The sequence below is a fragment of the Scyliorhinus torazame genome, chromosome 18, assembly GCF_047496885.1.
Source record: "Scyliorhinus torazame isolate Kashiwa2021f chromosome 18, sScyTor2.1, whole genome shotgun sequence".
NCBI lineage: Eukaryota > Metazoa > Chordata > Chondrichthyes > Carcharhiniformes > Scyliorhinidae > Scyliorhinus > Scyliorhinus torazame.
Genome location: NC_092724.1, coordinates 3,171,411 through 3,243,499, shown reverse-complemented (window position 1 = coordinate 3,243,499; position 72,089 = coordinate 3,171,411).

Sequence of the window (72,089 nt, the reverse complement as noted above, 5' to 3'; positions counted from 1 at the left end):
GCCCCCAATACAAGAGGCAAACAGAGCTCAGCCCTGGAACGAGAAGAGTTGTGGCAGCGTTTCAGCCCTTTCCCAGCAAGTCAACACCTGATCAAGTCATTGTACACAAGTGCCCCTAGTCCTCACCCTTGTGTGTGTGTGTGTGTGTGTGCGTGTGTGTCTGCGTGTGGGGACAGGGAGGGGGGGGGGGGGGCAGTAGTGGTCTGAGGGCCACTAAGGTTATCTGAGGTAGTCGCTCATCTGTTATGTGGATTTGGGAGAGGCTTGTGTGGGAATACTTATTGTCTGGTTCCTTCCTCCTGAACCCGTCAGCACAGATGACACACCATGAAGCAGGATCTCAATGAATCCAAGATGGGCCCTTACCAAGGAAAGTGCTCTGTTGAATACAAGGATTCTCTCCTGTGCCTCACCATTCTCCCAAGGTCACCTCACAGTTCCTCAAAGTGAGCTGCACCCAGAGCAGAGATCCTCATTCAGAACAATGGGCGGGTGGACCGTACCGGCGCTGAGGAGCGGCGTGAACCACTCCGGCATCGAGCCACCCGGAAGGCGCGGAATCCTCCGCACCTTCAGGGGCTAGACCAGTGCCGGAGGGCCTCCGCCACCCAGCGGGTGGGTTCTTCTCCGCGCCAGCCATGGCGGACCATTACAGCGGCCGGCGCAGAGGGAAAGAGTGCCCCCACGGCACAGGCCCGCCCGCAGATCGGTGGGCCCCGATCGTAGGCCAGGCCACCGTGGGGGCCCACCCCGGGGCCAGATACCCACGCGCCCCCTTCGAGGACTCCGCAGGCCGCCCGCAGAGCCAGGTCCCGCCGGTAAGGACCTTGTTTGATTTACGCCGGCAGGACTGGCTGAAAGCGAGCGGCCACTCGGCCCATCGCTGAGCGGAGGATCGCCGGGAGGGCCACTGCCAACGCGGCACGATTCCCGCCCCCGCCGAAAAACCGGCACCGGAGAATCTTGCAGCCGGCGTCGGGGCGGCGGGGCGGGATTCACGCCGCCCCCCGGCGATTCTCCGACCCGGCGGAGGATCAGAGAATCCCGCCCAACATTCTCAATGGCGGCCATCATCTCGATTTGCACAGCATCATCAGGGTGAAGGCTCGCTCGCCAGCAACAACGCCACAGCAAGCTAGGCCCCACCCCATCCAACTCCGACCGGCACGGTCAAACGAGGGTTCTCTACGATTTAACTGGGTTCCTGATCGCAAAACCCCAATCAGGACCATCCAGGGACATAGCGCAAGAGATATATCCCCGCGCAAGACATATATCCCCACAAAAAAGACAAGGATGGAATATGCACTAGGATAAAATAAAGGATGAAAAGATGGGCAGAGCCACAGCTCCGGAGAATGCAGCCGAGCCCGCGTTCACATCACGTGAACCCCCGGGAACATTTTAATTATTGTGCCAAGACATGCCGTGACATCAGCTGGCGTTGCCTTTTGTTCAATAATGCTCTTGTGAAGCACTTTGGGAATTCGTGACCTGGCAGCTCGGCGTATCAAGGTCGACGGAGCACAGTGTATCCGGTCTTCGAAGCCTGGAGTCAGTTAGGCCTCCAACCACTGGCCCTGGGTAATCCTGTTCTTGCTGCTCAATGTGTGGGGTTGGAGGTGGCCAGGTGGGGCTGGACAGGTGTTAACAATGTTTTCCATTAAACTTTATAAGCTTCTACAAAGGTCTTACTGAAACATCAAAACACAACATTTAATTATGAGATAATTATAAATGAATAAGGTCATTGAAGTAAATAAGGCAGAAACATAATAATATGGGTAACATAGTGGCACCCTAGCTACACTGCTGCCTTACAACACTAGGGACCCGTGCTCAATTCGGACGTTGTGTGTGTTTGCACATTCTCCCCTTATCTGCATGGGTTTCCTGGAACCATGGAATAGGCCCATAGAATTCCTACAGTGCAGAAGGAGGCCATTTGACCCATCGAGTCCGCACTGACCCTCTTGACAAAGTACCCTACCTAGGCCCACTCCCCTGCCCTATCCTCATAACCTAAACTGTACAGCCCTGGACACTAAGGGGCAACATAGCATGACCAATCTACCTAACCCGGAGGAAACCCACGTCAACATGGGGAGAAAGTGCAAACTCCACACATACAGTCACCCAAGTCCGTAATTGAACCCGGGTCCCTGGCGTTGTGAGGCAGCAGTGCTAACCACTGTGGCACCGTGCCGTCGCCATTTCCTCCGGGTGCTTCAGTTTCCTCCCACACGCCAAAGATGTGCAGGTTGGGTGGACTAGCCTTGCTAAATTGTCCCTTAGTGTCCAAAGGCTAGGTGGGGTTATGGGTATGGGACGGGGGCCTGGGCAGGGTGCTTTTTTGGAGTGTCGGTGCAGACTGGCAAGATTTTCCAGTTGTATCGCTGAAACCAACACTGAAAAAATATCAGAATTTTCCACCCAGTGTATTCCTGCCAATTTAAAATCATCTCTGCACTGAAAAAAATGGAATTATCCAACATTCTGAATTACATTAATGATCTGGTAATTCTAATTAAATTTTGAATGAAAAGGGGTTGACCAGGTATCATTGGGGGAGAATGTCTGCCTCAATGTGATGTCCTTGTTTTGAACTTATTCTGTTCCTCTGGTACACATGAATCTGATAGGAAATGGCATTTCATCAATCTCAAGGAGCTGGCAACATGCTGACATCGCGGGGCATTAACCGTATATTCTAGTCTGCCACAGCGACTATCTGCATTATCAAAATAGCCTTAATGCTGTTCACTTCTGACATGATGTTCACTCCGAATTATTTGACTTTCAAGTTGATGTATTTGGCTCCTTTGATCTCAATCTATATCCTCCAGCAATGTCAGAAGTCTATTAAAAAGAAACTGGATGAAGAGTTGAAAAAATAAGGCTGTAACAGCAAGTGAATAAAATCCAGAGTACCTTGGGCAATCCAAAGCATTGTCTCCTTCAGTGCACAGTGCCTCTAGTAATCTAGAACAAAGTAAAATACGATCTGAATTAAATGTGCTTCTGTGAATTTGCTTTCCTTCAAGCAGGAAGTTGCACTGGCATGAAAAGTTCTTCTTTTATAAATGCAAGTGAAATATTTGTGACATGAGGAAAAGAGCAACTTGAACAGGATGGAGCAGGTTTAAAAATTGGAGGATCAAAAATCTCCACTGCCCGCCTCGACGTGAACGTTTATGCCAGAGTCCAATAGAGGAGGAATTCCTGGACCGAGGAACTTTGCTCCCCCACTCAGAATTCTTCAGTTTCCCAATTTGCAAGGGATCTCAACCACCCAAACATGGTAACTCATATCAAGAAGGTGGGGAGGGTGTGTGTGTGTGGTGGGGGGGGGGGGGGGGGGTGGTTTGGTGTGGTGGAGGCAAGACTGAGTAAAGGACTATTTCACTTCTGAAATAACTTTGACCCCAGCCTCCCTATCACCCTGTGACCTGGAAGCTGGTTTGAATCTGGTGCACAGATAGGCTCATTGATGGAAGTGGCCTGAAAGCCCTGCTCCAAGCAGAATGCCAGCAGCATTAGTCATATCTGCCCCTCATAAAATGGTATACTAGTTGTATTACTAAGGTTACGGATACACACACAAGTGGTGAGATCCATTGACTGATCAAATCATAGAATCAGAGAATTTACAGTGCAGAAGGAGGCCATTCGGCCCATCGAGTCTGCAACAGCCCCTGGAGAAGTCTCTTCTTCCCCGAAGACGGTCTGGAATTTTCGGTGCTAGCTTTGATCCTGTGAAACTGGATGCCCAAAGTACCTTCAATGCATTTCCTAAGAAAAATGAAGGTGGGAATCTCTCAAAATTCTGCGGAATTTTAGGGTCCACTACGTTAACACAGACCCACTCTCTTTAGAATAAAAGTTTTCAGGTCAGGCCTCCAAACATATGAGGGCAATTGTTTACCCGATCCCGCCATTCTCTGTGCAGATGTTTGTCGACAATAACCATATTGTAATTATTAAGATGGCACAGTTGCTGAACAAACACAGTTGCAATACTCGATTAGTGATGTGGTGGGGAGAGAAAGGTGTCAAATGCTGCATGAAATAGGAAAGGAGTTGAGTCAGCGAGCGTGAGGGCTGACTGCAGCATTGCTGCAGAGTTGGGTAGCAGTGGAGGCTGACACTGACTGCATAATCAGACCAGTGCGAAATACTGCAGATTGTGCTTCAGGTTTTCCAATTTCTGTTCATGGACCAGTTCAGGCAGCTTTACTGATAGTTTCCTGAGGCAAGATACAGCTTGGGCATGTGACTCTTAGCAAAATATTATCGATTAATATCATGAGGAATCTTTCACCTGAATCACGGCGTAAAGTTTGCCTTTGGTATCTTTTGTTTTTATTTTGTATCGTGAATAAAGGAATCCTTCAGTTGGGGAGGTGTAGTGGTATCGTCAATGGACCAGGAATCCAGACACTCAGGATAATGCTCTGGGGACCTTGTTCCGAATCCCACCACAACAGATTAAATTTTAATTCAATAAAATTCAGTAATTAAAAGTCTAACGATGACCATGAAACCATTATCAATTGTCATAAAACCCTTGGGCGGCATGGTGGCGCAGTGGTTAGCACTGCTGCCTCACGCCACCGAGGACCCGGGTTCAATCTGACCCCAGGTCACTGTCTGTGTGGATTTTGCACATTCTCCCCCTGTCTGTGTGGGTCTCACCCCCACAACCCAAAGGTGTGCAGGGTAGGTGGATTGGCCACGCTAAATTGCCCTTTAATTTGAAAGAAATAATAGGGTACTCTAAATTTATTTTTAAAAATTAATTGTCATAAAGTCCATGTGCTTCACTAAAGTCCTTTCAGGAAAGAGGGGCGCGATTCTCCGACCGCCCACCGGGCGATTCTCCGCCACCAGAGATTCGGCGGGGGTGGGAATCACGCCGCGCCGGTTGGCGGGCCCACACCCGGCGATTCTCCGGCCCACGATGGGCCGAAGTCCCGCCGCTGTCAACCCTCTGCCGCCGGCGTGGATTAAACCACCTTTTGAATGGCGGGACAAGGCGGCGCGGGCAGGCTCTGGGGTCCTGGGGGGGGTGATTTGGCCCCAGGGGGTGCCCCCACGGTGGCCTGGCCCGCGATCGGGGCCCACCGATCCACGGGCGGGCCTGAGCCGTGATGGCACTCTTTTTCTTCCGCCTGCACCATGGTCTTCACTATAGCAGAGGTGGAAGAGACCCCCTCCCCTGCGCATGCGCGGGGATGACGTCAGCAGCCGCTGACGCTCCCGTGCATGTGTCGTCCGGCGAAGTCCTTTCGGCGCCGGCTGGCGTGGTGCCAAAGGCCTTTCCCGCCAGCCGGCGGAGCGGAAACCACTCCAGCGCGGGCCTAGCCCCTCAAGGTGAGGGCTTGGCCCCTAAAGGTGCGGAGACCTCCGCACCCTTGGGGCAGCCTGACGGCGGAGTGGTCCCCGCCACTCCATTACGCCGGAATCCCCCGCCCCGCCGGGTAGGGGAGAATCCCACCCGAGATCTCTCATCCATCACCCTTAGCTGGTCTGGCTTACATGTGACTCCAGACCCACAGCAGCATGGTTGACTTTTAAATGCCCTCTAGTAAACCACTCAGTTCAAGGGCCATTAGGGATGGTCAATCAATGCTGGCCCAGCTAGCGACGCCCGCATCCCCTGAATGAATTGAATAAAAATTGAAGTCTTGGTACCTTTGTAAAAAGACACATTTTTCTTCACGACATGATGACATCCTCTGTGACTCATATTTCTGTTCATAAACTCATTGACAATCTCTCAACATTTAGTGCACGGTGAAAATCTCCCCTCATTTATTAAAAATAGCAATGATGCATGTTGCATCATAAAATCATTTGTGGGCAGCACGGTGGTGCAGTGGTTAGCACCGTTAGCTGAGGACCGGGTTCGATCCCGGCCCCTGGGTCCGTGTGGAGTTTGCATATTCTCCCCGTGTCTACATGGGTTCGCCCCCACAACCCAAAGATGTGGGTTGCAGATAGGATGCAGAGCTGGGCTGAGATGTGGCAGATGGAGTTTAACCCTGAAAAGTGTGAGGTTGTCCATTTTGGAAGGACAAATATGAACGTGGGATACAGGGTTAACGGTAGAGTTCTTGGCAATGTGGAGGAGCAGAGAGATCTTGGGGTCTATGTTCATACATCTTTGAAAGTTGCCACTCAAGTGGATAGAGCTGTGAAGAAGGCCTATGGTGTGCTAGCGTTCATTAACAGAGGGATTGAATTTAAGAGCCGTGAGGTGATGATGCAGCTGTACAAAATAATGGTAAGGCCACATTTGGAGTACTGTGTACAGTTCTGGTCGCCTCATTTTAGGAAGGATGTGGAAGCTTTGGAAAAGGTGCAAAGGAGATTTACCAGGATGCTGCCTGGAATGGCGAGTAGGTCTTACGAGGAAAGGTTGAGGGTGCTAGGCCTTTTCTCATTAGAACGGAGAAGGATGAGGGGCGACTTGATAGAGGTTTATAAGATGATCAGGGGAATAGATAGAGTAGACAGTCAGAGACTTTTTCCCCGGGTGGAACAAACCATTACAAGGGGACATAAATTTAAGGTGAATGGTGGAAGATATAGGGGGGATGTCAGAGGTAGGTTCTTTACCCAGAGAGTAGTGGGGGCATGGAATGCACTGCCTGTGGAAGTAGTTGAGTCGGAAACATTAGGGACCTTCAAGCAGCTATTGGATAGGTGCATGGATTACGGTAAAATGATATAGTGTAGATTTATTTGTTCTTAAGGGCAGCACGGTAGCATTGTGGATAGCACAATTGCTTCACAGCTCCAGGGTCCCAGGTTCGATTCCGGCTTGGGTCACTGTCTGTGCGGAGTCTGCACATCCTCCCCGTGTGTGCGTGGGTTTCCTCCGGGTGCTCCGGTTTCCTCTCACAGTCCAAAGATGTGCAGGTTAGGTGGATTGGCCATGATAAATTGCCCTTAGTGTCCAAAATTGCCCTTGGTGTTGGGTGTTGACTTTGGGTAGGGTGCTCTTTCCAAGAGCCGGCGCAGACTCAATGGGCCGAATGGCCTCCTTCTGCACTGTAAATTCAATGATAATCTATGATTAATCTAGGACAAAGGTTCGGCACAACATTGTGGGCCGAAGGGCCTGTTCTGTGCTGTATTTTTCTATGTTCTATGTTCTATGTGCTGGTTAGGTGGATTGGCCATACTAAATTGCCCCTTAATTGGAAAAATAATAATTGGGTACTCTAAATTTATTTTTTAAAAACCATTTGTGTTGCATTGGCACAATTTTCAACAACAGCAAAGTTTTACTAAAAATGACGAGGCTTATCTACATTCTTTCTTTCAAAATAATGGCAATAATCTTCCTTTAATCAAAGCCAGTGTTACAAAACATACATAAGATACGTATTGCAATGGAGGTGCCTGCATAAAGGGATAGGAACTCACTTCACAGTAGTTACGTTATATGTTGGTAGTACCTGGCTGTGGGTTGTTCTCTAGGGCAATACTGAACATTTGCAAGTTGTAACATTCCTGACTGTTTACCAGCACCATCTCCTTTGCTTAGCTATTATCGCCGGCTTGTTTAATCCAGTACCTTTGTACCTGCTGCAGGATCTTCTGACACATCCAAGGAGATAAATAATGACTCTTCCTGACCTGGTCCTTCCTCCCAGCCTGATGACTGTGCCATACGTTTACTCCGAGCCACCAGGGGTACCCCGGAGACGGGGTGGGGGAAGGGTGTGTGTGTAGACTGGGAAACCCCATTGACAGTGGCAGGAGGGGAAGATACTGCCGCCAGGCAATGGCCTTCCCCCTCCGCCTCGGAAACAGGGGGCAGGTGGTGTGGAAATTCCCACCCAGAGAAACATTGAGCAGGAATTTCCAGCCCTGGCATCAGTGGTTATAAGAACATAAGAACTAGGAGCAGGAGTAGGCCATCTGGCCCCTCGAGCCTGCTCCGCCATTCAATGAGATCATGGCTGATCTTTTGTGGACTCAGCTCCACTTTCCGGCCCGAACACCATAACCCTTAATCCCTTTATTCTTCAAAAAAACGATCTACCTTTATCGTAAAAACATTTAATGAAGGAGCCTCTACTGCTTCACTGGGCAAGGAATTCCATAGATTCACAACCCTTTGGGTGAAGAAGTTCCTCCTAAACTCAGTCCTAAATCTACTTTCCCTTATTTTGAGGCTATGCCCCCTAGTTCTGCTTTCACCCGCCAGTGAAAACAACCTGTCCGCATCTATCCTATCTATTCCCTTCATCATTTTATATGTTTCTATAAGATCCCCACTCATCCTTCTAAATTCCAACGAGTACAGTCTCAGTCTACTCAACCTCTCCTCGTAATCCAACCCCTTCAGCTCTGGGATTAACCTAGTGAATCTCCTCTGCACACCCTCCAGTGCCAGTACGTCCTTTCTCAAGTAAGGAGACCAAAACTGAACACAATACTCCAGGTGTGGCCTCACCAACACCTTATACAATTGCAGCATAACCTCCCTAGTCTTAAACTCCATCCCTCTAGCAATGAAGGACAAAATTCCATTCGCCTTCTTAATCACCTGTTGCACCTGTAAACCAACTTTTTGCGACTCATGCACTAGCACACCCAGGTCGCTCTGCACAGCAGCATGTTTTGATATTTTATCATTTAAATAATAATCCCTTTTGCTGTTAACCGTACCAAAATGGATAACCTCACATTTGTCAACATTGTATTGCATCTGCCAGACCCTAGCCCATTCACTTAGCCTATCCAAATCCCTCTGCAGACGTCCAGTATCTTCTGCACTTTTTGCTTTACCACTCAACTTAGTGTCGTCTGCAAACTTGGACACATTGCCCTTGGTCCCCAACTCCAAATCATCAATGTAAATTGTGAACAATTGTGGGCCCAACACTGATCCCTGAGGGACACCACTAGCTACTGATTGCCAACCAGTGAAGCACCCATTAATCCCCACTCTTTGCTTTCTATGAATTAACCAATCCTCTATCCATGCGACTACTTTACCCTTAATGCCATGCATCTTTATCTTATGCAGCAACCTTTTGTGTGACACCTTGTCAAAGGCTTTCTGGAAATCCAGATATACCACATCCATTGGCTCCCCGCTATCTACCGCACTGGTAATGTCCTCAAAATATTCCACTAAATTAGTTAGGCACGACCTGCCCTTTATGAACCCATGCTGCGTCTGCCCAATGGGACAATTTCCATCCAGATGCCTTGCTATTTCGTCCTTGATGATAGATTCCAGCATCTTTCCTACTACCGAAGTTAAGCTCACTGGCCTATAATTACCCGCTTTCTGCCTACCTCCTTTTTTAAACAGTGGCGTCACATTTGCTAATTTCCAATCCACCGGGACCACCCCAGAGTCTAGTAAATTTTGGTAAATTATCACGAGTGCATTTGCAATTTCCCTAGCCATCTCTTTTCGCATTCTGGGATGTATTCCATCAGGGCCAGGAGACTTGTCTATCTTTAGCCCCATTAGCTTGCCCATCACTACCTCCTCAGTGATAACGATCCTCTCAAGATCCTCACCTGTCATAGCCTCATTTCTATCAATCACTGGCATGTTATTTGTGTCTTCCACTGTGAAGACCGACCCAAAAAACCTGTTCAGTTCCTCAGCCATTTCCTCATCTCCCATTATTAAATATCCTTTCTCATCATCTAAAGGACCAATATTTACCTTAGCCACTCTTTTTTGTTTTATATATTTGTAGAAACTTTTACTATGTGTTTTTATATTCTGAGCAAATTTACTTTCATAACCTATTTTACTCTTCTTTATAGCTTTTTTAGTAGCTTTCTGTTGCCCCCTAAAGATTTCCCAGTCCTCTAGTCTCCCACTAATCTTTGCCACTTTGTATGCTTTTTCCTTCAATTTGATACTCTCGCTTATTTCCTTAGATATCCACGGTCGATTTTCCCTCTTTCTACCGTCTTTCCTTTTTGTTGGTATAAACCTTTGCTGAGCACTGTGAAAAATCGCTTGGAAGGTTCTCCACTGTTCCTCAACTGTTTCACCATAAGGTCTTTGCCCCCAGTCTACCTTAGCTAGTTCTTCTCTCATCCCATTTTAATCGCCTTTGTTTAAGCACAAAACACTAGTGTTTGATTTTACCTTCTCACCCTCCATCTGTATTTTAAATTCCACCATATTGTGATCGCTCCTTCCGAGAGTATCCCTAACTATGAGATCATGAATCAATCCTGTCTCATTACACAGGACCAGATCTAGGACCGCTTGTTCTCTCGTAGGTTCCATTACATACTGTCCTGCCCAGGTGCAGACTGTCCGGTTTGTGCTGGTCCCACCTCCTCCAGAACCGGTTCCAATGCCCCAGGAATTTGAATCCCTCCCTCTTGCACCATCTCTTGCACTCCGTGCAGATTTGGCAGTCCCTGTTGGTTGTCCTGACCTCCTTGATGGAGTAGGGCATGTTGTGCGTCTTGATAAAGTGGAAAAAGGCAGAGGTCCTCGTGGGGGGCTCGGAGGCGGTCCACTTGTGCATTGGAACATGTGCCACGGGACAGGGCATCAGGAGGCTCGTTTAGCTTCCCGGGACGATACAAGACCTCGTAGTTGTAGGTGGAGAGTTCGATCCTCCACCGCAATATCTTATAGTTTTTTATCTTGCCCCGCTGTGCATTATCGAACATGAAAGCAACCGAACGTTGGTCAGTGAGGAGAGTGAATCTCCTGCCGGCCAGGTAATGCCTCCAATGTCGCACAGCTTCTACTATGGCCTTGGCCTCCTTTTCGACTGAGGAGTGGCGGATTTTGGAAGCATGGAGGGTACGTGAGAAGGAGGGTACGTGAGAAGAAGGCCACGGGTCTGCCCGCTTGGTTGAGGTTGGCCGCCAGAGCTACGTCAGACGCGTCGCTCTCCACCTGGAAGGGGAGGGACTCGTCGATGGCGTGCATCGTGGCCTTTGCAATGTCTGATTTGATGCGGCTGAAGGCCTGGCGGGCCTCTATTGACAGGGGAAAAGCTGTGGATTGGATCAGGGGACGGGCCTTGTCCACATAGTTGGGGACCCACTGGGCATAGTAAGAGAAAAACCCTAGGCAGTGCTTCAGGGCCTTGGAGCAGTGACGGAGGGGGAACTCCATAAAGGGGCGCATGCGTTCAGGGTCGGGGCCTATAACTCCATTTTGCATTACGTAGCCGAGGATGGCTAGGCGTTCGGTGCTAAACACGCATTTATCCTTGTTATATGTAAGGTTAAGGATCTTTGCGGTCTGGAGGAATTTTCGGAGGTTGGTGTCGTGGTCCTGCTGGTTGTGGCCGCAGATGGTGACATTATCGAGATACGGGAATGTTGCCCGTAAACCGTACCGGTCAACCTTTCGGTCCATCTCGTGTTGGAAGACCGAGACTCCGTTGGTGACACCGAAGGGAACCCTTAAGAAGTGATAGAGCTGCCCATCTGCCTTGAAGGCAGTGTATATGCGGTCACTAGTGCGGATGGGGAGCTGGTGGTAGGCGGACTTAAGATCCACCGTGGAGAAGACCTTGTAATGCGCGATCCTGTTTACCAGGTCAGATATGCGGGGGGGATGGTACGCGTCCAGCTGTGTAAACCTGTTGATGGTTTCACTGTAGTCGATGACCATCCTATGTTTCTCCCCGGTCTTTACCACCACTACTTGAGCTCTCCAGGGACTGTTGGTAGTTTCAATGACTCCTTCCCTCAGTAGCCTTTGGACCTCTGACCTAATAAAGATCTGGTCCTGGGCACTGTACCGTCTGTTCCTGGTGGCGACGGGTTTGCAATCTGGGGTGAGGTTCGCAAACAGGGAAGGCGGGTCGACCTTGAGGGTCACGAGGCCGCAAACAGTGAGGGGGGGTATAGGGCCGCCGAATTTGAAAGTTAGACTTTGGAGATTACACCGGAAGTCTAAAACCGAGGAGTGTGTCCGCGCAGAAGTGGGGAAGGACGTAGAGCCGGTAATTTTTAAACTCCCTTCCCTGGAATGTGAGGTTTGCTGCACAAAACCCCTTTACCTCTATTGAGTGGCAACCGGAGGCCAGGGAGACTTTTTGATTAACAGGGTGGACGAGGAGAGAACAGCGCCTTACCGTGTCGGGGTGTATGAAGCACTCCGTGCTCCCAGAGTCGATTAAGCAGGATGTCTCGTGCCCATTGATTAGTACTGTTGTTGTAGCAGTTGAGAGTGTTCGAGGCCGGGACTGATCCAGGGTCACCGAGGCTAATCTCAGCAGTTGAATGTTCTCTTCGGGTGGTGTGTGGTCAGCGAGGCTGGGGTCGTGGGAGTCCATCCAAGATGGTGGCTCCCATTGGTCGCACATGGCTGGGGGTGCACAAAATGGCGGCGCCCATCCATCGAACGTGGCGTCCGCGGGACAAGATGGTGGGGCCCGGGGGCCGCACGTGGCCCTGGAGTAAGATGGCGGCGCCCGCTGGCCGCACGGGGACCGTGGAGATGTTTGTGGTGGCGGTCCGCATTCGCCGCCGGAGACCGCGGCGACCGCACGGGCCTGGCATATCACCATGAAGTGGCCCTTTTTACCGCATCCCTTGCAAGTGGATGCGCGGGCCGGGCAGCGCTGCCAGGGGTGCTTGGTCTGCCCGCAAAAGTAGCAGCGGGGACCCCTGGGGTTGCCAGGCCGCCTTGCAGCACAAGCTTGTGGGGGGATGGGGGATGTCTCGGGGTCGGCGGCGGAGGGGTTCCGCGCTACCCAGGGGGCTGCTGCGTGGTCGGGAACATAAGCGAGGGCATTTCTGGAAGCTACATCCAGGGAGCCTGCAAGGGCCCGTGCCTCCTTGAGGCCTAGGCTGTCTTTTTCCAGCAATCGCTGGCGGATTTGGGAGGACAGCATACCTGCCACGAAAGCATCCCGGATCAAGAGTTCTGTGTGGTCGCTCGCCGAAACTTGCGGGCAGCTGCAGTTTCTCCCCAACACCAGGAGCGCACGGTAGAATTCTTCCAGTGATTCCCCAGGAATTTGTCGCCTCGTTGCTAGCAGATGACGGGCGTAGACCTGGTTTACCGGGCGAATATAATGTCCTTTTAGCAGCTCCATTGCTGCATCGAAGTCGTCCACGTCCTCGTTGAGGGTGTAAATTTCCGGGCTCACCCTTGAGTGCAGGACTTGCATTTTCTGTTCTCCCATGGGTGTGTTTTCGGTCATTCCGAGATATCCTTTAAAAGACGCCAGCCAGTGCTTGAAGGTTGCCGCTGAGTTCGCCGCGTGGGGGCTGAGTTGCAGACACTCCGGCTTGATTCAGAGCTCCATCCTTTTAAATCTAGCTTATTAAATTGATGCACGATCAATGACCACTAAAGCGAGGTTGTAGTCCAACTGAAGGCTTTAATAAGCTAGATGTTTCCCCCAGCAGCTCAGGTACAGAATGAAGGCTGCTGAGACGGCACGGGCTCTTATACCCCGCCTTGCAGGGCGGAGCTACCATACAGCTTGACCAATAGGAAACATACAGTATCTACCAATGGTGTTCCAGCATTACCAGGTACCGTAATACCTCCACACAGACTACCACACATGTACACTGCACTGGGTCTGGAAGGTACATGTATACTGCACTGTCTGGATGGTACATGTATACTGCACTGTCTGGATGGTACATGTATACTGCACTGTCTGGATGGTACATGTATACTGCACTGGGTCTGGATGGTACATGTAAACTGCACTGTCTGGATGGTACATGTGTACTGCACTGTCTGGATGGTACATGTATACTGCACTTTCTGGATGGTACATGTATACTGCACTGGGTCTGGATGGTACATGTAGACTGCACTGTCTGGATGGTACATGTATACTGCACTGTCTGGATGGTACATGTATACTGCACTGGGTCTGGATGGTACATGTATACTGCACTGTCTGGATGGTACATGTATACTGCACTGGGTCTGGATGGTACATGTGTACTGCACTGGGTCTGGATGGTACATGTGTACTGCACTGTCTGGATGGTTCATGTATACTGCACTTGGTCTGGATGGTACATTTATATTGCACTTGGTCTGGATGGTACATGTATACTGCACTGTCTGGATGGTACATGTAGACTTCACTGGGTCTGGATGGTACATTATACTGCACTGTCTGGATGGTACATGTATACTGCACTGGGTCTGGATGGTACATGTGTACTGCACTGTCTGGATGGTTCATGTATACTGCACTTGGTCTGGATGGTACATTTATATTGCACTTGGTCTGGATGGTACATGTATACTGCACTGTCTGGATGGTACATGTATACTGCACTGGGTCTGGATGGTACATGTGTACTGCACTGTCTGGATGGTACATGTATACTGCACTGGGTCTGGATGGTACATGTAGACTGCACTGTCTGGATGGTACATGTGTACTGCACTGTCTGGATGGTTCATGTATACTGCACTTGGTCTGGATGGTTCATGTATACTGCACTTGGTCTGGATGGTACATGTATACTGCACTGGGTCTGGATGGTACATGTATACTGCACTGGGTCTGGATGGTACATGTATACTGCACTAGGTCTGGATGGTACATGTATACTGCACTGTCTGGATGGTACATGTGTACTGCACTGTCTGGATGGTACATGTACACTGCACTGGGTCTGGGTGGTTCATGTAAACTGCACTGGGTCTGGATGGTACATGTATACTGCACTGGGTCTGGATGGTACATGTATACAGGACTGGGTCTGGATGGTACATGTATATTGCACTGGGTCAGGATGGTACATGTATACTGCACTGTCTGGATGGTACATGTGTACTGCACTGTCTGGATGGTACATTATACTGCACTGTCTGGATAGTACATGTATACTGCACTGGGTCTGGATGGTACATCTAGACTGCACTGTCTGGATAGTACATGTATACTGTGCTGGGTCTGGATGGTACATGTGTACTGCACTGTCTGGATGGTACATGTATACTGCACTGTCTGGATAGTACATATATACTGCACTGGGTCTGGATGGTACATGTAGACTGCACTGGGTCTGGATGGTACATGTATACTGCACTTTCTGGATGGTACATGTATACTGCACTGTCTGGATAGTACATATATACTGCACTGGGTCTGGATGGTACATGTAGACTGCACTGGGTCTGGATGGTACATGTATACTGCACTTTCTGGATGGTACATGTATACTGCACTGGGTCTGGATGGTACATGTAGACTGCACTGGGTCTGGATGGTACATGTATACTGCACTTTCTGGATGGTACATGTATACTGCACTGTCTGGATGGTACATGTATACTGCACTGTCTGGATAGTACATGTATACTGCACTGGGTCTGGGTGGTACATGTAGACTGCACTAGGTCTGGATGGTACATGTATACTGCACTTTCTGGATGGTACATGTATACTGCACTGTCTGGATGGTTCATGTATACTGCATTGTCTGGATGGTTCATGTATACTGCACTGTCTGGATGGTTCATGTATACTGCACTTGGTCTGGATGGTACATGTATACTGCACTTTCTGGATGGTACATGAATACTGCACTGTCTGGATAGTACATGAATACTGCACTTTCTGGATGGTACATGTATACTGCACTGGGTCTGGATAGTACATGTATACTGCACTGGGTCTGGATGGTACATGTATACTGCACTGTTGGATGGTACACGTATACTGCACTGGGTCTGGATGGTACATGTATACTGCACTTTCTGGATGGTACATGTGTACTGCACTGTCTGGATGGTACATGTATACTGCACTGTCCGGATGGTACATGCATACTGCACTGTCCGGATGGTACATGTATACTGCACTTGGTCTGGATGGTACATGTATACTGCATTGGGTCTGGATGGTACATGTATACTGCATTGGGTCTGGATGGTACATGTGTACTGCACTGGGTCTGGATGGTACATGTATACTGCATTGTCTGGATGGTACATGTATACTGCACTGTCTGGATGGTTCATGTATACTGCACTGTCTGGATGGTTCATGTATACTGCACTTGGTCTGGATGGTACATGTATACTGCACTTTCTGGATGGTACATGAATACTGCACTGTCTGGATAGTACATGAATACTGCACTTTCTGGATGGTACATGTATACTGCACTGGGTCTGGATAGTACATGTATACTGCACTGGGTCTGGATGGTACATGTATACTGCACTGTTGGATGGTACACGTATACTGCACTGGGTCTGGATGGTACATGTATACTGCACTTTCTGGATGGTACATGTGTACTGCACTGTCTGGATGGTACATGTATACTGCACTGTCCGGATGGTACATGCATACTGCACTGTCCGGATGGTACATGTATACTGCACTTGGTCTGGATGGTACATGTATACTGCATTGGGTCTGGATGGTACATGTATACTGCATTGGGTCTGGATGGTACATGTGTACTGCACTGGGTCTGGATGGTACATGTATACTGCATTGTCTGGATGGTACATGTATACTGCACTGGGTCTGGATGGTACATGTATACTGCACTGGGTCTGGATGGTACATGTAGACTTCACTGGGTCTGGATGGTACATGTAGACTGCACTGTCTGGATGGTACATGTAGACTGCACTGGGTCTGGCTGGTGCATGTAGACTTCACTGGGTCTGGATGGTACATGTAGACTTCACTGGGTCTGGATGGTACATGTAGACTGCACTGGGTCTGGCTGGTACATGTAGACTTCACTGGGTCTGGATGGTACATGTAGACTGCACTGGGTCTGGATGGTACATGTAGATTTCACTGGGTCTGGGTGGTACATGTAGACTGCACTGGGTCTGGATGGTACATGTAGACTTCACTGGGTCTGGATGGTACATGCTGGGTCAACCAGTGGAGCTTTTGTCTGTCTTTTTACTATATTTTTTACCTTCCTTTGTCCATTTTAACCAACCCCAAAAGTACATCATATTGCAAACAGTACTTTCCAGGCTTCATCTCTCCATCAATCTGGCACCAAACGCATTTTGACCTATTCCCGGAATGGTTTTATAAGCCTTTATGAATCATAGAAAGTAATGTTTCTCCCAAATCTTGCTAGTATTTGCATGCTAATGTAAGTATACCACTAAATGTCCTATTTAACAGGGAAGGCAGTTGAAATTTTGCCAGGGTTCTCACGAAGAGCTGCATCAATCCAGGACAAACAACAGTTAATGCTTTGTTTCTTGTATTCCCATGACTTCTACCAACGTTGCAGCTGTCAAATGTGGAAACCTCCACAGAGGATCACCTCCAAAGTTCTTAGAGACGGTGCTAATCAGATGTGGAACGTAATCACCATTCCGAGAAGTTGTTGTGATTCTCTTCTTGTGATGGGTCTGTCCATAATTGCTGCCTCCCACGTAGTCGGCAAATTTCATGCCATGTTCTCTGGTAAGAACCCTGATGAATCAGTTCACACTGATCACACACAGGTCTTTGCTTAGCTCCCAATTGTTCGTCCAGTTTTTTTTTGTTCTTTAAACTTGTTGAGTTTGGTATCATGTTTCTGCTGATTGGATTGGAAAACAATGATGCTTGCGTCAATGCCACCCTTTGTGGTCAAAAAACAAAAGACTGATCCAGTAAATGCAATGGAAATTCCAGAAGGCACCTGGTGACATGCTGACTTCGCTGCCTCTGGTGGGGGGTGCATTAGAAGGTCACCAGTTGTGAACGCCAGCCCAAGTGCCAAACTCCACTGAGTGCATCAGATGTGGAAAACATTTCAGACCAGTAAACTGTGATTTAATTCCTTTTCACGGACACTCTTGTAGGTTTGTTTTATTGCTTCGCCCTGTTCATGTTACACGCATCAAGGCACAAACATTTTATGCTCATTGGATTTGTCCACTGCCGTCACTGGGGAGTTAACCCATTAGCAAGCTGATCAACCTTTGCAATCACACCCCAGAGATGGCGTGTACTTCAGTTTCACTTTCTGAGCAAATGATACATTTCTGTGGGGTTCAGCTGCTGGCCGTGCATTGCTTAACAACTGGGTATTGGATTGTCTAATCACTGTTGCAGAGCCTCCCCCATTTCCCACTGGTGTAGGCTTTGCAATAATATTTCCAGCTTCCTCTCTCCATATTCCCTCGCCTATTACAGGTTTGACATCAGAAAAGGCAATAATAAAAATGCATTACCATGTTTTCTTTTGTATTTCACTGGTTCTTTGCACTGACGCATCAACAGCATAAGAATACCCTTTCATTTTTTAACCAATGTAAGTTACAGTTTGTTTTGCAGACGATTATAGTCCTTAAAGAATCATACAATACAGAAGAGGCCTAACCACCCATCAAACCTGCACCAACATAAAAACTACTCCAAATCTACACTCATGTCACTTGCCAGCACTTGGCCCATAACCTTGAATGTCATGGCACTTTTTAAAGATTCTGAGGTTTCCTGTCTCAACTACCATCCCAGGCCGTGCATTCCAGATTCCCACCACCCTCTGGGTGAAATTTATTTTCCTCAAATCCCCTCTAAACCTCACACTTTTCATCTTAAAATTATGCCCCCTTGTTATTGACTCTTCAACGAAGGGGAACAGCTGCTTCCTATCCTGTCCATGTCTCTCATAATCTTACACACCTCAATCAGGTCTCCCCTCAGCCTTCTCTGCTCTGAAGAAAACAGCCTGAATTTGTCCAGCCTTTTCTTAGCTAAAATGCTCCATCCCAGGCAACATCCTGGTGGATCGCCTATGCGCCCCCTCCAGTGCAATCACATCCTTCCTATAGTTCAGTGACCAGTGTCGTGTTGGGTGTTCCGATACACAAACGAACCAACACGGTTGTAGATGGTACAACTCTGTTTTATTATTCTGTACAATAACAACTGTTAACTTCTGGCTGTGGTTCGTACTTCACCAGCTAACCTGTGGACCCAGCCCTAGCACTATCTTAGAGGGGCACTCAGCACATGGTGTATGTCTGAGTGGCGCGCTGTGAGCTCTGTGCTCTGAGCTATCTCCTGGTAGAATGAGCGGGAACTGTGGTGTTCCCTGTTTTATAGTGCGTGGCTCTCACTGGTGATTGGCTGTGATGTTGCGTGTGTGTTGATTGGTCCGTCTACCTGTCCATCAGTGTGTGTGTGATTGCACCATGATATGTTAATGTGGATATCATGACAACCAGAGCTGAACACAGTACTCCAGCTGTGGCCTAACCGAAGTCCTGTGCATCTCCAACATAACCTCCCTGCTCTTAAAACCTATGCTATGACTGATAAGGCCAGTGTCCCGTATGCCTTCTTAACTACCCTATTCACCCGTCCTATCATGCTGACACTAGAGTTTTAGAATAATTGCACTGCACTTCCATTCAGACTCATGTGTAATATACTGTCAATATATTGGAGTAAAAGAAAGATTCAAGAATCAAATAAAATAAAGATTTAAAAATAACATTTGCTTAAAATGAAGTGAAGACTGGGATTGATAGGACTGCATCTGTTTGAAAGGGATGTTTGATATAGGAATTAGCATAGCAGCAGGAAAACAAGTGTTTATCAAAGTGACGAGGGGATGAACAACGGTAAATAGAAATAGGTATTAAAACTGTGGAAGAAGTGAGTTCAAAGTGGATAGCGAAGAGTACAATATGCAGCTATGTGCTAAATGCCTGGTCCACGGGGTTATCTTGATACGGTAACATCAAAGGAAGGAAACAGTATGGGAGCTATTCTCCCCCCTCCCCCCCCCACGCCAGGTGGGAGAGTCGTCGGGGCGCCGCGCGAATCGCGCCACGCCGCCCCGACCCCCGCACGCGATTCTCCCACACACCCCCGGAAACCAGCGGCGCGCGATTCGCACCGGGCCGCTCGGAGAACCGGCGAGTGCCGATTCTCCGGCCGGATGGGCCGAGCAGCTGCTACGTCACAAAAGGTTCCCGCCGGCGCTGTCCACCCCTGGTCTCTGCCGGCGGAACGCTGAGGGGGGCCCCCTGTGGAAGCGGGGGGGCTCCTTCACCGGGGTGACCTCCGATGGGGTCTGGCCCGCGATCGGGGCCCACCGATCGGCGAGCCGGCCTCTCCCCCCCCGGGCCTACCTCCTTCTGCGCGCGGCCCCAGAACACCGGCTCCATGTTAGTGAGAGGCCGGCGTGCGTAAGACGTTCCCCGCGCATGCGCAGGATGGCGCCGCATAAGGACGCTGGAGCGGTCCGTGCTGGCCCCCTGTGGGGGCCAGAATAGGTTGGGTCCTGTTTGTGCCATCGTGAAACGCGACGGTGTTCACGACGGCGCGAACACTTGGCCTCAATATCGCAGAATCGCCCCCTATATCCTTAGCAGGGTAACTGTGTACAGTGGAAGAGGAGGAAGAGAGGTACAGCTCGTACACAGTTGCAGCTATAACCACCCCCAGCTGCAAAGGCAGTCTGTCTCCCAAAAACAAGTTGGTGTCAAATGTTGCTGTTTTGAAAAACTCTCAGGGAATAAATGCTATGTGTTGATTAGGTTTGAAATAGGGCCGCACGGTGGTGCAGTGGATTAGCTCTGCAGCTTCACGGCGCCAAGGTCCCAGGTTCAATCCCGGCTCTGGGTCACTGTCCGTGTGGAGTTTGCACATTCTCCCCGTGTTTGCGTGGGTTTCGCCCTCACAACCCAAAGATGTGCAGGGTAGGTGGATTGGCCATGCTAAATTGCCCCTCAATTGGAAAAAATGAATTGAATACTCTAAATTGAAAAAAAAAGGTTTGAAATATTTTGGTCAATAGTTCCCCTTAATTCTGGTACAGTAGTGCAAAATCTACGTCACACCTGGGTCATATTGCAAAATCTTCAACAGATCTGTAGAATATGTTATACCTTCTGGGCAGAGAGAGAGAACCTGAGCCTCTTTATTCTCTTGTTATTTGTCCGTAAGCGGAGGTACTTTTGAATTATTCTTCAAGTAGACCCTGGTACATTTACCCAAACCCTCAGTTTGTCTGATCCAATTTAACAATAACCCACAGCAAACTTGTGTTATGACTAACTCAGAAGATTAGTTTATTCACATTCAAATCCACGCGGCGAGAGGGTGGGGGGGCACGATAGCACTCACAACCTCACACACACACAACACAGTGAGGGGGGGATAGAAAAGAAGATCAACAACAGTAAAAGAACCAAAGAAATGAATATTAGTTCATGTGATTTCCACAGTCCAATAAGTCAAAGCCCAAAGGTTGTTTCCTTCATGGCGAAGTTTATTCCATATGTTTTATGGAAAAAGCAACACAAAAATGCTTGAAACACATGATTTTCCAGCACAGTAAGGTTTCTGTGTTTAGACCACTTGGCAGGCACTGATCATAGACTTTGAGGGGGCTTTGAGGAGTTGAGAGATGGTACCCAGCTGTTTGGTCAGCCGGTAGCTACTGGAATTCTTTCTGGTTAGCATTAACCCAGCAGTCTGAGCAGTGAGGCTAGAAATGTAATCGTGAAATGGTTCCAAAGGCTAGAACCACAGAAAGGGCACAGTAATGAGATAATTTCAGCCTTGCAAGCAATTTGGCTACAATCCATTGTTTCCCTGAGGAGTAAAATGGCGCGAAACGGGCGCGGGGACGACCGATTCTGTCCCCCACAGGGGGCCAGCACGTCGCTGGAGCGGTTCACGGCGCTCCAGCCTCCCTCTTCGGCGCCAAATGGGCGCCGCGCCAACCCGTGCATGCGCGGGGGACTTCCTCAGCGTGCCGGCCCCTAAACAACATGGCGTGGGGGTTCAGGGGCCGGCCGCGCAACAAAGTACGCCCGGTGGGGGGGGGGGCATTTTTACCATGATATGCCATCAATGAACACACAACGTGTGGTGAACGTAACTGAGGCTTTAAAATACTAAACAGAAAGCCTCCTGGCCTCTGACCCGAACTGGATCAGAGGTGGAGACCAGCCACCTTTATACCGGCCCGAGGGGAGGCGGAGCCATCGGGCAGTGGTTTACCACATTACCTATAATACAGTGGCCATTTACCACAATACACATATTATACATTACAGTGGTTTACCACATTCACCCCCTGTTTAAAACAAAGAGTCCAGCGGGGGTGAAGTGGACTTAAAGATCAAGTCTGTCGGGGGCTGAGATCGCGTCAGTCCAGGCTGTGGTGTGGGCACCGGTGTCGAGACCTGCGCGTCCGGGAGCGTGTCGTCCTCTTCTTCACCCACAGCATCCAATGTGCAATAGTCATCTGCGTTTGTGTTAGAAACAGTCAGCCACTTATTTAATGCGACAGCAAGGAGCCGAACTAGCAATGTTGAGACAGACAACTGGAAGCTGGTCTGAAAAAATGGTCCAAAACTTTCTTCTATTTTTTGTGGAGTTCCTCCGAGCTACACAAAGACATTTCAATCCGCTGCCAACCCACACATCCCTCTCCTTGCCCGTCCTGGGGCAGGAGCACAGAGCCAGTTCACCCAGTTCATCTTCTCCTTCACACTCCCACAATAAACAAACTGCACCGTTTGACACATGCTTGTTGGCTACATTCAAATGAAAGTGATTCAGACCTCCTGTAAGGCAGGCAGTGTGGCTGCTCACACTTTATCTCACTCGTATTGGGCACAAGTTGGAAATTAAATTGAAAACTCTTCAGCTGTAAGTTCCTTACACATTTATTGGGCAAACCCCTCCGACTTTACCACCTGGAGCAGGTCCTAGAGAACTACATTATAAAAATGACAACTTTAGAACCACAGAATTCTTACAGTGCAGAAGGAGGCCATTCGACCCATGTAGTCTGCATCACCCCTCTGAAAGAGCACTCTACCTAAGGACCCCCCCCCCCCACCCCCCACCCCCACCCCCCCACCCTATCCCCGTAACCCCACCTAAGCTGCACATCTTTGGACACAAAGGGACAATTTATCATGGCCAATCCACCTAACCTGAACATCTTTGGACTGTGGGAGGAAACCGGAGCACCCGGAGGAAACCCACCTGGGGGAAAAAGTACCTGGATCTGCATCTACAGAGCTGGAACCTGCAAGGCTACGGGTCAGGTGCTGGAAAGTGGGATTAAATGAGCGGCTAGGTTCTTTTTCCCCTTGTCTGGCCGGCACAGACACGATGGCTGAATACCCTCTTTCTGCACCGTAACCGTTCTATGGTTCAAATGTATTACAGAATAGGTAGAAAACGTGGGCATATAGAGTTAGGCTGCAGATTAGCCACGATATCACTAAAAGGCAGAATAGGCTCCAAGGGCTGAATGGCCTCCCCCTGTCCTATGGTGAGCCCACAAAGAATGCATCAAAACTGGGGCTAATAAAGGACATTGGATGCAAGAAGGAATATGGACAAACTCCTTCTTTGGGGAATAGTATCTTGGTGGAGTTTCTAAGGTGCAATACCATCTGTCCAGTGCACCTCCAATAATCACCTGTACAAGTGCAGAATGCAAAACAATCCTGGTGTATCTGAATCAGAGGCCCCCATTATTGGCTGTGCAAAATACTTGTTTAAAGTGTCTGGAAAATGACTTCAGTGATGGCTGGGAAGGAACACAGCAGAAATGATTAATCCTGTAGTAACCTGAGCTTCCTGTGTGCCTGCAGGCCAACCTGGAGGAAGCGGTATAATTCTAAACAGTTTGTTCAGGAAATTGGAGGTAGCAAAGGTTGTTCCCCTTCAATTTATCCAAACACAATGCAAAAATACACTTCCCTGAGGACTGGCAGATCCGTATCTAACACCCGAGGCGTTATTACACGTGCACTTGTTGTCCTTTAATGAGCTTCCACGTGAAAATTGTGACGTGTGAGTGACTCTCCTCCCCCTGCAGACACCCCTCCCCCCCACAAATAAATGTCCCTGCTTCCCGTTTTTTTCATTATAACTCCAAATGCAGCAGTTGTAATGATGTATAGTACAAAGGGTTAACATCAGAAACTGTATGTAAATCAAACACTAGATGGCGTTACTAATTCATTGTATATTGTAGCCAGTTAAAATGGCTAACGCCCGATTTAAAATGGCGAATGGCAAAGGCTGATGGGAAAGTCAGCCAACAGGGCACAAATGAGCAGCTGCAGGTTGAGTGTGTATTTACCTCTGGAAAGGCCAGACAAAATCGATACCAGCAACCATCGGCATAACAAAACACCAGCCATCTGCATATTAATGAGCGATCCCCGGGAACAATAAGCAACATTTAGACACATAAAGCCAAACCAGACTCTTTGGCGCCAGCAGAAGCCTACACAATGGGAGGTGAACGACCACCTCAGGACCGCCCATCGATCAGGGAACCGCTCCAGCATTGGAGAAAATCGAACCAAGTGATTGGGACAAAGTCCAATCACTTGGGACCAGGTACAGGGTCCGCCCCGAAATGCGGGAAGCCCCTGGGGACTATAAGAATTAAGCCCAAGTTCAAATCCCTCTCTGCTTCTCTTCTTGACCGGGTCACTCAGCAACACGAACCAACCCGTGACAGTGACCGGTCCAGCCATCACTGAAATAGAGTAAGTCTTACTTCAACGCTCGCTACGAGACAGGCGCTCCTAGCTACCAATCTGTACCAACTTCGAATCCCGCAGGCTCAGAACCCGAATGAAAGGCCATTCGTTTCCCTGACCTGGTGGGCCAGTTCCAAGTTAAGTATTGGCCTGTTAGTCGTAGAAGTAGCTTAGATGTAGAATTTATGCATGAGTAGTGATTACTGTGTATAATAAATGTGCTTTGATTTAAATCTTACTAATCGGTGTATTGGATTATTGATCATTACTCGGACTTGAACCACGTGGCGGTATCATAAAGATACCTGGCGACTCAAGAGCAAAGGTGATAAAACAGAGCAATTAAACTAAGGCAAAAGTTAGCAACAATATAAGGCAGCATCTCTAGGAATTCTGGGAGAACATTGTCATGATATTCAAACACACACATCATGATGGACACACTAACAGGCAAATCAGAGTACACAACACCACAACCAATCACAGACAAGAACACCAACCACATAAAAAGCACGAGCACGACACCTGGAGGTCAGTAGGTCTGGGGAGAAGGAAACAAGAAAGAGCTGTTGAAACACCACAAGCAGGGAGCCCCCCACGTGCAGAGTGCAAAGACCAAGTTGTAAATAGTGAGTTTAAATAAAGAAGCGTTGTACCATATGCAACTGTGTTGGCTCATCTGTGTGTCAGAACACCCAACACCACAAACATGATGAGAATTCATTGCAGAGACATAGCACAAAGTCTAGTTAGAGTGTAGTTTAATAGTTAGAGAGAATATTGATTACTGTACTACAGATTCAGTATTAATAGTTTCAAATCTGTTACTCAGTAAAGTGTGTGAACCTAACCAAGTTAAGTAGTGTAAAATAAATTAGTTTTGATTTAAACATCTTAGTTTTATATTCTTCATCAACACTACACATCTGGCTATCTTGGAGAACAAGGCAAGGAACATAACAGCAGTCAGCAAGAGAACTGGGAGAAGTGATGAGTGTCGTCAAAACACAGCTCAGAAACTAACACAAGAGCAAACTGCATTTAAACATTTAATGCTTCAACTTCCAGAATAAAAGCCTACAAATTTAGAATCAGCGCTATCGAAAGGAACCAAGATATAAGAATCTATTCCTTTCAACAGATATTGGGTTGTAGCATTGTGTATGTAGTGAATATATTTTTTTAAAACTCATATTGATAGCTTTTAAAAATGGTCGGGAGCCAAACCTACAGTGAACAGAATAATCAATCATTTTACAATATAGATTATCATAGATTATCATAGAATTTACAGTGCAGAAGGAGGCCATTCGGCCCATCGAGTCTGCACCGGCTCTTGGAAAGAGCGCCCTACCCAAGGTCAACACCGCCACCCTATCCCCATAACCCAGTAACCCCACCCAACACTAAGGGCAATTTTGGACACTAAGGGCAATTTATCATGGCCAATCCACCTAACCTGCACATCTTTGGACTGTGGGAGGAAACCGGAGCACCCGGAGGAAACCCACGCACACACGGGGAGGACGTGCAGACTCCGCACAGACAGTGACCCAAGCCGGAATCGAACCCGGGACCCTGGAGCTGTGAAGCAATTGTGCTATCCACAAGGCCACCGTGCTGCCCGTATTTTTAGTGAAACTCCTGCCAGGGAACAGCATCTGAAATAAAGAGAAAAGTATAAAGATTTTGGATTTAAATGCTATTTTCAGGGCCCTGTGTGAAAGCACCAGCAAAGGCTGAGTGCCTTAAACCTAGTAAAACTTTTATACAGGAGGAATGCAGTCACTGACATGTCCCTGGGGAAATTATTTAGTTGCCTGCTAACCACCGCGCGTTAGATTCTAATTTTATCATTTTCCATTGCTCCGTCGGTGCTGCGGCAATTCCCTGATCCTTGTAATTCCTGTGACTCCGTTCTTTTTATCCTAAACACAGTCCATTACCTTCCACTGCAACCTACCAGGCGATGAATAGACTTTTTGATTTAATATTAAATTACTGAAGGAACAATTAACTACAGTGATTCAATTTAATTACTTCCACAAGCAGATGCATGCAAGAGCTGACGAACGAGAATTATACTGACGTCAGTGCAATTGACATTCCGAAGTCAGCAGAATTTGATCATTTTTGTGACAATCTTTCACCAGCACGGTTGATTTAGATTTTCCCTGGGCTCTCCTGTGTAGAAATAAAAGTCACGATTGTTATGGCAAATAACTGTATTCTGAAAAATAAACATTCTTGTTAAAATATGAACCCCCCTCTTTGTTGACCTTATGTGTAGGGTCATCCTATTTCAGGCATAGCTCTTTCTACTCTGCTTCACCCAGGGCCAATCAGAGAGGAGCCACGAGGGCCATTTAGCCTGGGCCTCGAGCTCAAAGGGGGCCTCAACCTAAGACACTTGTTAATTTTTTGACATTTGATAAGTTTTGCAACTTGTTTTTACGCGTATATAGGAAAAGAAAGTATGTTTTGCCGATCCATATTGTACATCAGGTAACATCTGTGCAGCCTGACTGCCAGGCGGGTGAAGGAGGATGCAGTTACTTGTACTTAAGGCAGCAGGAGCTAGTGCACGGTCAAAGTTTTCGACCTATTCGTTAACTGTAACTCTTTATGATGGTGGCACACTGGTTAGCGCTGCTCCTCACAGCTCCAGGGATCCGGGTTCAATTCCTGTCTCGGGTCACTGTCTGTGTGGAGTTTTCACTTTCTCCCCGTGTGTGCGTGAGTTTCCTCTGGGTGCTCCGGTTTCCTCCCATAGTCCAAAGATGTGCACGTTAGGTGATTGGCCATGATAAATTGCCCCTTAGAGTCTAAAAGTTAGGCGAGGTTACTGGGATAGGGTGGAGGCATGGGCTTAAGTAGGGTGCTCTCAATGGGCTGAATGGCCTCCTTATGCACTGTAGAGATTCTATGATTGTATGATAATGGATAATTTTTTAATATAAAGTCCTAAGAATGAAAACACTCTTCTCTGGACTGAAAACCAAAGTTATTGCTTCAAGAAATACTCAAGCTTTGACTGTCTGGGCTGTTTCCTAATATCACAATTACGTGGTGTATTTTGTCAGTTTACCTGTATCAGTGGCTTCAGGTGGACGCACTTTCAATGTGTTGAAGCAGGTAAAGAACTATCACCATTCAGCAATGGGACAGGAGCGTTTGAATGGTCTAGCCTTGCTTCATATCAACTGTGGCATTGCACAAAAGCTAGATTTTTCTTCAATAGTTAGTGGATTTGCACAAAAAAAGACTAGAAGCATTTGTTCAATAAAAAAAAAATCATGTCTCACTTTTTTTGGTATTCTATTTTGTTTTTATGTATCTTCATCTTTTTATTACTGCCGGGGGCCTCAAAGGTTGAAAGTGACCCGGGCTTTTCCGGATCTCTGAGAGGGCCCAGCCTCAACATTGGATTAGCAGGTTGGCTCACCACTTTGAGCAAACTCTCCATTCTCAGCAAAGATAAACCTCAACTTCCGGCTGCCTGTTATCTAGTTCTCAATCTTGCTCACCTGCTGACCTCTCACCTGCTGACCTCTCACCTGCTGACCTTTCACCTGCTGACCTTTCACCTGCTGACCTCTTTCCTGCTGACCTCTCTCCTGCTGACCTCTCTCCTGCTGACCTCTCACCTGCTGACCTCTCACCTGCTGACCTCTCTCCTGCTGACCTCTCACCTGTTGACCTCTCTCAGCCTCCCGCAGGGTCGCAATAAAGCTTAATATATGCTTGAGAAACGTCACCTCATCTTCTGAAAGGCACCCAACAGCCTCCTGGCCTCAACAGTGAGTTCAACGTTTTCAGACTGCAATCTCTGCCTCCAAATGTGTTTCTTTTTCTTTGCAAGTTTTGGTTTTAATGTTTTTGCTAGAAAGCAGCTAGTCATCACACTGCTATTAGCACCACCTTGAGACACATCTTTGGATTCTTTACTTGTCCCAGTATCACTCCCCTTGGCCTTTCACCACCACCTATCTTCCCGTTTAATCTCCCTCGTGTCCCATCTTATTACAGAACTTCCCTTTTGTGTTTTCTCTCACCCTACTGCCCGCTTTCATTGCTCAAAACCTATTGCATTTCTAACTTTTTCCCATTCTGATGCAAGTCCATTGACCTGAAAAATTGGCTGGAATTTTCCAGTCTCGCCTGTGATAGGTTCCCCTCAGCACTGATGAACCACTGAAATCTCCGTGCATGTTGCCGACACCAGAGGATCCCACTTGTTCCGCTGCTAAATTCTAGCCATTAACCCTGTTTCTCTTTTCACAGACCTATTGAGTATTTACTACATTGTGGCGCACAAAGACTCCGTGAGACAAACAGAGTGAAGTCGATGAGGCTTTATTAAGCGTGTCTGTTCCCCAGCAGCCCGATAGTAAACTGGCCTGCGGGGGAAGGCACCGGCTTCTTATACTTCGCCTTCAGGGCGGAGTATGAGGTCAACGGCCAACCAGGACCCGGGATCTGTCAGCCAATGACATTAGGGCTTCCAGTCCCACATGACCCCCAATACATACTACCACATTCACCCCTTGTCAAAAATGAACCCGGCGGGGTGATGCTTCGTATGGTGGTAAGGGTTTACAGTACTGGTCCTGGGAGGAGAGAACAGTTACATGGTAGGACCGTATTGGACAGTATCGTCCTGTTACAACTATTTACAGAGGATATAGGAAAACAAAATGTTCATTGGACAGTCCATCTTTGTTTTACATCGACGCCACGAGTCGGTCGGGCGGTCTGGTCGTCCGTGTCGATCGCCTCGGCCCCGGCGGTGGTGGTAGTGCTTGTACCAGCGTTGTCGCCTCCGGGAACCGCACGGTTTCAGCTGTCGGTGCAAAGGGGAGGGGGACTGATCCTCCTGGGAAGGGGGCGGTCGCGGGGTGCGGCGGTGGCAGGAAGGGGGGCGGTTGGGTTGATGGTGCCGGGGGGGTGTGCGTGGTGCCGGCGGGCGCCAGATCCCGCAGGGAGACCGTGTCCTGTCGGCCGTCGGGGTACTCCACGTAGGCGTACTGGGGGTTTGCGTGGAGGAGGGTCCGCCTTATGTGCCCGCACGTGCTTTCGGAGCAGGATGGGTCCTGGGGCCGCCAGCCACGTCGGCAGCGACGTTCCAGAGGAGGACCTCCTAGGGAAGACAAGGAGACGCTCGTGAGGCGTTTGATTAGTGCTTGTACAGAATAGCGACCGGATGGAATGGAGAGCGTCCGGGAGGACCTCCTGCCACCGTGAAACTGGGAGATCCCTGGACTGTAGGGCCAGTAGGACGGCCTTCCAGACCGTGCCGTTCTCCCTTTCTACTTGCCCGTTCCCCCGGGGGTTGTAGCTGGTCGTCCTGCTTGAAGCTATACCCTTGCCGAGCAGGAACTGGCGCAGCTCGTCACTCATGAAAGAGGACCCCCTGTCGCTGTGGACGTATGCGGGGTAACCGAACAGTGTGAATATGCTGTTCAGGGCTTTAATGACTGTGGCCGCGGTCATGTCGGAGCAGGGAATGGCAAAAGGGAAGCGGGAGTATTCGTCCACTACATTAAGGAAATACGCGTTGCGGTCGGTGGAGGGGAGGGGCCCTTTGAAATCGAGACTGAGGCGTTCAAAGGGACGGGAAGCCTTAATCAGGTGCGCTCCATCTGGCCTGAAAAAATGCGGTTTGCATTCTGCGCAGATGTGGCAGTCTCTTGTGACTGTACGGACCTCCTCTAAGGAGTAGGGGAGATTGCGGGACTTGATGAAGTGGTAAAACCGAGTGACCCCCGGGTGGCAGAGGTCCTCGTGGAGGGCTTGGAGGCGGTCAATTTGTGCGTTGGCACATGTCCCGCGGGATAGGGCATCAGACGGCTCGTTCAGCTTTCCGGGCCGGTACAAGATCTCATAGTTGAAGGTGGAGAGTTCGATCCTCCACCGCAAGATCTTGTCGTTCTTGATCTTGCCCCGCTGTGCATTATCGAACATGAAGGCAACCGACCGTTGGTCAGTGAGGAGAGTGAATCTCCTGCCGGCCAGGTAATGCCTCCAATGTCGCACAGCCTCCACTATGGCTTGGGCTTCCTTTTCCACTGAGGAGTGGCGGATTTCTGAGGCGTGGAGGGTTCGGGAGAAAAAGGCCACGGGTCTGCCCGCTTGGTTAAGGGTAGCCGCGAGAGCTACGTCAGAGGCGTCGCTCTCGACCTGGAAGGGGAGGGACTCGTCGATGGCGCGCATCGTGGCCTTTGCGATGTCCGCTTTGATGCGGCTGAAAGCCTGGCAAGCCTCTGTCGACAGCGGGAAAGCCGTGGTCTGTATTAGGGGGCGGGCCTTGTCTGCGTACTGGGGGACCCACTGGGCGTAGTATGAAAAGAACCCCAGGCAGCGTTTCAGGGCTTTTGGGCAGTGCGGGAGGGGAAATTCCATGAGTGCGCGCATGCGTTCGGGGTCGGGGCCTATTATCCCATTGCGCACTATGTAGCCCAGAATGGCTAGCCGATCGGTGCTAAAAACGCACTTGTCCTCATTGTACGTGAGGTTCAAGGCTTTGGCAGTCTGGAGGAATTTTTGGAGGTTGGCGTCGTGGTCCTGCTGATCGTGGCCGCAGATGGTTACATTGTCGAGGTACGGGAACGTGGCCCGTAACCCATGTTGATCAACCATTCGGTCCATTTCCCGTTGGAAGACCGAGACGCCGTTTGTGACGCCAAAAGGGACCCTTAAGAAGTGGTATAATCGCCCGTCTGCCTCGGAGGCTGTGTACTTGCGGTCACTTGGGCGGATGGGGAGCTGATGGTAGGCGGACTTGAGGTCCACGGTGGAGAAGACTTTATACTGGGCAATCCGATTGACCATGTCGGATATGCGGGGGAGAGGGTACGCGTCTAGTTGTGTGTACCTGTTGATGGTCTGGCTATAGTCAATGACCATCCTTTGTTTCTCCCCTGTCTTCACTACTACCACCTGCGCTCTCCAGGGACTATTGCTGGCCTGGATTATGCCCTCCTTTAGTAGCCGCTGGACTTCGGAGCGAATGAAGGTCCGGTCCTGGGCGCTGTACCGTCTGCTCCTAGTGGCGACGGGTTTGCAATCCGGGGTGAGGTTCGCAAACAAGGACGGGGGTTGCACCTTGAGGGTGGCGAGGCCGCAGATAGTGAGTGGGGGTATGGGGCCGCCGAATTTAAACGTAAGGCTCTGTAGGTTACATTGAAAATCTAAGCCCAGCAAGGTGGGGGCACAGAGTTGGGGAAGGACGTTAAGTTTGTAGTTTTTGAATTCCCTCCCCTGTACCGTTAGGGTAACTATGCAGAATCCCTGGATCTGTACGGAGTGGGATCCTGCGGCTAGGCAAATCTTTTGTGCGCTGGGGTAGGTAGTTAAGGAACAGCGTCTTACCGTGTCGGGATGTATAAAACTTTCCGTGCTCCCGGAGTCGACTAGGCATGGCGTCTCGTGGCCGTTAATTAGGACCGTTGTCGTCGTCGTCTGGAGAGTCCGGGGCCGAGCCTGATCGAGCGTAACCGAAGCGAGCCGTGGTTGTAGTAGTGGGGTGGGGTCCGTTGTTGCCGTCCAAGAGGACGTCGGGGATGGATAAAATGGCCGCCCCCATACCTCGCCCGTAGATGAGGGGTCACAAGATGGCGTCGGGGGTGGACAAAATGGCCGCCCCCATACCTCGCCCGTAGATGAGGGGTCACAAGATGGCGTCGGGGGTGGACAAAATGGCCGCCCCATGCGTCGTACAGGTCGGGGGCGGTCCAAGATGGCGGGGCCCCTCCTCCCCTCGTGGTGGTCGGGACCCAAAATGGCGGCGTCTGCGGGTCGCACATTGAGTGCTGGGGGGTCTGGGGGGCGCTAGGACCGCGCGGAGTTCCCGGGCCGCGGGCGCTAGGACCGCGCGGAGTTCCTTTGGTGCGAGCGCCAGGGCCGCGGGCGCTAGGACCGCGCGGAGCTCCCTCGCTGGGGACCGGCAGGTCAGTAGTGCGAGCGCTGGGACAGTGAGGAGGTCCCTCGCCGGGGACGGAGGTCGGGGTCCAGGTGAGTTGTATTGCCGGCGGGTCAGGCGTGGGGCGCGGGACGGGGGCGAGGGACCAGGTCGGCGGCTCCGGCGGGTCAGGCGTGGGGCGCGGGACGGGGGCGAGGGCCCAGGTCGGCGGCTCCGGCGGGTCAGGCGTGGGGCGCGGGACGGGGGCGAGGGCCCAGGTCGGCGGCTCCGGCGGGTCAGGCGTGGGGCGCGGGACGGGGGCGAGGGCCCAGGTCGGCGGCTCCGGCGGGTCAGGCGTGGGGCGCGGGACGGGGGCGAGGGCCCAGGTCGGCGGCTCCGGCGGGTCAGGCGTGGGGCGCGGGACGGGGGCGAGGGCCCAGGTCGGCGGCTCCGGCGGGTCAGGCGTGGGGCGCGGGACGGGGGCGAGGGCCCAGGTCGGCGGGTCAGTCGTGGGGCCGCGAGCGCTGGCACCGCGCGGAGCTCCCTCGCCGGGGACAGTGGTGGTCGGGGTCAAGGTAGGTGGCGCCGGCGGGTCAGGCGTGGGGCGCGGGACGGGGGTGAGGGTGGCGTTCGGGATACGGAAAACCCCTTCCTCTCGGTGGAGAGTGTTGGCTGGCACCCAAATCGGGAGCGCCGGCGGCGGGTCATACATGGGCTGCGGGGAGGGGGGTTGGGGGGCGTAGGCGGCGTGCAGGGCTCCCAGTTCTCCCGGGGCCGCGGTGGTCGGGACCCAAAATGGCGGCGCCTGGGGGTCGCACATGGCGTGCTGGGGGGGTTGGGAGGCATAGACTGCCTGTAGGGCTCCCTGTTCTCCCGGGACGGCAGCGACCACGCGGGACCGGCACACCACCGCATAGTGGCCCTTTTTCCCGCAGCATTTGCAGATGGCTGCGCGGGCCGGACAGCGTTGTCGGGGGTGCTTCGCCTGGCCGCAGAAATAACAGCGGGCGCCCCCGGTGCGACTCGGCGTTTGGACTGCGCAAGCCTGTGGGGTGTCCGGGGGGGGGGGGGGGGGTAGGGGGTTTGCCGCGGCGGGTACGTACGGGGCCCAATGGCCTGCCGCGCGGTCGGGGCCGTAGGCGCGGGTATTACGCGCGGCTACGTCCAGCGAGGCTGCCAGGGCCCGTGCCTCTGAGAGTCCTAGTGACTCTTTTTCTAGAAGTCTTTGGCGGATTTGGGAGGATTGTATACCTGCAACAAAAGCATCGCGCATTAACATGTCCGTGTGTTCGTTTGCATTCACCGACGGGCAGCTGCAGGCTCTTCCCAAAATCAGCAGCGCGGCGTAGAACTCGTCCATCGATTCTCCGGGAGCTTGCCGTCTCGTCGCGAGCTGGTAGCGAGCGTAGATTTGGTTAACTGGGCGAACGTAGAGACTTCTCAGTGCTGCGAACGCCGTCTGGAAATCGCGGGTGTCTTCAATGAGGGTGAAAATCTCCGTGCTCACCCTCGAGTGCAGGACCTGCAGTTTTTGTTCATCTGAGACTCGGCCGGTGGTCGATGTGATGTAGGCCTCAAAGCAAGTCTGCCAGTGTTTGAAGGCTGCTGCCGCGTTCACTGCGTGGGGGCTGATCCTCAGGCATTCTGGAATGATCCTGAGCTCCATAGTCCTTTTTAGACACGCTTAATAAATTGTGGCGCACAAAGACTCCGTGAGACAAACAGAGTGAAGTCGATGAGGCTTTATTAAGCGTGTCTGTTCCCCAGCAGCCCGATAGTAAACTGGCCTGCGGGGGAAGGCACCGGCTTCTTATACTTCGCCTTCAGGGCGGAGTATGAGGTCAACGGCCAACCAGGACCCGGGATCTGTCAGCCAATGACATTAGGACTTCCAGTCCCACATGACCCCCAATACATACTACCACATACATTTTCTGTTTTATTTCAGTTTTCCAACATCTGCAGTATTTTGTTTTTGTATATCACATTAGAAAAGCCAACCGTACCATATGTTTCCAATTCCCACCTCTTAAGACCACTCTGGGCCCCCTTGTTAACTGCAGTCTGTTTCCATGGCCATTAAACTTTGGGTTGATCTATTTTAATATTGCTGTCAAAGCTTTTCATCCTGCAGTCATCAGGGTAATCGCAGAAATACCAATGCCAGCGGAAACAGCAACTTTATACTGAATGAGAAGAGAGTCCTGATTGGTTGGTAAATGGACTCTGATTGGGAAAGGCATTTCCGTGGAAAATGTACGGGTTTATGGCGACTGACAGTTTACTGCCAAATATTGTTTGCAATTTAAACCAGACAGATTGACTCTGATTTGTCAAAGCATTGCCCTGACGAATGAATCAACAAATGGCTATAATTTATTTTGTTTAGCTGAAATAGGCACAATGTGGGAACATGTTCTTCCTGTCTGCAAAGAACAGGGCCCTGTATATTCATGTGTATAGCTTCCAATACAAACAAATGCACCACACTGCGAACCCAACTGACAATATTAAATTGGTTGTCAGGGTAATGTTTAGCACACTGAGGATTATTTAGCAAATGTTGTCCAATCGCGGATTCACATCAAATGTTGGACACTGTGGCTGGTTTGGAATGACCTGCACCTTGCCCATGTAAAGGAGAGTGAGGCAACATTTAAAGAGGATTGCCCAGGCCAGATGTTACCTCACTTCCATAAATTATATGAGAACCTTAATGAGAAGAGTTGTTCAAGTAAAACAAGTTCTATCAAAGAGGCAATAGGGTAATTCTGACACCCATTTCTTTAGGATTTCGAGCCACAGTCAAATGTTCACCCTCCTCTCTCTGTAGCTATGGGGAGATGGCCACACTCAATTCAACCAATCGCTGGGGTAATCGCTGTAATATCAAAAAGGGTGCAGTTCAGGCATGTACCCATCAGGGTACTGACGTGGTTCATGGGAAGCCTGGGAATTTCATAATCTTTGGCATTAATGCAAGCTGCAGGGACATGGGGTCAATCCGTTTTATGGCGTTGAGGGCATTCCCAAGGGCCAGGCTACAACACGTGACACCCACATTGCTGTACAAGCTCCCACAGAAAAAACCCTCAACTACCTCAACAGAGAGGATATCCTTTGCCTATGTGTACAGACTGAACATAACAAAGTGCAAAGGATCCTACATGTCAATGTGAGATCGGCTGGAAGGTATCGTGATGCAGTCATCCTTCAAAACTGTCCTTGCTTTCTCATCAGGCAAGACACCCATGTCAGCAATTGGCTTCCAGGCGACAAAATCTACCCGCTGTTCCAAAGAGGAACTAACACAGCAGCAGTAAAACTTAAAATGGGACAAATCCATCCCCTCACTTTGTACTCGGGGGTTAATGAAGCTGTCCTGGGTGCATTGGCGTCATTTTTTGTTTTGTTGAAGCTGGTGTTAAATTAGTACTGATTGAACTATCTCGATCAGCAAACTGAAGTACACACGATCATCTTATGGACAAGCCTCATTGAGGCTCAGATGCAATATAAACGTATTTAAATGCATACCGAGCATTTTGTCTTGAGTTGTTGTTTCTTTGTGTGTCCATTTGGAATGAGATCAAAGGAAACTCCATGGCTGAAGGAGCCCTTATATTGCTTTTGAATGCTACATCTTGCAATATTAATAGTACCTTTTGAGAGCAGTGCTTTTTTTATTGTGCTTTTCCCCATCTTTCTAATAGCCGTATTAATATTGAATTTCTGGAAAGAAATGCAAGCTACATTGGGGTCAGCAAACTCATCTACACTAATTGTAAGTATTTATATGTTGTACTCATAAGTGACATGGCACATTTGTAGATGTGCCAAAGAGTATTTCAAATAAAGTAACCCAAAAGCAAACCAGAGAGATAGTGTTGTTTTGGCTTTTGAGTGCATTTGATTATTTAAAGAATACAATCAATGAATATATTACAGATTGACAGCAGTATTGCTGTTGTATAGAACACCAAAATATTGTACCTGTGCTCTCAAAAATATCTCTGATATCTCTACATAATTACAGTCAGTAATTAGAGTGAAGAATATTGTGAAAAACTATTTTGGAAAGGGACCCAGAAGCTATAATTATCTCAGAATGGTTGATTCGATCTACCAGACAGAGAATACAGGGCGATTTTGTTAATCTAATATAGAACATAGAACATAGAAAAATACAGCAAAGAACAGGCCCTTCGGCCCTCGATGTTGTGCCGAACCTTTGTCCTAGATTAAGAACAAATTAATCTACACCCCATCATTCAACCGTAATCCATGTACCTATCCAATAGCTGCTTCAAGGTCCCTAATGTTTCCGACTCAACTACTTCCACAGGCAGTGCATTCCATGCCCCCACTACTCTCTGGGTAAAGAACCTACCTCTGACATTCTCCCTATATCTTCCACCATTCACCTTAAATTTATGTCCCCTTGTAATGGTTTGTTCCACCCGGGGAAAAAGTCTCTGACTGTCTACTCTATCTATTCCCCTGATCATCTTATAAACCTCTATCAAGTCACCCCTCATCCTTCTCCGTTCTAATGAGAAAAGGCCTAGCACCCTCAACCTTTCCTCATAAGACCTACTCTCCATTCCAGGTAACATCCTGGTAAATCTCCTCTGCACCTTTTCCAAAGCACCCACATCCTTCCTAAAATGAGGCAACCAGAACGGCACACAGTACTCCAAATGTGGCCTTACCAAAGTTTTGTACAGCTGCATCATCACCTCACGGCTCTTAAATTCAATCCCTCTGTTAATGAACGCTAGCACACCATAGGCCTTCTTCACAGCTCTATCCACTTGAGTGGCAACTTTCAAAGATGTGTGAACATAGACCCCAAGATCTCTCTGCTCCTCCACATTGCCAAGAACCCTACCGTTATCCCTGTATTCCGCATTCATATTTGTCCTTCCAAAATGGACAACCTCACACTTTTCAGGGTTAAACTCCATCTGCCACTTCTCAGCCCAGCTCTGCATCGTATCTATGTCTCTTTGCAGCCAACAACAGCCCTCCTCACTATCCACAACTCCACCAATCTTCGTATCGTCTGCAAATTTACTAACCCACCCTTCAACTCTCTCACGCAAGTCATTAATGAAAATCACAAACAACAGAGGACCCAGAACTGATCTCTGTGGTACGCCACTGGTAACTGGGCTCCAGGCTGAATATTTGCCATCCACCACCACTCTCTGACTTCTATCGGTTAGCCAGTTTGTTATCCAACTGGCCAAATTTCCCACTATACCATGCCTCCTTACTTTCTGCATAAGCCTATCATGGGGAACCTTATCAAATGTCTGACTAAAATCCATGTACACTACATCCACTGCTTTACCTTCATCCACGTGCTTGGTCACCTCCTCAAAGAATTCAATAAGACTTGTGAGGCAAGACCTACCCCTCACAAATCCGTGCTGACTATCCTTAATCAAGCAGTGTCTTTCCAGATGCTCAGAAATCCTATCCCTCAGTTCCCTTTCCATGACTTTGCCTACCACCGAAGACTAACTGGCCTGTAATTCCCAGTGTTATCCCTAGTCCCTTTTCTGAACAGGGGCACGACACTCGCCACTCTCCAATCCCCTGGTACCACCCTGTTGACAGTGAGGACAAAAAGATCATTGCCAACGGCTCTGCAATTTCATCTCTTGCTTCCCATAGAATCCTTGGATATATCCCGTCAGGCCCGGGGGACTTGTCCATCCTCAAGTTCTTCAAAATGCCCAACACATCTTCCTTCCTAACAAGTATCTCCTCGAGCTTACCAATCTGTTTCACACTGTCCTCTCCAACAATATGGCCCCTCTCATTCACAAATCCTGAAGAAAAGTACTCGTTCAAGACCTCTCCTATCTCTTCAGACTCAATACACAATCTCCCGCTACTGTCCTTGATCGGACCTCCCCTCGCTCTAATCATTCTCATATTTCTCACATATGTGCAAAAGGCCTTAGGGTTTTAATAGAACCTTTAATTTCCCCTGTGGCATACCCCAAATTGTTAGACCCTGAAGGATCCATGCTACTGGAAGAGACTGGTTTGCCAAAGGTTAAGTTGTGTCCAACACAAATGACAATTTTATTTGTTGCGCACTGAACATTTTTTGTGAACCTTTGAAATATGGGAACAAGTCTTCATTTTCCCATGCCTGGGATTTAGACCTCACCCAGGCAGAACGCAGCAGGAAATGGAATGGGAAAAGTCTCAAGTCCTTAATGAAGCCAAATAAATTCTTCTTCTCCTGACTTAAATGTAAGAAATATTGCTTCACAGGTTTGTGGTGTGACACGCCCCAATTTCTAATCTTTGCCATGTCCAGTTGAACCAAGGAACGGACCCAGAAAAATAAATCTCTTCTGTATCAATTGCAAAGATAGAAATTTTAAGTTGCATTTTGGTTTACATAAAGCTTTCATTTGCATTGTGCAAACCTTGTTTTTAAGGCTGTGTAATTTAATCATTACTTAAGGAAGGACGGTACTTCTCCAGTGATTCACTGCCAGAATCATGCGATTCTGAAAACATATGCTACACATGATAATTGTCAAATACAATAAATAGGGATGAATAGCCAGGAATCATCATTGAGAATCATAGAATCCCTACAGAATAGAATGAGGCCATGAGGCCCATTGAGTCTGCAGCAATCCTTCAAAAGAGCACTCTATCCATGTCCACTCCCCCATCCACACTGTCCTTTCAAACGCATTTTATTCAAACTTGGATCAAAGTAGGTTACAGCAAATAAACACCCCAGGAAACATTCAATTTATCATGGCCAATCCACCGAACCTGCACATCTTTGCACTAATAATTGGACAAGGTAATTTCCAAAAGAACCAGAGGCAACATTGGAAAAATCGTTTTCAATGTAACAAGTTGTTGTGATCTGGAATGTACAGCCTGACTCAGTCATAGCTTTCAAAAGGGAATTGGTACACATTGAAGAGGAACATTGTGCAAGGTTGGGAATAGAGCAGGACAAGGGGCTCATTGGATAGTTGTTTCAAAGAACCAGCATAGAATTGGTGGGCCAAATGGCCTCCTTCTGCTCTGTAGGGATTCTATGATTCTATGATTTTATGATTCTATGATAAACCGGCTTAGCCACTGGAGAACACATTGACTCTTACCAACTTTTACAGGTGCACCATAGAAAGCATCCTATCAGGCTGCATCACAGCCTGGTATGGCAACTGCTCGGCCCAGGACCGCAAGAAACTTCAGTGAGTCGTAAACACCGCCCATCCATCAAGTGAATCATGAGCTGTATAGAACCTTAGTTAGGCCACACTTGGAGTATAGTGTTCAATTCTGGTCGCCACACTACCAGAAAGATGTGGAGGCTTTAGAGAGGGTGCAGAAGAGATTTACCAGAATGTTGCCTGGTATGGAGGGCATAAGCTATGAGGAGCGGTTGAATAAACTCGGTTTGTTCTCACTGGAACGAAGGAGGTTGAGGGGCGACCTGATAGAGGTATACAAAATTATGAGGGGCATAGACAGAGTGGATAGTCAGAGGCTTTTCCCCAGGGTAGAGGGGTCAATTACTAGGGGGCATAGGTTTAAGGTGAGAGGGGCAAGGTTTAGAGTAGATGTACGAGGCAAGTTTTTTACGCAGAGGGTAGTGGGTACCTGGAACTCGCTACCGGAGGAGGTAGTGGAAGCAGGGACGATAGGGACATTTAAGGGGCATCTTGACAAATATATGAATAGGATGGGAATAGAGGGATACGGACCCAGGAAGTGTAGAAGATTGTAGTTTAGTCGGGCAGTATGGTCGGCACGGGCTTGGAGGGCCGAAGGGCCTGTTCCTGTGCTGTACATTTCTTTGTTCTTTGTTCTTTGAATCCGCCTCCCATCCATTGACTCCATCTATACCTCCCGCTGCCTGGGGAAAGCGGGTAGTATAATCAAAGATCCCTCCCACCTGGCTTACTCACTCTTCCAACTTCTTCCATCGGGCAGGAGATACAAAAGTCTGAGAACACGCACGAACAGACTCAAAAACAGCTTCTTCCCCACTGTCACCAGACTCCTAAACAACTCTCTTATGGGCTGATCTGATTAGTACTACACTCCTGTATGCTGCACCCGATGTCGGTGTCTATGTATTTACATTGTGTATTTTATGTTTGCCCTATTACGTATTTTCTCCTCATGTGCTAAATGATCGGTTTGAGCTGCTCGCAGAAAAATACTTTTCACTGTACCTCGGTACACGTGACAATAAACAAATCCAATCCAATCCAATCCAATGGTAAATCATTTATAGCTTTCATGAATTTTTGTCACATTTTTCAACATGGATTAACTTGGTGCATTGACCTATAAAAGGGTGATGCCAAAACATTTTAGCAGTGAGGTCTCCTCTAAAAACCATGGTGCCATCATTCCAGAATTTATCATTTCATCAGATTAACATAAGTGCTTTCAAACACAAGAGAACCTCTGTCACTGGCACTCATCTTTGATTGAAGAACATTTAACCTATTCTCTATTGACCTTTCCTCTGTATTTTTCTTCATTTTTGTTTGCAAACACTTTTATGATTGTACTAAAAGTCCTGTTCAGAGGAACATGGAAGCATTATTTTCTCTTTAAAATATTCAGAAGTCAGAACAATAAATCTATGCCTGCAATTGCACCCAGCAATGAGGCAAAGTGTCTCTCCACAGTGTTTGCTCTCAGGAAGGAGGTGAAAGATTGTTTGAAAAATGTGTGAAGGTCAACGAAGAGCGCACACCAAGTTGTAGAGAAAAACAACATGTATTTTGTTTAACGCGTTAACCATTATGTACAGCTCCAGTAGTTCCCTACTGGGTCTTCTCTATCGGCGCCTGACTGGCAAACTCTATTTATACAAAGACACATGAACATTGTTAAGGGTCACCCGCCTCATTATCGGGGGAATTTGTATTCTGCAAGCTCTGTGAGGCAGTGGACCATTCCTACCCCGTAAGACGCGTGTGGGAGAAACAGTTAGGTAAATGTATCAATAGATATGGAGCCAAACTGGGTAAATGCAGTGAAGTTTCAGACCAACCATGATATCATTAAATGGTTGAGCACCTTGATGTCGTGTTGGGTGTTCCGATGCACAAATGATCCAACACGGCTGTAGATGGTACAACTCTGTTTTATTGTCTTAAACAATAACAACCACTAACTGCTGGCTTAGGTTCGTGCTTCACCAGCTAACCTGTGGACCCAGCCCTAGCACTATCTTTGTGAGGCACTCAGCACATGGTCTATGCCTGAGTGGCGCGCTGTGAGCTCTGTGCTCTGAGCTATCTCCTGGTAGAATGAGTGGGAACTGTGGTGTTCCCTGTTTTATAGTGCATGTGCTCTCACTGGTGATTGGCTGTGATGTTGTGTGTGTGTTGGTTGGTCCAACTACCTGTCCATCAGTGTGTGTGTGATTGCACCATGATATGTAATGTGGATATCATGACACTTGAGAGGCTGAATGACCAAACCCTGTTGTGGCTTGGTTTGCCAAGAATTGGGGAATGCTAAGATCTGTTTATATCCTCAGGTTTATTGACAAATTGTTCAACACTACAAAGCTCTGCTGCTTGTATCTTTAATTCCAAATTTTGTTCGCTCGTCACCCCTCTACTTGCTAAACCTCACTGGCTTCCAGTTTGAAAATGCCCCAATAATAAACTTCTCATTCTTCTTCGCAAATCCCTCCATGGGCGGGATTCTCCAACCCCACACCGGGTCGGAGAATCGCCGGGGGCTGGCGTGAATCCCGCCCCCGCCGTGTCCCGAAGTCTCCGCCACCAGAGATTCAGCAGGGGCAGGAATCGTGTCGCGCCAGTCGGCAGGGGCGAGAATCACGCTGCGCCTATCGGCCCGCGATGGGCCGAAGTCCCGCTGCTGGAATGCCTGTCCTGCCAACGTGGATTAAACCACCTTTTGAACGGCGGCGCGGGTGGGCTCCGGGGTCCTCGGGGGAGCGCAAGCCGATCTGGCCCCGGGGGGTGCCCCCACAGTGGCCTGGCATTGGCGCCCACCGAAACGCGGGCGGACCTGTGCCGCGGGGGCACTCTTTTTCTTCCGCCTTCGCCATGGTCTTCACTATGGCGGAGGCGGAAGAGACCCCGTCCCCAGCACATGCGCGGGGATGATGTCAGCAGCCGCTGTCGTTCCCGCGCATGTGTCGTCCGGCGAAGACCTTTCGGCGCCGGCTGGCGTGGCGCCAAAGGACTTTCCCGCCAGCCGGCGGAGCGGAAACCGCTCTGGCGCGGGCCTAGCCCCTCAAGGTGAGGGCTTGGCCCCTAAAGGTGCGGAGACTTCCGCACCTTTGGGGCGGCCCGACGCCGGAGTGGTTCCCGCCACTCCATCCCGCCGGGACCCCCCGCCCCGCTGGGTAGGGGAGAATCCCACCCCAGGTCTTTGTCCCTCCCTATCTCTGTAACCTCTTCCAACCCCACAAGCCCTCGAGATGTCTGCACATTTCTAATTCAGGCCTTTTGTGCACCCCTGCTGTGAATCCCTTCACTGTGTTTTCAATCTGGGTGATCAGTACTAAGCTCTGGAAATCTCTCGATAAACCCCTCTGCTCTCCATTTATTTCTATTCTTGTAAGAAGCTCCATATAAAACATTCGGCCATTTGTCCTGATATCTCCTTCTGTGACTCTTGATAAGCACCATGGGACATTTTGCTCTCATAAATGTGATGTCTAAATCTAAGCTGTTGCAGTCAACAGAGCATTTCTTACACAGGAATTGATTGCTAACACCATTTCTTCTTAGTCAGCAAAACAGATAGTTACCTTAGCGTAAATAGATTGAATGTGAGAAAAATATTTGAACATCTGTACATCTTACATTTTACTAAATTAGCTGTACAAGATATTTATTCTTCAGTATTGCTGTTAAAAAGAGACATATTGTCAAAGCTTTTTGGCTTGCACTCATCAGGATAGACATAAGAATATAAAATTTCAAAGGGAACACCAGGTGCATTCATTATGGCAAACCAATCAGTTCTTACAGCCAATCAAACAGCACGCATAAATTGTTCTTCCCTTTGAAATTTGGCACTCTTGTCTTTGTCCTGATGAGTAAGACAAAAAAGTTGGGGAATGTTCTTGGTGTCAATGTCTCAGTAGATTGTATCAAGGAATTGGTCCACTCGGATATGTTGATTTTATTAAAAGCAATCATTTCTGATAACATTTGCATTTAATTTAACACAGTTGCTATTAAGCTCCAGGAACAAAGGTGCTGATTAACAAGTTAATGACTGTAACATTGTGGAAACAATTTTTGAAAAGCTAAAAAAAGGGTTCTCTTTCGGGCCTAATTAGTAGGCAAGAAAGACACATTACATTCAGCTCCCTGCTTCAATGCTGCTCTAATCAGATAGTAATGAATGTGAAAAACTGGTCTCCCACACAACAGCTGTGTACACAGATGATACAAAAGCAGCACAGTGCCTGAACTGATTCAGCATTATTGCCAGTATACATGTAGCAATTAAAAATTCCATGCTGGGGTGTGGTCATTATAATGATGGATTCTGGATGTTTGAAATCATCTTGTGTGGGTTCTCTACATGTGTTTGAGCGGCACGGTTAATAACAGAGCAGCAGATGGATCGACTTGCATTTACGCCAGTTAAAATAATTGCAAGTTGTCGATCATCTTCAGCTTTTAGCTTTGTAATTACTGCCCATATTTATACATCGGGATTTAGACAGTTAATTTCTGCCCTTTCTCGGCATTAGACACATAAAGTATATGAAACTGTGCTTCCACAAACATTCAAGAAAATGGTTATAACTAATTCCAGAGGGTCCCAAGACATCTCTTCCCTGTTTCGACTCCTCCTCCACAACCTTCAAATGCCTTTGGTTTGTAGGATGAGGAGAGATTGAACAGTTTAGGCCGATACTCTCTTGAGTTTAGAAGAATGAGGGGAGATCTCATTGAGGTATACAAGATGCTAAAAGGTCTGGATAAAGTAGACGTGGAGCTGATGCTGCCTCTTGTGGGGAATTCTAAAATGTGAGGTCACAATCTTAGAATAAGAGGTAGCAAAGTTTAAATCAGATTTGAGGAGAAACTACTTCTCCCAAAGGGTTGTGAATCTGTGGAACTCGCTACCCTAGAGTGCGGTGGATGCTGGGACAGTCAGTAAATTTAAGGCGGAGTTAGACAGATTTCTAATTGGCAATGGGTTGAAGGGTTGTGGAGAACGGGCAGGACGGTGGAGTTGAGACCAGGATGGGATCAGCCATGATCACAGGCTCGGGAGGCTAAATTGCCGACTCCTGCTCCTAGATCATGTGTTCTAGGGAGGCGGTGCTCTGGCTGATTTCGCAATCCAGCTCTTGGCCTGTAACATTGTAGGTAGCAGATGAGGAACATATTAGCCATGATCGAATGGCGGAGCAGACTCGATGGGGCGATTGGCCCAATTCTGCTCCTATATTTTATGAGAAGGATGCCGCTAGCCACAGTACAGATGGAATGGGATGAAATGTAATTAGGATAGATAACAGACAGGGTCCAAATGAAGAACTCATAGGCCTGATATCATGACCAAGATGGATAGCTCCTCGGGAAATTTCCCAACTCTGCAAACCCAGCTCAGTTTAAAAAGCCTCATTACACCAATCCTCACTCCTGTGAAGCAGGGTGGGAAGAGTCGGACCTGCTGCCCCGGAAGCTGATTGCAAGTAGTCATAGGTGTGGGGGAGTACCGAGTAGGCTGGTTAGAAAGCCTGCCTCAATTCTCTGTGACTTTGTCCAGTTGTTTTAGAAGCTGCCAGGCCCTCTAGCCTACATCCCTCACACTTCCTCACCAATTCCCATTCCCCCTTGTGCCAACGCTATGCCCCCTCAAAGCCACTCAACCAGCATGAACTATGGGCAGTCCTCAGGAGCAGTATGGAGGTGAACAGATGTAAACTTCTGACAATCTAACAAATAACACTCATACACATTTGTTATTGAAAAAAAGTCCCATGTGTGAAACTCTTTCAAAGATTTTAAATCACCTCAAGTATTCAATCTGCTCTAATAACAAAGTTCTATTCAGTAACCATGTCAAACACAGCTAATTCCAGAACGGCCTCTTTAGTCTTTCAATCAGAATGTGAACCCAGCACCCCACCAATGCACTGGAGTAAGTGCTGTCATAGCTTTTGAAACTCATCCTAAGCATTTATGATGACCTCGGCTTGAATAACAGAACTGGGAAAGCATTCTATTGAAACAGCGGGAACAGATCATTGACACAGCGGGAACAGATCATTGACACAGCAGGAACAGATAATTTACACCAGATAGCTTGTCAGCCCAAGTAATCAAGCACAAGGTCTCTTTTCAACTCTAACTGATAGCTTCAGCTTGTTTTTCATATTTAAAGGGCTGGGTGTTTAAAAATCTCAGATAATGACACTTAAATAGACGTTACCCATCCTTCACAAGCATTTACGCCTTTCCATAAATTTCCGATTCATATATTGAGGGTTAAGGCCCCTGAAACAGTGGAAATTGGTTCTTTTTAAACTCGGAACTAATTTTAAATGGCTCTGTTGAGTTCAGGTTTCCCGTCTGTGTGAGTCAGACGATGTCCCTTTGCCCCACCGGCAAAAATGGAACCTAGAGTCGAAGAGTTTTTACAGCACAGGAAGAGGCCCTTTGGCCTATCGTGCCCAGGCTGACCATCAAGCACCTAATTATTCTAATTCCATTTTCCAGCACTTGACCCATAGTCTTGTCTGCAATGGCATTTCAAGTGCCCATCTAAGTACTTTTGTTTTTTTAAACGTATTTTATTCAATCTTGGATCAAAGTAGGTTACAGCAAATAAACACCCCGGGAAACATTCTTCCCAACAATCAACTATACAGTTTGTACAGATTTTTCTCCTTTTTCACCCCCCCCCCCCCCATCACTCCCCCCCCCCCCCCCCCGCCCCCCCTGCGAAGAACAGCTCCTCGAACACGGTCACAAACATCCCCCACCTTTTCTCGAACTCCCCTGCTGAGCCCCTTAACTCATACTTTATCTTCTCTAACCGCAGGAAGTCATACAGGTCACCCAACCAAGCCGCTACCCCCGGTGGCGATGCCGACCGCCACTCCAGCAAAATTTGCCGCCGTGCAATCAGAGAGGCGAAGGCCACGACATCGGCCTTCCTCCTCTCCATGAGCTCCGGCTTCTCTGAAACCCCAAATATCGCCACCAAAGGGTCCGGGTCCACTCCCTCCTCCACTATCCTGGCTAAGATCGCAAACACTCCCGCCCAGAAACTTCCCAATTTTTCACCCCAAAACATGTGCGCATGATTCGCTGGCCCCCGCCCACACCTCTCACACTCATCTGCTACCCCCTGAAAGAACCCACTCATTCTCGCCCGAGTCATATGCACCCTGTGCACCACCTTAAACTGTATCAGGCTCACCCTTGCACAAGAGGAGGTCCCGTTTACCCTTCGCAGTGCCTCACTCAATACTCCCAATTGATCTCCATTCCCAACTCCACTTCCAATATTTCCTGATCTTCACCACCTTGCTCCCCCAGCCATTTATATATATCCCCAATTCTTCCCTCCCCTTCCACATCCAGAAGCAGCAGTCGCTCCAGCAGGGTGTATCCTGGCAATCTAGGGAATCTCGTGCAAAGTCCCTAACCTGTAGATACCTGAACTCACTACCCCTCGGCAGCTCTACCCTCTCCCTTAACTCCTCTAGACTGGCGAACCCTTCCTCCAAATACAAATCCCTCACCAGCCCCACTTCCCTCCACCTCCTGTATTCACTATCCACCCCCCCGGCTCAAACCCATGATTCTCGCACAGCAGCGTTAGCACCGACATCCCTTCCACCCTAAAATGCCTCCTCAGCTGATTCCATATCTTCACCGTGGACTGCACCACTGGGCTTCCTGAATACCTACTCGGAGCCATTGGCAATGCTGCCGTCACCATAGCCCTCAAACTAGACCCCTTACAAGATTCCTCCTCCATCCTAACCCACTCTACCCCTTCTCCTTCCCACCACCACCGCACCTTGTCCACATTCACCGCCCAATAATAATGAAGCAAGTTTGGCAACGCCAACCCCCCCCCGCCCCTGCTGCCTCTGTAGCAGGGTCCTCCCTCGGCACCTTCCCCGCCCATAAAAAGTCAGAAATGATTGTGTCCACTTTCCAAAAAAAGGCCTTTGGTATAAAGATCGGGAGAGCCTGAAAGATAAACAAGAACCTCGGCAGAATATTCATTTTCACCACTTGGACCCTCCCCGCCAACATTAAATGCAGTGTATCCCACCTCTTAAGATCCTCCCTGGCCTCCTCCACCAGCTTCGTTAAGTTCCACTTATGGAGCCCCGTCCATTCCCTCGCTATCTGAATCCCCACTACCTTAACCTATCCCTCGCTTCCGTATATGGCATCCCCCTAAATTAGCCGCTGTGCCAGCTCATTCACCGGGAATACCTCACTTTTCCCTACATTCAGTTTGTATCCTGAGAACCCTCCAAACCTCCCCAACAGGCCCATTATCCTTCCCATACTCTCCAACGGATCCGAAACATGCAGCAAGAGGTCATCGGCATAGAGCGACGATGCTCCCTCTGTCCCCTCACTATCCCTTGCCACTCTGCTGACCCCCTGAGAGCCATCGCCAATGGCTCTATGGTCAGCACAAATAGCAGTGGCGACAGCGGGCACCCCTGCCTCATACCCCTGTGTAAGTCAAAGCTTTGTGAGCTCATATCATTCGTCCTCACCCTCGCTCTTGGTGCCACATACAGCAACCGCACCCATGCCACAAATCTCGGCACAAACCCAAACCTTCCCAAAACTTCGAACAAGTACCGCCACTCCACCCGGTCAAATGCTTTCTCCGCGTCCATGGACACCACCACCTCCGGTACCAGAGCTCTCGACGGATTCATCACCACATTCAACAGCCGCCTTATATAACTCGCGAGCTGCCCGCACTTCACGAAGCCTGTTTGATCTTCTGCAACCACCCCCGGGACACAATCCTCCATCCTCCCCGTCAACAACTTAGTCAATACTTTCACACCCGTGTTCAATAGTGATTTGGGTCTATACGACCCACATTCCACCCGATCCTTCCCTTTTTGGGGATTAGTGTGATTACCGCCTGCCTCATCGTCTCCGGCAACTCCCCCTTCTCCAGCTCTTCATTAAACGCCCCCAACAGATGTGGTGCCAGGTCCGCCGCAAATTCCTTATAAAATTCTGCCGGGTACCAATCCGGCCCAGGGGCCTTCCCGACTTCATACCCCTGATACTATCCAGCACCTCCCTCAGCCCCAGGGGCTCCTCCAACGCCTGCCTCTTTGCTTCCCCACCTGGGGAATTTCCAGCTCGTCCAGAAACCACCCCATGTCCCCCTCCTCTCCTCCTGGGTCTGCCTCATAAAGTCCCTGATAATACTCTCTAAATGCCTCATTATCTTCCCTGGCTCTGACACCACATCCCCAGCCCCAGCCCGGATCTTCAATATTTCCCTGGACGCAGCCTGCCTCGGCAGTTGGTTTGCCAGTATGCGGCTCGCCTTCTCCCCATACTCATATTGCACCCCTCTTTCCCTACGCAGTTGCCCTACCGCCCTCCCCGTTGTCAGCCTGTCAAATTGCCCCTGAAACCTTTTCCTCCTCGCCAATCCCTCCACGGTGGGCACCCTCGAATATTCCCTGTCCACCTCCACTATCTCGCTCACTGGACGGTCATGTTCCGCCCTCCTTTCCTTATTCGCACGAACCGTAAATGAGATAATTTCTCCCCGGACCACTGCCTACAGTGCTTCCCAAAAAATGCCCGCATCTAAGTACTTCTTAAAGTTGTGGGGGCTCCTGCCTCTGCCACCCTTTCAATCAGTGAGTTCCAGATAGCAACTACTCTCTGGTTGAAAAGGTTTCCCCTCACACCTGCTCTGAACGTCCTGTCCTTCACCTTAAATCTGTGCTTCCTGGTTATTGACCGCTGCAGTAAGGGGAAAGGTTCCTTCCTATCCACCCTGTCTTTCCCCTCATAATTTTACACACCTCAGTCAAGTCTCCCGTCAGCCTTCTATGCTCCAGGGAAAACAACCCCAGCCTATCCAGTTTCTCTCGATAGAGGTCACTGTCTGTGCGGAGTCTGCACGTTCTCCCCGTGTCTGCGTGGGTTTCCTCCGGGTGCTCCGGTTTCCTCCCACAGTCCAAAGATGTGCAGGTTAGGTGGATTGGCTGCGCTAAATTGCCCTTAGTGTCCAAAAAGATTAGGAGGGATTATTGGGTTACGGGGATAGGGTGGAAGTGAGGATTTAAGTGGGTCGGTGCAGACTCGATGGGCCGAATGGCCTCCTTCTGCACTGTATGTTCTATGTCTATGACAGCTGAACCGCTCCAGCCCAGGCGACATCCTGGGGAATCTCCTCTGCATCCTCTCCAGTTCAATCAGTTCTGTTCTATAGTGTGTTGACCAGAACTGCACACAGTACTCTAGTTGTGGCCTAACCAGTGATTTACACATCTCCATCATAACCTCCCTGCTCCTATATGCTAAGCCTTGGTGAATAAAGGCAACTATCATAGATTAACATAGAATTTACAGTGCAGAAGGAGGCCATTCGGCCCATCGAGTCTGCACCGGCTCTTGGAAAGAGCACCCTACCCAAGGTCAACACCTCCACCCTATCCCCATAACCCAGTAACCCCACCCAACACTAAGGGCAATTTTGGACACTAAGGGCAATTTATCATGGCCAATCCACCTAACCTGCACATCTTTGGACTGTGGGAGGAAACCGGAGCACCCGGAGGAAACCCATGCACACATGGGGAGGATGTGCAGACTCCGCACAGACAGTGACCCAAGCCGGAATCGAACCTGGGACCCTGGAGTTGTGAAGCAATTGTGCTATCCACAATGCTACCGTGCTGCCAGTTAACTATCCCATAAGCCTTCTTAACCATCTTGTCTACCTGTCCTGCTGTGTTCAGTGATCTTTGGACATGCACACCAACTGCCTAACATCCATTCATTGTATATTCCCTTGCCTTGTTAGAACTCCCAAAATGCATTCCCTCAAACTTTTCAGGGTTAAATTCCATTTGGCACTGTTCTGGCCATCTAACCAGCCTGTCTATTTTGCACTTAATCTAAAGCTTTCCTCCTCACTGTTTACCACACCATCATTTTTGCGAACTTACTGATCGTACCTCCTACATTCACATCAAGATTATTAATGTACACTAAAAACAGCCAGGGACCCAACACCGATCCCTGCGGGATGCCACAGGACACAGGCTTCCAGTCACAAAAACAACCTTTCCCCATCACCCACTGCCTCCTGTCACTCGGCCAGTTTTGGATCCAATTTACCAAATTGCCCTGGATCCCATGGACACTTCCCTTTTTGACCAATCCCCAATTCCAGACCTTATCAAAAGCCTTATTGAAGTCCATGTAGACTACATCAACTGCACTGCCCTGATCTACACACCTAGTCCCTTCCTCGAAAAATTCAATCAAATTTGTTAGAAAGTGATGAAGTATCATTTTGTGCGAGTTTGGAGGGTGTTTCTTATTTGCAATCAGGCCTGGATTCACCCACACTTGGTCATTTTCTGTGGGCTTGAGGAGTTTCTCCCAGCCTCACCCACACTTTCAAAATGTTCTCTGCAGCGGGGAATTAAACTCACTGTCAAGGCCGGCTCCTCAGAGATCAGGTGAGGTTTTGAAATGGTGCCCATCTCTCATAATAATAATCACTTATTGTCACAAGTAGGCTTCAATGAAGTTACTGTGAAAAGCCCCTAGTTGTGAAAAGCCCCTACTGTGAAAAGCCCCTGGCTCTAAATGGCTCTAAAAGAGCTTGAGGGCCCACATACAAAGCACCCCCCCCCCTAACACCTTTAGGGCCTCCTCCTTTCAGTCCCCCCCTTTCAGGATCCCCCCTTCACCCCCCAGTCTCAGTGAGGATGTGATCCATGGGTCAGGTGACTCATGCACAGCTTTGTGCCAGACGCCTATCCGGTTGCACTGGGAGTATTGCGGGAGAGGCCCAAAACAGGCTTTGTACCAGGCACAACGCGATGGGAAGATCACGCCCATGGCCTCCTTTTGACAGAGCCAGGGTGTCTTTTTTTAAAATAAATTTAGAGAAATGATATTTCTTTTCCAATTAAGGGGCAATTTAGCGCGGCTAATCCACCTACCCTGCACATATTTGGGTTGTGGGGGTGAAACCCACGCGGACACGGGGAGAATGTGCAAACTCCACACGGTCAGTGACCCAGGGCCTGGATTCGAACCCAGGTCCTCAGCGCCCCAGTCCGAGTGCTAACCACTGCGCCACATGCCGCCCTCAGGCTGACTATTCTTGATTAATCCTTGCCTCCCCAAGTGGAGGTTAGTTTTGTCCCTCAGAACTCACTGGCCTGAAATTTCCTGGTTTATTCCTACTTCCTTTCTTGAATAATGGACATTAGCTCTCCTGCAGTCCTCTGGTACATCTCCTGTGGCCAGAAAAGATTTTAAAGTAATTGTCAGAGCCTCCCACAGCAGCCTGGGATACATCTCATCAGCAGCGAAGTTTCCCAGATAGTCACAGGCCCCGGGAGAATATGGCGCCGACATACGTAAATGAGCCTCATGACTCCTTTAAATATGTATATCTGGATCTTGCCCAGAGAGGACGAGACCCAGATCGCGACATCTCATGAGGTTCCATTAAATCTGGCGAAGTGTAAATGATGTGCAGGGTAGGTGAATTATCCACGCTAAATTGCTCCTTAATTGAGAATAAAAAAGAATTGGACACTCCAAATATTTAAAAAATTTAAAAATCTCGCGAGGTGTTTCGAGTGTTGTGAAGCTCATGGGATTCAATGGCCTCGTCGCATCACCAAGTCAGGTGTGATGAGGTCATTAAATCGCACCCATGGTCACTGTCACCAAAATGCACCAGCACTAAAACTTCTACCACTTTTCCGGCTTCATTCAGCCGTGGGCCTCTCTACATACTGGCATGAAAAGCTTTCCTGGATGCATTTTAAGAATTCCGACCCCAACCCCCCTCCGGTGGGAGGAAACCCACGCAGAAAGTGCAAACACCGCACAGATGGTGACCCAGCAGGGAATTGAAACTGGGACCCTGGAGCTCTGAAGCAACAGTGCTAACCACTGTGCTACCATGCCGCCCAAGAACCTTCTAAGATATCATCCCTCCTCACTGCAGTAATTGACTCCTTGATCAATATTGTGACACCACCTCCTCTTTTACACTCCCCCACCCTCTGGGGCCCAGCCTCACCTGAAGATTTTATACTCCAGAATATTGAGCTACCAGTCCTGCCCCTCCCTCAACCGTGTCTCTGTGATAGCAATAATATCATATTCCCATGTGTTAATCAACACCCCCAACTCAGCGGCCTTACTCGTCAGACTCCTTGCATTAAAATAAATGCCATCCAGCCATGCCTCCTGCACCCATTTGTCTTAACTTGTCTACAATCTCTCTGCCTTCCGGACTGACTTTGCTTTTCTTCTATTGCCTCGATTGTTCCACCTCTGCAGGCCCGTTTTAACGTTATTGATCAGGTTCGAGTAATTCAATTTATGAAGTGAAGCTCGATTGTGGGTTACCCTGACCCCCAAGCAACAGAAACCTGTACTAGAGAGGAGGATGGGTATTGTGTCTAAATGGGCTCGCCGTTCAGGGGGGTTAACCAAAAAACATGCACTCTTGCCCAGATTTATTTTATACCAGTGAAGGAGTGAAGGTGTTTCGTGTCTTCATTATGCCGTCGATGGAGGGAGTTGGGTGTGAAATATATAAAAGTAGCTCCTCCGCATAAGGAGATACCTGATGCTCCACCATGCCACGACTAATACCCTTCTATTGACTGGAGGCCCTCAATGCTCTCGAGGCCGGCCCTATTGTCAGGGCGAAGAAGAGTGGAGAAAGTGCGCTGTCTAGTGCTGCTATTCAAGGAGAAGTAATCGGAGTATAGAGTGTCTGTGTGAACGCTGGTCGTAGGGGCATTATATAACAGGCCATCCCAATTATGTCAAATAAATATTCCCATTCCACCCTGATGCATGATCAATGACCACTAAAGCGAGGTTGTAGTCCAATGAAGGCTTTAATATGCTAGATGTTTCCCCCAGAAGCTCAGGTACAGAATGAAGGCTGCTGGGGCGGCACGGGCTCTTATACCCCGCCTAGCAGGGCGGAGCTATCATACATTCTAACCAATAGAAAGCATACAGTTTCCACCAATGGTGCTTTAGCCTATCAGGTACCATAATACCTATAATAACACACACCCTTTCCAACATTTTCTTAGCGTCGAGGGACACTAACACCTCAGGCTCGGGTGCAAGGGAGGGGGAAACAATAAAGTTTTAATGGCGCTGTATATTGGCTGATAGTTGCCGGCCCTTTACAAAGCTGTTTGATCCTCTGAAATTATACTGGGAGGTGGCAAGGCTCCAATCGGAATGGCAGAACCTCAGCGAGCAGCTTGACGCCCGTGTTTAAAAGCGTGATGGGTCAGTATGAGCCACACTCGCTCAGGTCCTTGTTCCTCTGAAAGAGCAAGGAAATAGAGGCTTGATGAGGGTCAGAGACAATGAACCCCTGGACAGTGAGTCATGAAACATATCTAGTTACAAAGGTATGAGCTGGTCCGAGAACGTCTCGGAAAATTTGATCAGAAAGCCATCCAGGCCAGAGATCCAGCCTGCATCGGTCCAATACATTAAAAAATCTCTGTCCTAAATGGTCTACACCGTATCCTCAGACTGTGAGCCCTGGTTCTGGGCACACCCCACCATCAGGAACATCCTTCCTGCATCTCCCCTGTCTAGTCCTGTTAGAGTTTTATAGGTTTCTATGAGAACCCCCCTCATTCTTCTGAATCCAGAAAATATAATCCCAACAGATTCAATCTCTCCTCACACGTCAGTCCCGCCATCCCAGGAATCAGCCTGGTAAACCTTCGCTGCTCTCCCTCTATAGCTAAAACATCCTTCCTCTGATAAGGAGACCAAAACTGCACACAATATTCCAGATGAGGCCTCACCAAGGCCCTGTATAATTGCAGCAAGTCATCCCTGCTCCTGTACTCGAAACCTCTCGCTATGAAGGCCAGCATACCATTAGCCTTCTTTACCACCTGCTGCACCTGCATGCTTACCTTCAGCGACTGGTGTACGAGGACACCCAGTCTCGTTGCACATTCCCCTCTCCTAATTTATTTCCATTCAGTTAATAATCTGCCTTCCTGTTTATTGCTACCAAAGTGGATAACCTCGCATTCCTCTAAATTATTCTGCATCTGCCATTAACTTGCCCACTCACTCAACTTGTCCAAATTCCACTGAAGGACCTCTGTATCCTCCTCACAGCTCACCCTTCCACCTAACTTGGTGTCTGCTGCAAATTTGGAGATAAGACCATAAAACAGTGGAGCTGAATTCGGCCACTCGGCCCATCAAGTCTGCTCTACTATTCAATCAAGGCTGATATTTTTCTCAGCTGGGATCGGCAGACCGTCCAGAAAATCAGACATAACTGACTTGTCCGAGAGCGGCTCCAATTTATACACGTCGCAGTAGTGGGATTTACAAACTGCATTGACCTGGGAAGGGGCGGAAACCAGATTGCTGCCTGGATTACGAGAGTCCACTTAACATTTGAAGATGATTGGCCTTCTCCCCGTATCCGTAAAAAGTACCCCTGGAGCACTGTAACTGATGTACAGCTTTGTCAGTGGACAGTAGCTCGAACTGTGTCTGGGAGCCCAGTGCATCACTGTAAAAGATGCATTTTCAACCATTTTCAGCCAGAGGTGCTGAGTGGCTGATCCATCTCCTTTGCCCCCCTGAGGTCCCCAGTATCACGGATGCCTGCCTGCCTTCGGCCAATTTGATTAATTGCACCTGATATCAAAAAATAGTTGTCGACACTGGATAGTGCAAAGGCTATGGGCCCTGACAACATAGTGGCAGCACGGAAGCACAGTGGTTATCACAGTTGCTTCACAGCTCCAGGGTCCCAGGTTCGATTCCCGGCTTGGGTCCCTGTCTGTGCGGAGTCTGCACTTTCTCCCCCGTGTCTGCGTGGGTTTCCTCCGGGTGCTCCGGTTTCCTCCCACAATCCAAAGATGTGCCGGTTAGGTGGATTGGCCACGCTAAATTGCCCTTAAGCGTCCAAAAATGGTTAGGTGGGGTTACGGGGATAGGGTGGAAGTGTGGGCTTGGGTAGGGTGCTGTTTGCAAGTGCCGGTGCAGACTCGATGGGCCGAATGGCCTCCTTCAGCACTGTAACCTTTAAAAATAAAAGTGCCCAGGGAGGTATAGGTTAGGTTAAGGGGTTGTTGGCATCGGGTGGGGGAGTGGGCATGGGTGGAATGTTCTTTCGGAGGGTGGTGCAGACTTGATGAACCAGATGGCCTCCCATTGCACTGTCGGGATTCTGTGACCCTGTGACTTGGGTTCAAACAAAGGCAGATGGTGAAATTTCAATTCCATTAAAAAAACATCTGGAATTAAAAGTCTAATGATGACCCTGAAACCATTGTCAGTTGTCGTAAAAACCCATCTGGTTCACTAATGCCCTTTAGGGAAGGAAATCTGCCGTCCTTACCGGCTTTCCATGAACCAGAAACTGAATTGGACTAGCCATATACGTGCAGTGGTGATCAGAGCTGGGAATTCTGCTGGGAGCAATTCACTTCCTAACTCCCCAAATCCTGTCCACCATCTACAAGTCAGGAGTGTGATGGAATACTGTCCACTTGCCTGGAGCTGCAACAACACTCCAGCACTGTGGGTGTAGCTACACCAGATGAACTGCAGTGGCAATTAGGGAATAAATGCTGGCCTACTCAGTGGCCCACACATCCTGTGAAACGATCCTGTCACACCATGGGCGGGATTCTCCGACCCCCGCCGGGTCGGAGAATCGCCGGGGGCTGGCATGAATCCTGCTCCCACCGGTTGCCGAATTTTCCGGCACCGGATATTCGGCGGGAGTAGGAATCGCGCCGGTCGGCGAGCCCCACCCCGGCGATTCTCCGGCCCGCGATGGGCCGAAGTCCCGCTGCTGGAATGCCTGTCCCACCGGCGAGAATCAAACCACCTCTCTTCCCGGCAGGACTAGGCGGCGCGGGCGGGCTCCGGGGTTCTGGGGGGGTGCGGGGCGATCTGGCCCCGGGGGTGCCTCCACGGTGGCCTGGCCCGCGATCGGGGCCCACCGATCCACGGGCGGGCCTGTGCCGTGGGGGCACTCTTTTCCCTCCGCCTCAGCCACAGTCATCACCATGGCTGACGTGGAAGAGACACCCCCCCTGCACATGCGCGGGGATGACGTCAACAGCCGCTGGCGCTCCCGCGCATGCGCGGACTTCCGCCGCCCGGTGAAGTCCTTTTGGCCCCAGCTGGCGTGGCGCCAAAGGCCTTTCCCGCCGGTCGACGGCGCGCCAACCACTCCGGCGCGGGGCTAGCCCCTCACGGTGAGGACTTGGCCCCTAAAGGTGCGGATTTCTCCGACAGTTCACGCCACTCCATCCCGCCGGGACCCCCCGCCCCGCCGGGACTGCATCCCTGGCACACAGACTAATCCTCACAACTGTGCAAGGACACACACAGTCAAAAGTTAATTCTCACAAGTAGCTAGCATTTCTGTTGTCCTAGATACATATCATTTCCCAATATTTCAGCAGATACCAAATCATTAATAACTTGATTGGCCATATAATCACCAGGACATTTAGCACCATGCATGCTGAATCTCTGCCAATATACAACAGGTGTAAGATTCTGTGAGGACAATCACTGTACTTGTTAAAATTGTGAAGCAGCTGACTTCCGGTGACGGCGGGCGGGAGGCGGCCGCACAATGGAGGGCTCCCGTTCGGGAACAGCATTTTCGGGGCTTTAAGCCCAGTCCCAGGGTCCACGGAGGCGGCAAAAGCAGGGAGAAACAGTGAAGGCACAGTGAAGAAAAATGTCGAGGGTGAGCAAAAAATCGTCCGTAAAGAAAACAGCTGGAGGTCCGTCGGGGAGTGGAAAGGTCACCGTGGGGTCACCAAGGAAAATGGAGGCTGGAGCACCAGGGAAGGCCGCACTGCTTACGGCTGAAGAAATAACGAAGGTGATGGCTGCGGAATTCGAAAAGCAGTTGGCGCAGATTGCGAAATGCATGGAGACGGTGAGGAAGGAGATGACGGAGGTTTTGAGTGTGCTGGTGGAGGAGGCGGTTTCCCCGGTGAGGACGGAGGTGGCGAGCGCAGTGGCGGAGGTGCGAGAGCAAGGGGAGGCGCTGAAGGAAGTGGAGGAGACGTTATTGCAGCACGGTGATCAACTTGCCTCGATGGGGAAGGAGATGTGGAAGGTGATGGACATTAACAAGGATCTGCGAGGAAAAATGGAAAACCAGGAAAACAGATCCAGGCCACAGAATTTGAGGATTGTGGGGCTGCCCGAAGGAGTTGAAGGACCGAAGCCTTCTGAGTATTTTGCCACGATGCTGGCGAAACTATTGGGGGAGGGGGAGGATCCCTCCCGATATGAACTGGATCGGGCTCATCGGTCGTGGAGGCCTGTACCAATGGTGAGTGAGCCGCCAAGGACAGTGACTCTGTGCTTCCGTAGGTACATTGTGAAGGAGAAGGTCCTGAGCTGGGCCAAACAGAAGCGGGTGGTGCAGTGGGCTGGAGCTGGTATACGTGTATACCAGGACTTTACGGTGGAGCTGGCGAGGAGGCGGGCTGCCTTCAACCGGGTGAAGAGGGCACTGTACATTAGCAAGGTGCAGTGCGGCATTGTATATCCAGCGAAGCTGAGGGTGACTTACAAGCTCAGGGACTTTTATCTTGGAATGGCGGAAGCAGCGGAGGAGTTTGCAAAGGCAGAAGGACTGTGTCAGAACTGACAAATTGAGGAATGGCCATGGGCTGATGTAACCTCATGACTGTATTTTCTTCTTTGTTTCACTGCGTGTGGGTGTAGGGGCTAAAGGAGCCAATGTTGTATATATTTGGACAAGGGAAGTGATGGGACTTTCACTTGAAATGAGAGTTCTTTGGGGTGTAGGTGGATATGCGGGGTTTGTGTGCTAAAAGGGGATCTTTGGGCTTTCCTAGGGCCGGGCAAGTGGGAAAGGGACCCGGGCGGGGGCCTCCACGCTGGCCGGTTTAAGCCGGCCAGTGAACGGGAGTGAGGTGGGCGGAGGGGCTGCGGCCATCGGAGCCTGGCAGAACAGGGTCCGAGTGGTCGAGCCGGGGTGGAAAGTTGGGGGGAGGAACCGAGGTTGGGGGGAGGAGTTTTACAAGAGGCAGTGGACGGGAGGAGTTGGAGACCGGGGGAGGGTACAACTCTTGCGTATCATGTACGGTACTCTTTCAGAGGTTGGAGGGCGTTGAGTGTAGGGGGGGTCGGGGGGAGTGGACTCTATAGGTCAATGGTGACCATGGGCGGTCCCGGTCTCCTTTTTCTTTTTCTCCTTTGTTTTTTGTTGCCACCGTGGGAGGGTTTGTTTTATTGGATGCATATATTGACAGGTGGGCCGTTGTTTGGGGTGGTGGGAGGATGGGATCGTTGGTATTGTTAAGGGGATTGATTTTGTATTTGTTACCGTTTACTGTCTGTGGGTGGGGTGTAAATTTTGAAGGAAAATGTGAAAATGGAGAATAAAAACATTTTTAAAAAATAAAAAAATTGTGAAGCGCAGAGTAACTTAAATTATAATATCATGTCAGATTTATCCCTTTACTGCTGCAAAACTTCATTACTTTGAAATGCCCTCGAGATAAGCTTCGGACCCATCTTCACGCCGTCACTAAAACTGGTTATCTCCACCTTCACAACATTGTCTGACTTCCCCAAAAGCAGCTCACCTGCCACCAAAACCCTTTCTCAAGAATTTGTTACCTCGAGACTTAGCTATTCCAATGTGTTCCTGGCTGCTCGCCCACATTCTACCCAAAGTAAACTTGAGATCATCCAAAACACTGCTGCCCATGTCCTAAGTCGTATAAAGTCCGTTTAATCAAACACCGTGCACTCATTAACCTTCACTGGCTCCTAGTCAGGCAACATCTTCATTTCCAATCCCTTCCTGGCCTCGCCCTCCCTTATCTTTGTGATCTCCTCCAGCTCCGCAGAATTGCCTCCGAGAAATTTGCGTTCCTCTAATTTTGACCTCTTGCCTTTCCCCAATTGTAATCTCTGCACCATTGGTAGACCCTCTCTCTCCTTCAGCGCCTCTCTACCTCCTTAAACATTCCTTAAAACCTCTCTGACCAAACGTTTGATCATCTGACCTAATATCGCCTTACCTGTGCCTTGGTGAAATATTTTGTTTCAAAATGCCTTGGGACATTTTATTATGTTAAAGGTCCCAAAAATATCCAAGTTGTTGTTGATGAATAGGAATCAGTGATGAGATCTTCAATTACTCATGGAGTTTAGTCAGCGGATAACTAATCTGTATAGACCAGGAATGTTTTACTGATGCTCATTATATTGAGCTGACTGATTACAGCTACAGTGACAGGCAACAAATACAGAATCATAGAATGGTTACAGAACAGAAGGAGACCAGTCGGCTGGATCTGGAATCACGGGCAAAATTCTCCGGTATCGGCGCGATGTCCGCCGACTGGCGCCCAAAACGGCGCACATCAGTCGGGCATCGCGCCGCCCCAAAGGTGCGGAATGCTCCGCATCTTTGGGGGCCGAGCCCCAACCTTAAGGGGCTAGGCCGGCGCCGGACGAATTTCCGCCCCGCCAGCTGGCGGAAAAGGCCTTTGGTGCCCCGCCAGCTGGCACGGAAATGACATCTCCGGGCGGCGCATGCGTGGGAGCGTTAGCGGCTGCTGACAGCATTCCCGCGCATGCGCAGTGGAGGGAGTCTCTTCCGCCTCCGCCATGGTGGAGACCGTGGCAAAGGCGGAAGGGACAGAGTGCCCCCACGGCACAGGCCTGCCCGCGGATCGGTGGGCCCCGATCGCGGGCCAGGCCACCGTGGGGGCACACCCCGGGGCCAGATCGCCCCGCGCCCCCCCAGGACCCCGGAGCCCTCCCGCGCCGCCTTGTCCCGCCGGTAAGGTAGGTGGTTTAATCTACGCCGGCGGGACAGGCATTTTGGCGGCGGGACTTCGGCCCATTTGGGCCGGAGAATCGCAGGGGGGGGGGGGGCCCGCCAACCGGCGCGGCGCGATTCACGCCCCCGCCGGATATCCATCCGGAGACTTCGGCAACCGGCGGGGTCGGGATTCACGCCAGCCCCCGGCGATTCTCCGACCCGGCGGGGGGTCGGAGAATCTCGCCCCACGTGTACAACAATCGTTTCATGGTCACCATTAGACTTTTAACTCAAGGTTGAATTAAAATTTGACCATGGTGGGATTTAAACCCAGGTCCCCTGGGATTCCGAGTCCAGTGACAATGCCACTGCGTCCCCATATCCAATTCCTTTTCGAAGGCCACAATTAAATCTACCTCCACCACCCTTTCAGGAGGTGTTTTACGGCTTATCATTTTTCGGGCAGAGAGAAAATCCTCATTGCTGTTGCTTCTTCTGCCAAACACTTTGAATCAGTAACACTTGCTTCTCAGCCCCTCTATCAATGGGAGCTATTCGTCTTCATCTACTCTGCCTAGACATCTCATGATTTTGAACATCTCTATCAAATCTGCTCTTAACCTTTTATTCTCCAGGAAAAACAACCCCAGTCCAAATAATAATCTTTATTATTGTCACAAGTAGGCTTACATTAACACTGCAATGAAGTTACTGTGAAAATCCCCTAGTCGCCACACTCTGGCGCCTGTTCGGATACACAGAGGGAGAATTCCGAATGTCCAATTCACCTAACATCACGTGTTTCGGGACTTGTGGCAGGAAACCGGAGCACCCGGAGGAAACCCACGCAGACACGGGGAGAACGTGCAGACTCCACACAGACAGTGACCCAAGCCGGGAATCGTACCCAGGTGCCTGGTGCTGTGAAGCAACAGTGCTAACCACTGTGCTACCATGCCAAAGATGTGCAGATTAGGAGGATCGGCTATGATCAATGCATGGGGTTGCGGGAGAGTGGGCCTCGGTAAAGTGCTCTTTCGGAGGGACGGTGCAGACTTGATGGACCGAATGGCCTCCTCTGTACTGTAGGGATTCTGTGGGTTCTATACTACAATCTATCCACGTAACTAAAGTCTCTCATCCTGGATTAGTGCCTCTGGATTAAGGATGGCAGAGTGTGGTAGTCACCACTGATGTATATATTAGGTGCTTTGTGGTAAGGCCCTGTACTACAGGTACGGAGGTAGTTCTCTGCCTGCTGGGTCCGCCCAGTAGGCAGAGTATAAATATGTGTGCTCCCCATACAGCAGCCATTTCGCCAGCTGCTGTAGGAGGCCACACATCTTAGTGTACTAAAGCCTCAGTTGCATTCAACTCTCGTCTCTGTGTAATTGATCGTGCATCACAGAATCAGCCAGGAATCATACTTTTAATTAGTACCCATTGATCTCTGTTGGAATTGCGATTCAATGAACATGGAGTAAGGTCAAGGTTGAACTAAGTTACACTGAGCAAATTAGCTGGTGGCCTGTAATGTCCAGACTGAGAACTGAATGTGGGTTTGATACAGGCATTCACAGGACAAAATCTGAGAACAACATTGCAACAAGGAGTTGAAGTTTTCAGGAGAGATGGAGAATGGCAGAAAATGGTAGAGGAAAAGAAAAACAAGTATATGGCTGTAGCGCGACAATTACTCACTCAAGTCGAGAAGTGATGAAGTCAATCGAGGCTTTAATAAGCAAGACTTGTTCCCCAGCAGCTCAGTTACAGAATGTGGCTGCTGGGAGAACTCGAGCTCTTATACTCCACCTTCTGGGCGGAGCCAGCAGGCGGCAGATCCAACCAGGACCCAGTGCCTGTCTGCCAAGAGCGTCTCGGCTTCACAGGTACCGTACTACCCCTAATACATACCACCACAATGGCAGAGACCCATAAATGTCAGCAATGTACCTGTTCTACAGTCTGTGAAGAAGACGTAGCAGAGAGGTCGATCAACAGGATAGTTCTACATCCTCTTCCAATGTAAGGGCCTGTTATTGTAAGGTGCCCCATCTAGTGGCTCATCTTCAAAGTGATGGATCCCGAGAGATGCGTAGCCTGTGACCATATGTTGAGGAATCCAGTGTTCTACCCCTTTGGGCTGCAAATCCTTTTCAAAGTGAGTAGTGAGGCCGTGGAATGCCCTACCTGCTACAGTAGTGAACTCGCCAACATTGAGGACATTTAAAAGTTTATTGGATAAACATATGGATGATAATGGCATAGTGTAGGTTAGATGGCTTTTGTTTCGGTGCAACATCGTGGGCCGAAGGGCCTGTACTGCGCTGTATTGTTCTATGTTCTATGTTCTATGATGCTGCAGTTCATCACCATTGACATTGATTGTCTTACAGCTCATGGAGCCAACTGCAAAGTATTAACCTTGCAGCCTGTAAGAAAGGCAGCCCAGTGTGACAGCTACATATCTTGGAGGGAAATCAGCTCACAAAAGCCGTGTACAACAGCAAGCTGCTGGAGCAGAGCCCAGCAATTTCTCCAGACATTGTGCTGTATGCTGGTGGCATAAAATCATCACAGAAGATAGTTTGCTTAGCCACAGCTTCAGCACTAAATTTAACAGCCATGAACCCTCAGGAATGTTGGTAAGAAGCTTCAGTTACAGAATCTCAGCTGTGCTCTGCCAAGGTTGATTCCAACTCTATCAGTTTAACCCTGTGAAAGTGAGGACAGGCGATTGATAGAAGATGGTCTTCGTGGATTTCAAATGTCAACGCTCAAAATAATTTGGTTAAGTCAAGGCAAACAGGAACCCGAGCGAACAACTGCTTATTTAAAGCAATATCGCCTGCATTTCTTTCGGTTATAACAAAGTGTGTCACCTCTTGAAAACATTTGCTGTCAGAAATAACAATAAGAAATACTTTTCCTCCTGGTCCCTCCTCTCCTGAATGTGTTAAATCTGGGACTGCCCTCCAATGGCATTTTCTTTTGGGCCAAAAGATGTTTCAGAGTAAAACAAGTATAATTTCTCCCTGCTGACGTGAAACATTTTTATTCTGCCAATAATTTTGCAGGCTGAAAGATTGCTTTCGATCACATATAAACCACACCCGAAACCTGATTTATGGAGCTAGTTATGAGAGGGGTGCAGACAAACATGGGGGCTATAGAGAGCCCTGCAAACTCTGCTCTACCTTAAACCAAGTTGGCTGTCCCCGAGACAAATTTGGTTGAAGCAACATCAGCACTAAAGTTAATGGTGTAAGAGCCAGCACCCTGAAGTGCGGCGTCACGTGGTGCAGTTAGGTATTGGGTACAAGGAAATTGTTCGAAGGTAAGGGTTCATCAATTGAGCCATCAGCAATCACAGATTGCAACACAGATTTAGAAATTGCAAAGAGTGGCAGAGAATGTGTCGGCTGTTCACAAAAGTAATGGAAGAAAATATAAGCTGCAAAAAAGCGAATGTATATATGTTACAATTTCCATCAGGCTATTTACATGACATCATCTGTCTGAGTAGTTACATGGCATCGCGTTTGCGCTCGTTAGCATTGCATCATTTGTTTATGTGGCATCCTCTAACAGGCTGTTTAAATTACATCTGCTAAGCTATTTACATGGTCGCTTCTATAAAGTTATTTACATCTCCAATTCTAACCAACATTTGTAATTCATTCCAATCTTTTTGGAGCACAAATCTGAACTGAAATATTGAGATTTTTGAAGCATGTTCATACCATGTGAACATTACAGATCTTATCAACATTGCCATGCATCTAAAAACTCTGGCAAAGTATGTACAACTTAATCTGGTGTCTGATTTTAATGGGGGAGGAAAGGCTAGGGATGCTCCATAGCTCAGGGGTTAGAGTACGGTCTTGTAAACCAGGGGTCGCGAGTTCAAATAGTTTTCGGCAGCACGGTGGCACAGTGGTTAGCACTGTCACTTCACAGCTCCAGGGTTCCAGATTCGATTCCCGGCTTGGGTCACTGTCTGTGCGGAGTCTGCACGTTCTCCCCGTGTCTGTGTGGGTTTCCTCCGGGTGCTCCGGTTTCCTCACACAGTCCAAAGATGTGCAGGTTAGGTGGATTGGCCGTGATAAATTACCCTTAGTGTCCAAAAGTGTTGGGTGGGGTTACTGGGTTACAGGGATCGGGTGGAGGTGTGGACTTAGATGGGGTGCTCTTTCCAAGGGCCGGTGCAGACTCGATGGGCCGAATGGCCTCCTTCTGCACTGTAAATTCTATGATTCTATTCAATATACAATTATAATCTTACCTGATAATTCTTTGGTGTTTTTAAAAACCTTCAAAGACTTATTTTGCTCTTAAAATTGAAAATCACACTGCATTGTAATATTTTAATAAATGTACTTTATAAATAATTCAGTATTGATGTGTCCAGCGTACTGTACTTTTATTCAAGGTAATATAACATAACTTGTTAACTTTGGAGAGTGCCCCTATCAATCCCCTATATGAACTTTAACAGGTGGTAACACTCTGAGAAATGCTACTTTCTATTAGAAAACCTCATTATGAGGGGCCTGATTAAACAGGAATACCCTTTACAAAGTAATCTAATTTTAAAGGCCTGCATTATTACCATTTTGATGTGCCTTTAATGAAACTTGATTGTAACTCCAAGTAGCGATAAACCAGGGAAGCAACCCACGTTTGCGTTTAAATTTGGAATAATGATTGATTAGGCCGAATTTAAAAACATCCACTGAGACCAGTCTGATGAATGTGCTCAGAATGCTGAATTACAAAATCACAATCAGACACAAACTGTGTTAAAATCCAGAATGGTATTGTACACTTGGGATTACTAGTGGTAATTTTATTAACTAACCTTCAGCATGATCATTCTTAAAATTATACACAAATTAAACACTTAATAGTCACAATACAGTCTCGAGAATATAATTCATCACAACTCTGCCCCCCAGTGGATGCAGTGTCCAAATAAATTATTTGCAGAATTCTAATTGAAGTAAATTGAAGCCCCCTTAACACTAATATGCTCCATCATACCATTGGCCATGACATATAATGAATCATGAAGTGTCGAAGGCATTGTAAGCCTCAAGTGGTATTTTTTATTTTAGGTATCATTTGGTTTTTGCTCCAAACCAGGAAGTTTCAGTGATGTACTGAATTAAGTCTGCAGCCTTTGTGACTTGCTTTACTGAGTAGACCAGCCCATTGTTGCTCAGCTACGAGATAACTCCGATTGCTTTTTATGCAGATCCAGTACATGTTTGTGTGCCCACCTGTGAGCCCACCTTTACATTTAGGCTTGCTTGTCAGCCATTGAACGATGTTTAGTGCGTGACTTGAGGAGGGGTTTTGTCTTGGTGATTCACCCACTCACCCAAGTGAAAGTTATAAGATTAATGAATTTTTATCTTAACTGGGTTAAATATCAGACAGCTCAGGAGTCAAGTCTGGCATCACTCAGATTCATCACTCAAACCCTGGTAAGAATTTGAAGAAGAGAATTATCCTCTTCCTCATATGTCCTAAAGTTACCTTTTACTAATTTATCTTTACATTCCCTTTGTCCTACTTCCACTGTTTAGTGTAAAACGGTATTGCACGGTAGCACAGTGGTTATCACTGTTGCTTCACAGCTCCAGGGTACCAGGTTCGATTCCTGGCTTGGGTCACTGTCTGTGCGGAGTCTGCACGTTCTCCCCGTGTCTGCGTGGGTTTCCTCCGGATGCTCTGATTTCCTCCCACAAGTCCTGAAAGACGTGCTTGTTCGGTAATTTGGACATTCTTAATTCTCCCTCGGTGTACCCGAACAGGAGCTGGAAAGTGGCGACCTGGGGCTTTCACAGTAACTTCACTGCAGTGTTAATGTAAGCCCACTTCTGACACTAATAAAGATTATTATTATGATTACACTCTCCATACCTCTAGAAGATACTTCCTTTTCAGCTCAAACCATCAGTCTTTCTGTCACTCAGATCGCTGACCCTGGGAGTGGTGGATTGTTTTGTGTGAATGCTGTGCTTCATTAGTTAAGCTTGGGTTTGGATGCAGAGAAAAATAAATGAAGTTTGAAGCTAGCTTCCAGAAGCTTCAGAGTGCAGACATTTTACGATTACAGTATTGTTTCAAATCACTGTAAATAAACATGTTTCACACTCAAAAAACTTGTGTCATCTCTGCTCCGAGACATATGAAATATACAACAAACTGGCGAATATACAACATGGGTCATTGGCCTGGTGACTGTTATAATAATAATAATCTTTATTGTCACAAGTAGGCTTACATTCATGACTCCACAGATAATGAACAGTCCCTGTCCAAATGCAGCAAGACCTGGACAATATCCAGGCTCGGGGTTGACAAGTGACAAGTTACATTCGCGCCACACAAGTGCCAGGCAATGGCCATCTCCTACAAGAGACAATCTAACCATCTCACCTTGACATTCTTTTTTTATATAATATTTATTGTCACAAAGAGGCTTACATCAATATTGCAATGAAGTTACTGTGAAAATGCCCTAGTTGCCACACTCCGGCACCTGTTTGGGTACACTGAGGGAGAATTCAAAATGTCCAAATTGCCTAACGTCTTTTGGGACTTGTGGGAGGAAAGCGGAGCACCCGGAGGAAGCCCACACAGAGGTGGGTTTGCATGAATCCCCCACTATCAACATCCAGGTCAGAGGCTGGGAATCCTGTGGTGAGTAAGTCACCTCCTGACTCCCCAAAGCCTGTCCACCATCTACAAGGCATGATTCAGGAGTGTGAGGGAATACTCTCCTCTTGCCTGGATAAGTGCAGCTCCAACAATACTGAAAACTGCCTCCACCTCTGTTGTGGATATTGGGACTCCACCCAAGTGTAGTGGTAGTGTTAGGAAAGTTACAAACTTTTGTAGTAACATTTGGTTCATGGTTGTGCTGTCACTGCAAAGAAATTGCACTTCTATGAATACATTTGATGGTCTGTGAATGTTTTGGTCAACAGATGACATTGTGAATTTGAAAATTGGAATAATCTTATGTCAAGATTCAGCCAACCTCCCTCTCGGGGATAGTATCGACTGTGAGATTAACATTCATGTTGTGTCAACCTCAGTTAAACTAGTCTCTACAGCCTTGTGTGATGTTAGGGAGATGTGTTTAAATCTTTATTTTCAGTGTGTGTGTGATGAAGTATTTCTAACCCTTCGTCCTCAAGGAACACTATTGAGTGAAGACAGCTCATCATCATCAATATTCTTGTGGTGCCTGTGTCTCCTCAGTGGTGGTGGCTGAAGGCAAGACATGTCCGGGAGGAGGAGATCCCGAGGCATGTCCTCATCTCAGTAGCAGCAGTGTTTGCATCATTAGATTGTGACAAAACTTTCACCTTTCTCTTGCATCGCTCCCGTTCCTCGGGGACTCTCAGTTCCCAGAGTGAGCACATTCACAGAGCACCGCGGACTGAAGCAGAGATCATGGCCCCGCAATTACTGAGCCCAGAATGTGAAGCGTCAATACTGGAACCGTTCTCGCTGTGAGTGGTTGGACATCTCCTGAGATGAAAGGGAATGGCACTGAGGGCCAGGAGAGATGTGGCCATGTGTCCTCACCTAGTTTTACCCTTCATGGAGCCTGTCAACAATTGAGATATCGAGGACACATCTCCCACATCTTCGTTCCTCCACGGCATCTTCACACTGATACTGACTCCCACCAGCTTCCTGAGGTTCCTGGGCCTCCGGATCATCATTCTCCAATGAGCTCTCATCCTGCTCCAGTTCGCCCTCTGGAAAGGATCGCCTCTTTGCTTTGCCAGATTGTGAAGGGTGTAACACACTGCGATGATGCGGGGAACCCTATTGGGTGTGTATTGCAGTGAGCCACATGATTGCTCCAGGCAGCTGGAGCTCACCTTCAGAAGGTCTATGGTCTGCCCTGTAAGGGAGTGTGTGGAGCTGTTAACAACATTGACAGGGAGTGGGAGTGACTCTGAGGGCAACGCACTGGTGTCATCAGCCAACATTCCAGTGGGTATCTGTAAACAGCCATTGCTTGACCCCTCAAATGTAGGAGTCATGGCAACATTTGGAGCAAAACTGAACAACAAGGGACAGTGACCCTGTGGGGAAGGGGTGGGGTTGTGTTGTGCGCAAGTCAAGGAAATCAAATAATAGAATACAAAAGGGGGAGTCAAGATAGAGAGGAAAGTTCACAGTTTAAAATTGTTGAACTCAATATTGAGGCCGGAAGGCTGTAACGTGTCTGGTTGGAAGATGAGATGTTGTTCCTCCAGTTTGCGCCGGGCTTCACTGGAACATTACAGCAGGCCAAGGACAGACACGTAGGCCTGAGGGCAAGATGCTGTGTTGACATGGCAACTGGAAGCACAACACTTCATCTTTGATTAGCCCTAAACACAATCCGAGTGACAACACACCCTGCCCCTGCTCCTCCTGTTTCTGTTTTAGATGTGACGGCATCGCAGACTAACCTCTGAACTCTGCCAGCATTTCAAATGTTAGCACCAATTAATCAGATATGACCTGCCGATTCCGGATAATGAAAACTTGTCAATGGGAATAATTTAGAAATGGGTTGTGAGCATTCGAAGTGATGGGGCTGTGACGAGTCCATTTGCCAGCTTGTTCCATTGAGCGACAAAGTCACACGAAAGCAGACTGTGTCATGTAACTGGGCTATTAATGCCCCTTTGACAATTATGCTTGTTCCAAAACTCTCACAACCCAATATTTCTTTGACCTTCTCTTTCAGTCCGTCCTGCACAATGCCGGAGTTTAAGGCTTGGCCTCGGGGTTAACATATTTGATTTGATTTGACTGCAGCTGTGACTTGGGAACAAAATGACTGACAATCAGCTTGATTGTCTAAACCAAAGATTTTTTAAAAACATGCAAAGCCCTTGCTTTCCCCTTGCTTTGCTGCAGTCAAACCCGTTCCAGAATTCGAAACAAAACAAATGCAGTTCTTTTTCCTTTTCTTGATTATGAAAATTAGGCCAATGTCGAGATTTTGCTTGGGTCCATTAGCTGTATTCCAGGCCCCGGGCCTGAAGATTGTGGCCGAGACACACCATGCACTCAAGTTCATTTAGGCCAAGGTTCAGTACTTCAGCACAGAGCTGAGGGATGCAGCATTGTCACAAGTGCCATCCTGTTTGTTCAATGCATTCAACTCAGAGACCACCAAACTGCTCAGGTGGATATAAAAGATCACATGGTGCTGTTTGAAGAAGAGCAGAGAATTCTTCTGAGAGCCTAACCAATGTCCCTCCTGTGGTATTATCATAGCTATCAGCATTACAAGGGTTAATGTAGTATCATGAATAGCCACTAGAGGCAGTTGCAGCTACAACTATATAAGGCAGTGATGCTAGACCTTAGGGGAGGAGTGTAAGCAAGAGACAGCTCGAGAAGGTCAGAAGAGCAGTTAGTGTGACAAGGTTAGACAATAGTTTATACCAGTGAGTGAGATTAGCAGTAGATGAATGTAGTTAGATGTTATTGATCAATTGTGTATTCTAAAAGGACTAAGTGTTGAACCCCAGCTTAGTAGTGGAAATAAAATTATAGCTTTGTTTACGTAAAAGCTATACTGTGGTCTTTGTGGACACTACACCAACAATCCTAAATAAGCAACACAAAGAACACTCCTTCAACAAACATCACTGAATAGTCCATTGTCTAGTTGGCCATTCTCCCGCCCATTCAGTCCTGTCGGATCTTGCTGTGCACAAACTGCAGACTGCTTTGCCGACATAATGAGTGGCTGTACATAGAAGCAAACTATTGGATAAAATACACTTGAAATATCTTGACAAAATGATATGGTGCTGCATAAATGTAGTCTTTATTATCCATGAGATTGAATGGTATATCGGCAACACCATTCCTATAAATGCTAGATTGCTATTCCTATCCTTCCCTCGTTGCTTTCTAGTTTTTCTTTCGATGCCTGGTGGGTGGAGAAGTAAAAATTAGCAGGTTAAATATTTGACCTTTGCAACTCGTCTAATGTAAGTTCATTTCTATGGAAGGAACTAAGCAAACAGAATGTCTTTAAACTTTGGTAGACTTTAGGAAAATGGTCTGTAACAGCTGTGTTCACTTTGCATTTTCCTGCAAACAGTTGACCACAACTAGGCTGCACAAATGTGTCGATCAAAGCTGCCTCAGCTCACACGTGCAAAATGGCCCCTTGGGGCGAGATGCCACAAGACATCAAGGCATGGTGAGTCCTACCCGAAAGAAAATGGAGGCGATTGTTCCAGGGGAATCCCGTGTACATGAGGCTAAATAATTCAGCTCCACTAAACGCGGGACAGAAAAACACATTAAACCAGGAAGATCCGATGGGCGGAATGACCTTGTTCTGTGCTGTCAGCTTTTCATGTTTCGAAAGTGTCGCCTGAACTCCTGAAGTCCAATTTGATTTGAATTGATTTGATTTTGTTTGAAGCCAGCTGTGAAAAAGCGTTATTTGACCCAGCTTGATATGAATCATTCGGACAGAAAATTCAGCCCACTTCTGACAGAGAACCTGAAACCTGTGGCTGAGTGTTCCTGTGACTCTCTGTCCCTTCCACGTGTTCGAAATCTGAGAACAAATATGAAGTAATAACAAATTACCGTTCCTCAGATAATCAAAATGAGCAGGAACTGGATGATGCTATAAAATCAGCCAGTCACTTGAGTGTTGCTTGATGCTGTGGAGAGTTTGATGAATATTCATTGCTTTTACAGCCTCACCCCAGCCAAATGCTACATCTTAATTGTCACTCTTGTGGTTAGCAGAATGAATTGTGTCAACCAATTACATTTGTTAATTTAAATTTTACTATTGGAGAAGTTTAAGTTGTCACAAATTGCCTTAACCGTGGCTTGAACCTATATAATTCTTCCAATGTAGAGACCATTCATTCCAGAGTGTGCCAAGAGAGAGGTCAGACCCGAACCAGGTGAGGAATAAGCCTTAGCCAAAGACTCAGGTTTTAAGGAGATCTTGACAGTGACGAATGATAGAAAAGGCTCAGGGTGGGGGTGGTAGTTCCAGCAGAGATTTGTCCCAGTGCAAAAGTTCAGCAGGGGTGTAAACGTTTGAGGAGGTTGTGTTCCAGGACGTATGATCAAATTTAATAGGAAGAGATTGCCTGACCAGGCAGAACCAGAGGGAGGTGTGTTATCAAGAGAGGAACGGGGAGCAAAGCGATGAGTCAGACCTCACCTTTCTGTTAATACGAACTGAAGATGCTGGAAATCCTCAATAGGTCAGGCAGCATCTATGGAAGAAGGAGCTGTCATCAGAACTTTATTACAATGCAAATGTAAAAGCGAGCAGTGATTTCTGTGCAATACCGTTAATGCTACCTTTTTTGACCTGGGTTGTGGCAGGGTCTGGCTCGGAATGGATATGATTCATCTTCCGATTGATTAACCCAAGATAAATGTCTGTGTGAGGGTGGAACTTTTGGAATTCCCAGTTAACTGAATCATTATCGATCTATGGGGGAAATGAACCTCAGCAAGACCTCTCAATAAAAACAACAGTCAGCTTTTTTTGGATTAGGACGAAGAGAAGATGTTCTTTTTGGGGCGTGTGAGGGA